The sequence below is a fragment of the Thermobia domestica genome, chromosome 4 (assembly GCF_964235325.1).
Source record: "Thermobia domestica chromosome 4, izTheDome1.hap1.1, whole genome shotgun sequence".
In the NCBI taxonomy this organism is placed as follows: domain Eukaryota; kingdom Metazoa; phylum Arthropoda; class Insecta; order Zygentoma; family Lepismatidae; genus Thermobia; species Thermobia domestica.
In genome coordinates this window covers 141,218,329-141,290,417 of record NC_137457.1, presented here as the reverse complement: position 1 = coordinate 141,290,417, position 72,089 = coordinate 141,218,329, and the positions used below count along the sequence as shown (strand labels likewise).

The window sequence follows — 72,089 nt, the reverse complement described above, 5'->3', positions numbered from 1 at the left end:
TAAAACATTAAATGGTAGATCTACTACAACTTCTGGTTTCAATATTAATTTAAGAAATATTGCGTGATTCTCTTTACTGTCTTTACTAGAGTCTATATTATTTCAATTGATACTAATTCAAATTAGAACGTAGCAACACTAATATTATTCGAGAACGTAGCCATACACGAATAAGATTTATAAGTATTTCATTTTATTTTTATTTCTATTCTCACTAATTGCATAATCTCTTTGTTTCAAGGGAGATGAAGACATAGACACATTTATAGAAAATGAAAAACTTCTAGGAGGATCTCGAACATAGCCTTTTGTATTGTCCACTGGCAATCGATACACACTGTTTCCCAACGAATGTTTTTTTCTAAACCGTACACCACAACACAAGTATCTTCTGTTACTCAAGAATTCAAAATCAGGTTTTTCACGAACTTGCAATCCAAATAACTTTCACAGTAACGCGTATGCTGTTTTATCCCTGTAGTATACGATATTTTGTCAGATATAACATTGTAATTATTTAGTAGTTATGTTATGTACAGTTTGTAGACAGATATTTACATCTGTCATAGTGCTTTGTAGGCATATTCAGATGGTTCATGTATCATCATTGTCTTATTCAAATTGTTATAAAAATTGTGCTCAAGTATTTAGCAAATTATTTACTTATCAAAGACATTTGTTACGAAGTCACAGTAACCATATAACTGAATACTGGATAAGAGATAGGAATTTGTCCAAAGAATGTACATATTCGAGTGTATGTGAAGTAGGTAATGTATAGACTTACCTTATTGTTTGACAAATAAAAATACAATGTACAAACATATTTCCTTTTAATCAAAATGGAACAAATATATATACATTTAAGTTTTTTTAGTGTAACTTTGCATGATTATGTTTCAAGGCTAAAGGAGAAGGCATCGAGAATACATCGAGAAAACCAATGCACATAAAATTTGTCTACAATATCAGGCTCACTTGTTTAAAACTACGCGAACCAACATAATGAAAACTTTAAGTTACAAGGAGCTTGTGTGTTGATTGAATTAAAATTCTCATCTATGAAACAAACAGGTCTCAGCATAAAAATGGAATCTTGCAGGTTCAAAATTAGGTAAAAAAGTACTTTAACAATTAGATTATATTAGTATTCAAAAACAGGAAAGGGAGTATTTATTCTCCTGCCTTGCTGGCACAGGGAAAATTCCCCAAAATTACACAGGTAGATGAATTTCATACTGCACTAAAAAATTTATAGTAAGTACGCCTTCTACACATTAATATTGATGTTAGACATTTTCATCTTCAAAGCTGGGAAATAGAAGTAATTTTTGAAGTACTCGTATTTTTTCAAAAATTGATTTCTATTTTCCAACTTTTAAGAGGAAAATGTTTTAACTTCAATATCAATGTGAGAAGGCGTACTTATTATAAATTGCCCAGTGCAGTGTAAGAGTAATCTACCTTTCTAGTACCAGGAAACTTTCCCTGTGCCAGTAAAGCAGCAGAATAAGTACTTTTTTCTCATTTTTGAATACTAATAAAATCTCATTTTTGAGTACTTTTTTACTCATTTTTTAAAAAAAAAAAAACCCTTCTCATTTTTGACAAGAGTTTTTCTCAAATTTTAGAGGAAATATTCTCAATTTTTGAGAACGTGTGCTTGTCAATTTTGCGGCTATCTGAGCATTTGGAATACTTTTCTACTCACTTTTGAGTATAAATGTTCTTAATTGTGAGGAGAGCATTACTGGTTTTTGAACATAGAGTTTCTCAATGTTGATTACATTCATCTCATTTTACGGTTAACTTTATCATTTTTGAGAACATTTGTTCTCGTTATTTTTGAGAAATAGCAGTTTCTCATTTTATTTAAGAATATTTTATCTCGCTTTTAAGAGAATTTTTACTCAAAAGTGAGTAAAACTTACTCAAATTTGAGTATATATTGTTGTTATATTTTCAACACTCACACATTCTCACTCTTGAGAACAATGTATTCGGAGCTATTCTGAGAACTCAATGTTCTTAAATTTGAGTCAATTTTACTCATTTTTGAGTAAGTATTTTTAACAGTGTAACTCCGTCACGATAATAAAATTGTCGTTCCTAACAATTTGTTTTATTCTCTTATTTGCAGTTTGCCACACAGATATATTTGTTACAATTTTTATTGTTGTATCAGTTAAAAGTGAGTATTTGTAATATAGGTTATATATTGTACTACAGTAATTTAAATATTTTGTCTATGGATTGTATTCCATGTAATGTTTAGTTAAGTAAATTAAACGGAATACTTTTATGTATAGAAAACGTTTCTCTTGATTTTTTAAAAAGTGTATAATAGTGCAGTCAACTTAGTAAAAAGTAACGAACAAATTAGTACAGAACCTGAGAATTGGTACAGATGCTGGGAATGATGTTCTAAACAACATATTAAAAGTCAACGTAAATCCTAGTTGATCTTCGCCGCCATATTGAAAAATTGCGGCTGGAAGTGTCAAATGAGCAATACACAGATAAAAAATAGCAATATATGCGCTATGGTTGAACATAAAGAGATCAACTTAGGGTCGTTAGAGTCGTATGTTATATGTGCAATGCTGTGAAATGTGCTATGCGAAGTTTCAAATTGAAAGATAAAGTTAAAAAACAAGATTTGTGTCATCTCACATTACGTATTCTTTAATAACCTGGAAAAGAGAAAGCTAACACATATGAGACAATTACAAACACATGACATGTTCAGCATGACCACCGTTCTGTTGTATGCATATTTTTAACCGTGAGATCCAGTGCTTGTGCACTCTGCGAAGCATGGTTGGTGATATTTATTCACAAGCCGTACACTAAAAACGAGTAGGGTTTTGAGAACCGTAAAGATATAGTTTAAATTTGGCATTGTCGTTGGAAACATAATTATGGTTACATAAAAAATATTATGATTATTTTCTGTTACCAGAATCATATGAGAAAATTCGTATGTGCTGTATGAAAAATATTACAGTTATCGTTTTTATTATAGTTATCTTTATTGTTCCGTAAACTATACGTATAGTTTATTGTACTATTCCGTGTTTGTGCATGCGCAGAAAGACGTGCAGGAGCAAACCGTCGGCATCTTTCTGAATATCCTTTTATAGTATTGATTGTGTGTGTTTATGTGTTATTGTTAATGATTTCTTTAGTTAAAAGAAGAACGTAATATTCGCCCTCAAGGTATTCAACAAAGGACTTGGCACCAAGAATCATTAATCTGATAGCAGGACATAAACAAACTTCGATGAAAAAGTGTGCCTTAAAATTAAACTCCTAGATAGAGGATAAGACAATTCAGGCGAATTGCTACGTCTAAAAACATTGCAAGGTAAGTTTTGTACTTTATAAGAAACGTGTAAAACAATTTTAAAAAAGTTAAGCATAGGCCTATCTTTTATGTGATGGGGTAATTCAGTTTCAAAAGTAGTGATTTTAATTCGTATTAAATCATGCGTATATGAAAGTAGAGCTGGCCGTACTATCCTATTTTAGGGGACATACTTATATTCATGCAATATTGTATTCTCTTCGCGCCACGTCCACCCTCAGTGCTTTAGAAAGTGTTTCTTAGCGGGGAAGCTGTATTGTGCACCTTATAATAAACGGAGCACTCAAAAGTTGTTACTAATTCCAGCCTCAACATCTGCCTAAGTTACACCATGGAATAAAGGTTCATGGTCGCATTTACAATTAACTGACAGGAAAATTTGTGGTGAGGGTTGGGCTTTTGGGTAATTGTATTAGGAGATGAAAGTTTGAAAATGTTACTATAGCCAGGGGTGCCCACAAGGGGGGGCTATGACGCAAACTGCGTCATTGAAATATTTGGGGGGGGGGTAAAAATCTGTATAAATATGTTTGACGGAGTGTAAAAATTAATGGAAAAGAAGATTTTTTTCATGGAAGAACACCTACGGGTAGACAATTGGGGGGGTGCGTCATGGACATAAGGGGGGGTGGGCACCACTGCTATAGCAACTCATTATACGACACAAAGCAAATTTCACAGAATAAATATTGGAGAAGGGTATAGAATGCTCACCTCCATGGCAGGTTAATATCCAGTAGGTATGATTCTTTTCTTTATCAAGTCTCAATACTCAATTCATGTGATATTGCTGAGCGAGTTGAAGGCATGTTAGAACCCGTCAGGGTATGTTTTTATCTTCCATTATTATAACTAAATGGAGATATGGGTCAGTAATCTAGGCTCTCGCGTATATGTTGCTGTCACACGGGTAGGAAAAGCTACAGGATCGAGTTAAGGATCCCAAGTACGAAAGACACTACGTCGAATCCGGGTTATTCTAATCATATAGCCCCAAGCAAGGGATTACTCGAGCAAACGGGTTAGCCGTATACCTAAGTAAATTACAATGTGAAATGTTTTTCATGAAGGAATGAGAGTGTTAATAGAAGTAATTAATGTCAGTGTACGGGACATTGAATTGAATTTTGTGAGATAGTGTAAGTATTGTATGTGTAAGTGTGCTCTTCTACTACCTTCGCTTATGTGTATACCCCATTCGTTGACGCACCTCTCGCTACCGTCGGGCCCCCTCCTGCCCTAACTCGGTTAGATAGCATTCTTGGTTTTTAGTGGGCACCAAACACAAGTTGGTTCATGGTTTAGTTTTTATGCCATACACCCACGCTATTTACAGTCAGACCTCGTAAAGTGAGTCTGGAAGCAGTAATGAAGCTACTCATTTAATGCATTTCTCTGCTAAACGGAATACAAAGCTCTAACCTGACCTGAAAATGTAAGAAAATGTTGAAATTTGGTAGAACAGTTTGCTCGAGTCTGCTTATTAGTTAGTACATGCAGCAAGGATGTAGTCACGGGGTTTCCATCGGAGCCAGCCCCTAGATGATTTCCTGGAGCACACAAATGACCAGCTTTTAAAACATCACCATAAGATTTCTTTGCTTCATTCATTCTAAAATAACAAAGTTTACATATACTTAATATTTTACGAAATACTATTTACCGATCATTACTGATCAAAAAGTACCACCGTTTTAACAAACTACTATAAATACTAGTCCTACCATTAAACAATGGTACTAAACTGATTTGTAAGTACATTATATTTCTTATATGCTATAACTAGTGGTTTAAATACATTTTTTATCAGTTGGAAAATTTGGTGAAAAACAACGTTTTCATTCCGTTTTTCAGTTTGAATTTCATTCGCTTTTATTGTTTTTTTCCTACTTGGTGTAAAACATGAAGCAAGATATATCTGTTAATAAAATAATTGTGTTTTTTTTTAATCACGAATAATAAGTAGATATTTTTGTCAGGAAATCTTAAAGCAATAAAGGGAAATTTCAAAAAGAAAGTCAGTTTATTGGCAAGATTCTAAGACGCAGGTCCCGCCTTCCATTTAACTGTAAAGACAGAAAACAAGTGTCCCTGCGGGGATCTAACCCGCATTCACTCGCTGACGCTCGTTTTGCAATACTATGTGAATTCAACATCAAACTTTCGTGAACGGAAATAAATCAATCTAGCTACTAATCCATATAGGGGGACATGCGTTGTATAACCTTCACGTCTTGTGAAGATAGATTATGTGTATGAGAGCCTAAATTGAAGTAGTTATGTACAAAAGTATAACGTTCATGGCAGTATTTCTTGGATACGCATAGTTAAAACTACCTGGTACATGATGTTTATGAAGAAAATGAAAAAAAAGCTAAATAAACTGTCTTAGTTTTCTGGACGGAAAACAAAATTTGTCTGCTTCTTCAGGCCTCAAACTCAGTATCTGTAATACAGTTCTTTGCTTTGTGCATTGTAGCTACTCCCCCTTCATAAATGATGGGCCCCTCCAAGATAAGCCTCCTGGCAATACCCCTAAACGCAGATGACTTCAGGAGGGCTCCGTATAAATATAGTGGCACATATGGCATAAAATCTGCAGCTAATAAAAAATGAACCAATTTGTGCTAGATGGTTTACTAAAAAAGCAGGAATGCTATTTAACCGATTCAGGACAGGAGGGTAGCAGGATAGCCCGAGCAGTAGCGAGGGATGCATCCGTAAGGAGCAGGCTCATCAGCGATTGGGGTATACGCATAAACGAGGATAGTGGATTTACACATACAAAAAAATTTAAAACTCCATTAGCGACTCTTGAGGGAAGTCACATCGGAAAGAATTACCGTTTTATCACTAGCGTCTAACAGAAGAAAACTCAATGTACCTTACTAATCTTTGTATAATACGCTAACAATGAAATGTCGATCAACTTTCTTAGTTTATACCAATAAAACGTTTATTTTTAACATTGAGACTTCCCTCGAGAACCACCATTGCTCAGTTGTTGCTTTTATTGTGGCTTATTTGAATTTAATGTTATTTATCGATAGAAGGTTCGATTTCTTCATCTCCTACTCAAAAGCCTAGAACAAAGTTTGTTTCTCTTTATACTAAGCTGCAGTCTATCTTGAAGGAAGTCACATCAGTTTAGTTTTATTTGAAATTATTTCCACCCTCTTTGGTATCTTCGTAAATAGCTTTCTGTCGCTGCTGCTCTTCTTGTTTTTTCTTTCTTGTTATAAGACATTCTTAAAATATCAAAAAAGGACTACGCTTGATCAGTATTAAAACGATCATCTGTGGTTCGTGGGGCCCTTGTTCCGATACCAGTACGCACTTATTGAATTTCGTGGTGGAGTAACACTGTGTGTGGAGGTTTTCTCGGGGTTATTCTGTTTCCCTCCACTTTCTTCATTCCTCCCCTTCACTCGTTTTCATAATCGATGTCTGCTTTAGCCTATACGCATATCCATGGAACGTAAAACTCAGATTTCATTTCTCTTGAAATATCAAAATAATTTAAAATAAAACTACACTTTGCGCCATCAAGAGCAGTATCTCTATCCTTCGTGATTCTGGAACTCTCTGAATGAATAATATCCACTTCTGACCAGAGTATATACATTTTTTTATTAAAACTAAAATACAGTGTAACGGTATCTATAATATAAATGTCTATTCTCTGAAGGTCTCTTTCAGTTAGTGTTTGATGAAGACAACGTTAATTTAATTTAGTTTTTAATAAATAAGTGTATACATACTGATTAGAAATGTTTATTATTCCAAGAGCAGTATATAATTTTTATTTCGAATGTATCTAATAGCATGGATTAGCAAGTATATACTTGTTTTGGTATAGAGTTTGCTACTTCCCGCCATAGTTTCTGTAGGTACTACCTTCAGCGGGAGAAGCTCAGTTACGGTTATTGAAGGTAGCACTTTTTTTTCTTGGTAATTCAACTACTAAGAAAATAAATACAAGACCACAGGACATGCTTTATAGGTCATTGACTTATTATTGATTACAAAACAGGTTACGAATCACTCCTGTTTAGCTGAGCAGTGTTAAACTGTAATAGTTCTATTTTAAAATGGAAGATATCAGGGTCTTTTAGGGTCAGAAGAGCATGCTTTGTCTTGAAAATGGAGCAAGCAATCGTGACATTGCTTCAGTGAGTTGACCCAGGTGTATTTTTTATGTAGTTATCATGCTTTTACCCATTGAACAATTGCCTTGACGAGAATGGTGACGTATTTTCTAAATATATATGTACAGTGTCTTACTACTGTGTGAATATGCCTTGGAAATAAAGTTTATTTGTGGGAAGTCTTCGCTTATTATTATTATTTTTTTTATCAGCATGGTAACATACTACCGAGTAATTTTTGGTTTAAAATTGTGACACAGTGACTGCAAATTTGATTATGCAATGTAACAAGTATTTCCAACGGGACGCCTTATACTAAGGAGAACGATAATGAATGTTTCACAGTTTATTTTCTTAAGTTGCAAAGAAATGCTGAATTCTTACACTTTTCTTCCAAATACATGAAACACAGTACTTTTTACTTTATTGGGAAGACATTTTCCTGTAGTGGCGTCAACTGCGAAGAAGAAAGACACGGCTGGAACGTGGAGACCTACAAAGTACGAAAGCCAACAAAGATTCTCCTTTTTTCAAGTAAAGGTTTACTTTCATATATGAAATTAGAAATTTGTATAGTAAGCGTGTTTTTATTCCTTGAAAAGCAAGAGGTGGGAATTACACATACTTAGAATTGTGAAATTGCTCCAATATATTCTTGTCATATCATGATTTCGTGGGTAAAATCACTCTTTGCGGCATATATGGGGTATTGTGCTCATGTGCAGCAACGTATATATGTAAGACTAAAAAAAAAAGCTCTAAACTGTGATAAACAAAGCCACGTGAAACTAAATCTCGCTGATTTGCTGTTGGCCTACCGACGCTCATTCTCCTCCGCAAAATAGTTCATATGATTTGATTATTACTTTCACTATAAAGCTCCATATAAAACTACTTCATTATTATAAATGAGAAAAATATAATACGGATTATCTAATAATACTGCAATCAAATGTGTTTAATGAAACAATAGAAATAAACACTAAGCATGCGCAGTAATTATGGCGCCAATTCAACTGTGGAGGCGTGTTCTGCTTTTACGTTTGAAAGATGTCTCACACCAATCCCGGTTCCGCGAGTGTCGCGGTGAAACACCAACATGAGATACCTTCCCTCACTAAGCAACAATTGCTTACCAGTTATTTTTTTTTAAAAGTATTTCAAGTATTTTTCTTTCTTTTCTGCTGCTGCCCTAAGTATCTGTAGAACACGAGACAGTATTGTCAAAGTGCACGTGTATAATTTGCTCCTCCCCCTGGGGAGTGGGAGTGATACATCACTAGCCAATCGTATTTGTGACGAACGGAAGGATACAAATATTTTGTTTATCGGAGTTTAGAACTTACGCTGAACAGGAACGTCCTAGGAAATTACGTGAGGGCTGAGAGGCTATTCCGGATATCTCAAGACACCAGCAAAAAACACATCACCACGTGCAAGAGGTGAAAGTATTGCTTCGAGCAATCACGAACATGGAAACGAATGTATTTCAGCCCTGCTTAATCTCAACAAAAAATTCTAGGTTGAATACGGGTAAAGGGAATTTAGATAAGGACTGGGATTCTTCTAATTTTATCAATAAGAAATAGTGTAAGTAATGAGTTAATATTTTCAATAAATGTACATAGTTATACTTCTGGCGTGTACAAACCAATTAGTCACTTCTTATTTGATATAAAACTTGACAAAAACTTTTATTTTACTGTTCTAAAAAAATGGACCATGTGGTCTTATATTCATAATAACGAGCCACAGAGCTCCGTTGAAGGAATCCTGAAAGTAATTCCGAAATATCGGTGGAGTTAGGAACACTAGGAGGTGAGTATTTTAATAACTAAAATACAACATCCTTAACTGTACTTCCTTACTATAACCGGAGATTTGAGAAATTTGCTACTTCCGGTTTCAATATTGATCTACGTAGAGCAAACACTGTTAGGTATGTCGAGTAGCAGGTTTACACAATCGATTTATTATTCCAAGAAAAAGAACCCATCTTTTATCTTGAAACCGTATTCAAACTGGAATCAATCGGTTGCGGTTCTCTGCAATCAATTCAGCGTCTCATTAGTATTTTCTATTTCTAATCTATACGAAAACTAGGAGAGGTAGAAATCTACAATAACTTCCGAGTGTAATATTGAAAATAAGTATTACGCCATACAAACCAAACGTCTTCACGTGGTGTACACATGGCACTACTACTTGTTTGTACATACAATAGATTCCATCAATAAGTAATTTAGGAAATTATAAGACATTATTCAAAAATTGTATACAGTTTGTCACGAATTTTAAATAACAACAAGAATAAATCTAATGTGGGTAATTACAATTGCACAGATCTTTTTTAATTGCTAGTTTATATATATGGTGTGTCATTTATAATATGCAACCTTGAAACGGAAAACTAAAAGGGTTAGACAAGCGAAATAGTGCACGGAGCAACTACAAGATAAGGGTACACACATATTAAGAATCAACACCCGGAGAACAGTCTTGCTAGTGTAATATAAAGTTAGGATTTTCAGAAAGCAAATTGCATACCATGTTATTACAAATTGCAAAACAAAATGTTTAAAGAGAAAACAAACAATACCACAATTAATGTTCAGTTGGGGAAACTAACGACCCTAGTTTTTCAAACATGAAAAGAAAAAAAGGGGTGCGGTGACTCAGTGGTAGAGCGTTCACCTCCGGTGATTGGGGTCCCTGGTTCTATCCCACCTCGCGCCGTGTGGACATTGTGGTGGATAAACATCGGGCTCGTGGAATTTCTCAGGGTTCTTCCAATTCCTCCAACTTTCTTCATTTCGCCATTTCATTCATTTCTCGTCATCACCGTCTCTTTTATCCTAACCGGCATAAACGTGGGACGTAAAATTTAAAGATTTCATTTTCATTAAAAAAGAGAAAAACTTGGAAGATTTCTACAATAGAATTAATACGGTGCTAGATTATCCAATGTACCTTAGTGTCAAATAGTACCATCAATACTTGTCATATTGCACCTAGATACGTACAAAATTTTAATAAATTGAAAATTGAACTTTTTCAAAATGCTTTTCTCAAAATTATCTCTAGAACGGTTTGAGATATCAAAAAACAGTATTGGCATTATGGTTTTAATGTTTTTCGAAAGCAATCTATGTAATTAAATGTGATAGTTATATATTCAACTTATTTTATTTATTTATTTATTGAACGAATTCCCAGATACAGAATAACTTTGCCATTTTACACAGGGACATGCTAACAAAAGAAAGAAAAAACAAGATAACATTAACGAAAACATAAAAAAAGAGTGTAAGAGTAAAACTATTCCGTCAAAGCTCGCTTAATTGCTCTTTCAAACACTTTGTAGCTCGAAAAAATATCCACATCAGTTGTTACTTGATTATAACAGTTTGGTAGTCTATAAAAAAGAGACCTCTCTATAACAGCCAACCTAGGACGCGCAAGATGCAATAGGTGGGTATTCCGGGTGATGCGGGAAGGGACACGTAAGGATAGTTCCTGAAGTAATATTTCCGATCTTAAGTTTCCATTAAGTATTTTATGTAGATATTTCAGGTCAGAGATAGTTCTGCGTACTTTACAAAATAAAGCCTCTGGAATGTCAAATTTTCAGTTCGTTATATTTCTGTTCCTATCTTTTCGAAATACGTCAAATCTTGATGGTAGCATTAGACCAAAAGGTACATTCGATATACTTTGCCCCGTCTATTACTGTTGTAAAAGCATTCAAATTTGGTTACTTTTTCATGCTTGCTGTACTGTATCATTGTTGGTTTGCAACACTGAACAATAAGTTTGGCATTGTTTGTTTTCTCTTTAAATTCAGATTTTAAATTTGTAATAACCTAATGCAGTGCTATTTGAAAAAAAAAAATTTATATGGGGTTGACCCCACTGGATGTTGATGCCTAAGACAGATGAATGTGTCCCCCTCCCTCTAGTTCCATCGTGCGAAGTTTCGCTTCTCTCCCTCTCTCTTTTGGTTTTCCCGTTGTAATCATTGGAGTTTATAAATGACGCACCACATATATATTGTACAAAGTGTGAATGAACTAGACCACAGACTGTAACAAGTGATTCCTCACATTAAAATAAAAGAAAAATAAATGAATCTGCGGTTAAAATGCATAGTTTCGGAGTTACAGGCTGCCGAAGAAATAAAAAAATAACTTTAAAGGTCCATAACTCCACTAGTATATGCTCTATTCAAATATCCACCTTTCAGAATTCTCCAGTTGTTGCATAAAAATTTTTAGACAGGCAGTTTGGGTGTACTCTTAAAATTTTAACATGTCCCAAACTGCTTCTCTTTAAATTGTCGCACAAGTACCGGAGGTTTCTGAAACAGATATTCGGATAGGGTACATACTAGTCACTAAGTAATGTCTGGATTCGATTGAAATATGATCCATAGGAGTGGTGCCGTGGGACTTTGAAGATATATTTTTGGCGTTTTCGGTAGCTTATAACTGCGGAACATTGCTCTTTCGACCACAAGTCCATATGAACTTTCTACTTATTTTAATGTGAGGAATCGCCTGTTCATTAGCGCTTTATATATATATATGGTGTCTCAAAAGTTCCCTGATATAGGTAACTCTGTTATTATCAGAGTTACAACAAAATGTAAGAGTAAAAACCATCTACAAATATAATGTTTTCAATCTAAAGTTAAGGGATTTTTAAATCGGACGAGCCGTTTGGGCTGTACACTCTTTATGCGCCCAATGTTAAACGAAAATGCAACGTTGCCATTTACCTGGACCAACAACATAAGTGATTGAAGCTACTGTCTTTTACGCTAACATGGCGACAGAGAGCCCCCTTTCAAACAGTAAATTCATTTAGAGATAAGAGATAAGATTTAGAGATAAGATCATCATGAAGATTTAGTTTAGCACCTTGTATTTATTAAAATTATGGAACAAAGATTATTTTAAATGAAACAAGGAAATAATGAATTATACAGGATGTAAATGTATTAACAGGTATAAATGTAGGGAAGTGATTCCTGGTATCAGAATTAAAAACAAAGTTCATGTGTACTAGTGGTCAAAAGTGCATAGTTTCGGAGATATAGGCTGCCAAAAACACGAAATAATTAGATTTGAAGGCCCATCGCTACACTACTATGGGAGCGATCGTAGTCGGTCAAGACATAACTTAGGAACTAATATGCACCTTATCCAAATATCCATATTTCAGATTCCTGCAGCACTTGCGTGTTAATTTTTGTAGAGACAGTTGGTGTATACTTCAAATTTTCTGAGTACTCCCAAACTGCTTCTATAAAAATTGATGTCCAAGTTTCGCAAGACTCTCAAAAATGGATGTTTGGATAGGGTACACACTAGTTCCTAAATTATGTCTTGACAAAACTACGATCGGTCCCACAGTAGTGGAGGTATTGTCATTTAAAGTTCCGTTTTTGACAGCCTATAATTCCAAAACTATGCACTTGAGAACACAGGTCGATATGGACTTTTATTTTAATGTGAGAAATTATTTCACAAATTTATATCCCTGAATTCATATAAATTCACCCATTATAAAGGTAATTGTATATAAATCCTTATTACAAAGATTACTTTGTTTCAAGACAAATATATTTTGGATATACAATGTATACATTACTTATTTAAGTTTTATTTAATATAAAATATATTGTGTTGGTTATGAAATAATAAATAAAATTAAATGAATTCTGAGAAAGTCTGCCTTGTGCGTTCATTAGCCATTACTTACGATTGGAAAAAACTAGGAATTACGATATATAAAAAATTATTATTTGTAAAGTTTATGTATAATGAAGGCAAAGTTTCCTCATGATATTTTGTTTAATAACTTGTGATGGATTGTAGTAATTTTTATTCAAAGTATCTTAACAACTTCATATTTGGGTACTTTTATGTATTATATACATATATTGTGACCGTCAGCCCGGCCACACAACTACGTTTTTGGACGAACAGTGTATTTCTTTTCTTTAACTTTTATTCATGCAACGAAATTATTATTTTACTCATAGAAAAGAAAAGATATTTTTCTGGCTGCTGAGAACTTAAATTCTTTCTTTGTCTGCTGGTGTTCTTTAGTCGCTCTTATCGCTATCTCACGGTGGATCAAAGAACTTGTTGTTTTTCATTGCAACGCGATTCGTCTAGACAGAGTGCTTCGTAGCAGCAAACTTATTTTTTCTTTCCCTAAAAATAGTTTCCAAATTATAGTCTTCGTTACCATGACTATTCCGCATATACTATTTTCATAACATATGTTAAGATTGGGAATATTTTTGGATACGAAATTGATATTGTGGGTGAACTATACTGTGTCGTGTTCTCACGCACTCAAATCACGTCATCCTTCCTACCGTGAGAACAGTATTCATGGCTTGCAGGAGTCCTAGGTGAAATGACTCATACGCACAATTACCACCGTTCGCTCCTTTCCGCTGAACTGTTTTACGTATAACAGTAGTGTATAAAAATCCTATAACCATGGAAAGAATCTATTAGTTTAGACGGCCACACTTTTTTCAACTATTATTTCCAAGCTTCACTCTCACGGGACCAAATTAAATGTTGCCAGTGTTCTCTATTATAACATCGAACTATTGGCATTATTGGCATTGTGTATGAATGCAGAAATCTTTAACATTTTCTTTATTATTTTATATAGTGCATTGTCAACCCTAAGTCTAGCTAACGAGTTGTTCCCAAGCGTCGGTAGAAGCGGGAGGTAGAAAAAGGAGTTCGTCGTAGGAAGAGTGAGGAAGAACATCTTTACAATCTGTTATAGGACTTTTCAATTGGTCTCGTTCTTTCGTTCCTCATTTTTCAGAGAAAATGCAACCACTCTTCAAACTTCTTAAAAAAGGTAAGAAATGGCGTTCGGAGGATGCCCACGAAAACGCTTTTCAGCTAATTAAATCAGATATATGTAAAGATGTTCTTTTGTCATATCCAGATCTTGACCTATTTTACTATATTGAATCAGATGCCTCTCGGCTCGAAATCAGCGCAGTCCTCTATCAATATGTAGGAGATAAAAAAAGTAATCCAATTTATTAGTAGGACTCTGAGGTCACCAGAATCCCGGTACAGCGTGAGCGAGTTAGAATGTTTGGCGATCATCTTTGCCGTTCGAAAATGGCGTCAACTATTAATTGGTCATCATGTTATTTTCATTAAAGATCACAAAAACCTCAGCTGGTTGGACAAAGCTAAACCTTGGAACACCCGTCTTCTTCGGTGGAGTACTGAATTACAGCAGTTGGATTATGAGATTCGTTACCAGAAAGGTTCCGACAATTTGTGTGCAGATGCACTTTCACATTTATTTCCTTCTACAGATCTACCCACTAAACGTGTTCATTCTTTACAGGTCATTCAAAATGAAATCCTTAAGGTATCACCTGAAGAACTTCGCCGTTTACACCGCGAAGATTTTGAATATTTACCTATTATTTCTTTTCTAGAAGGTGAAGTAATGGAGGAGTTACCTCGAAATTCCAGAAACTGGTCAAAATTCTTTAAGTTAGATAATGACATTTCATTATACACAGATTTCCATTTCCCTGATTCATGGAAAATTTGTATCCCTAGATCTTTAGTGGAGAAAGTAATAGTCGCTTATCACGATCAATTTCATCACCCAGGCACTGACAAAACAGTGAGAATTATCTCGAAGTCATTTTATTGGAGAAAGATGAGAACTGATGTGAAGAAGCACGTCAGGGATTGCATCAAGTGCATGCAATTCAAACCGGATCAACATTCATCCGCACGTTTATTGTCTACTAATGCTTATTTACATCCTAGGACATTGTTAGCTTTAGATTTCCTTGGGCCTTACCCCACAGGAAAAGGTGGCGCTCCTTTTGCATTAGTTACAGTAGACGTATTCACTAAATACTGTACAGCTTATCCTTTGAAATCTGCTACAGCTACTGCAGTTCTTAAATGCTTATTTGATATCTACATGCATCACTTAGGTCTAGTGGAAGCTGTCCTCACTGACAACGCCCCAGTATTTCACAGTAAGAAATTTTTATCGAAGATGAAGGAATATAATATCAAAGTACATCACTCCACACCTTATCACGCCCAAGCTAATATTACAGAACGGTCTAATAAAAAAATTCTTTGTACTCTTAGGTTGTTGTGCAGTTATTCACACCAGCAATGGGCTGAGAACTTAACCCAGGCAGTTTTGTTACATAATTACTCTATTACAGAGAGCCCAGGAGTTTCTCCTGCGAGTATACATCTTAATATTCATTTTTCTCGTCTCATTTTCAAACATTTCGGCCTACAGATTTCTGAAGATTTTGACGAAGAAGATGGCATTGACTGGTCAAACAAACTCCTCATGGCAGACCACCGCAGAAAGTCGACTATCGAGAAGAGAAACAAGCGATGGAATCAAACTCAACAACGACGTCGTCTAGTGGTACAAGGTGAGTTAGTCTTTTTAAGACAACGGAATATTAGTAACCTACTAAAAGAGGAAATCTTCAAGTTTTTCGACATTTACAGGGAATCTTTTCTTTGTGTAAAAGCCCTTGATAATCGTGTCGTCGAACTCATTGACCCTACGACAGGTGAATATAAAGGTTTGCACTCCATGGGAAGGACAAAACTTTGGAATCCGACGCCTGAAACCCGAAAAATTTGGTTAATTTGGCACAAAGGCAACTCCCAGAACACATATTAGAAGATTTAAATTTAGTAACACCTGACACTCCGAATAATCTTACATCTTTTACTCCTAGTGGGAAATTTCATTTGTCCAAACTTAACGAGGAACCAGAAGAGGAAATTGTGAATGGTAATCTGAAAAATGATTCCCAGGTAAAGCAAGTTCAAACCAATAATTCAATATCTACCCGTTTCTTATCTTTATATTTAGGAGATCCTTTGTTGAAATATTATTTCAACACTTCTTACTGGCAACCTTCATTTGTCAAACTGATCGTTCCGAACTTGACTGCAGGACTTCTATTGAGAAGAGGCCTATTTTGAGGAAAAAGCCAGATTCAGCAGACTTTTTATTCAAGTCTTTGACTTTTAATATGATTAAGTGTGTTTGCAGAATATGGTACATTGATATTCTATATTGAGATCTGTGAAACAGTGTAGACTGTTAAGTTTTAAGATGTTTTACATTAAGATTTTATGTATTTTTCCTTGTCATAGGAAACACAAGAACTTATGTATTCAAGACGTACGGTCGTATCCTTCGGTTGCGGTACTCACCGTAACTAAACATTTCTTTTCGAACCTATCCAAACTATTTGCGTTTCTTATTAACATTTCTATTTGCTTCTTTAGCATCTTGATTCGACCGTTTCTTCGGAAAGGAATTTTAGGGTATATTAATAAGGGATGATTAAATTTATTTTCCAAGCTTCATTCTAGGTAGACATGGCGTGGTGAACCATGAAATACTTGGACACTCCAGTAATTAACCCATCATTCGGTAATTATTGGAAATTTTCCCCTTCTTTATGCACACATTGAGACTTCGTTGTAACCTGTGTATTCATATCCTGAAATTTAGACATATGCTTCTGTGTATATCCAATATTAAGATTTAGTGATGTTTCATTGTATTATTATTATTACGTATTTTATGCTTGTTAAATATTTCAACATTAGTGAATTTATGATATGAATCCCATTTGCATATTTCAACAGATTTCCACGAAGAATCTGAAGCATTTCTGTATGACTGATATTTTGATTTTGTGAAATATTCGTGTATTGATATTTTGCCTCATGTATTTTAAGACTGTTATTATGTATTGTGATATGTTTCAAATATTTCTTTTATTGTATTTCAGCAATTGTAACATTTGTTTATTTAGTAAAATAAGAACTCATACAATTTTGAGAACTAATTACTCATACCTATTCCAACTAATTTCCATTAATTTTTGTCGATGCGAAAATATAAAATCTATCTAGGTGAAATAATATTCATGTTTGTATTCTTATTGTTATCCATCTGTTTGAATTTACAGCTGAAGAGTTAAAAGGCTCGTTGGAAAAATATTATTAAAGTCTTTATATTATTTCAATGTTTCGACTTATGGCGTCCTATTTTCATCGATAATGAATATTTCAGGAATGTTTACATCTTGTGTTTTTATCTTGACACCTTAATGAATTACTTGTTTTTATGCTTCTATACATAGTCATTGCAATGAATTGTTAATAGGATTTTATTTTAGGCATACGTTAATTAAATCACAGTTCCAGATGGCGAATGTGTGAATGTTACGATAACTATATATGTGTCGTTAATGAACATGTTCATGTATACTATTGCAGATTTTGTGGACATTGTGGAAGTGCCGATGAGCATCCATTACTCCCAGGCTAGGCGTTTGTTTACGATGGAATTTTGCATCATGAGAGATGATTGCATTTATAATATGCCTACACATTGTTGTCATGCATTGTTGATTTTGTGTTAACAAACTTTCATTATCCTGTTATAAGCATTAGGATTTGGACTTCAAGAATTTCCTTGGAAGTACTGAAGATCAGTATTCCTTTACATTCTTACGTTTTGTTTTGAATATGATTATGTTCTGCAGACGTCTTGTGTAACATCTCACTACCACATAAAGACTAATGAATATTATTTTCCACGCATTTTTCGATAATGGTTAACTAGTTTTACTTTAATAGGACTAAAGAACTGTTTAGAGATAACCTGGCATCCTCATCAGTTAATGGATGAGATTAGTTAAATGATTCAACAAGATATATATGTACTGGCATGCGGATTCGTAGAGTGTTTTGGACACACTTGGATGAAGAAATAACTCGTAAATGTTTTTCAAAAGAATTCTTCTTTGTTGAAAGTAAATATGTGTGTATATATATTTGAGAATTTAATTTTTTTTTGTTTATTACTATGCAAAATTTTTCTTTCTCACAGTTCACACAAAATTAATCTCACGAATGTTTATTCGTCTAAACCTTCAGGATGGTTATGATTTAACACCCGTTTACAGGTGAATTAACCTATATTTTGACGGTTATTCATAATCAGATTAATAAAGCGATTTTTTAATTCTCTTTGAAGTTAACATATTCACTCGATATACTCCAGTATTTTGAAAATATTTAGTGTTTTGTATTATTACATTTTATCTTATTTTAAAGTGAATGTTCGCAGTGAAGTGAGAACTCACTGTTGAAAAAAAAATAATAGAGGCTTTCACTTATGTGCTACACTGTTTTCGCACCCCGTAACCCCAATGGTCAAGAAGACTGGATTTCACCAATTGGAACTCTCATCGCAGAAGAAAGAAGACATCTGGATATGGAATTTTCAAGAACATCTCATGGAATCTGGAATCAGCTGATAGTCATCCATCTGGATTAACAGTGTCCTAAACAAAATAAATAGCCCTAGTGGTTCATAGTGAGAAATCTACATTATTTTCAATATTCACTGCGAAAAGTGTTCATCGAAAACAGTGTTACAAGTGTTTTCCCCGTAATCCCCCATACCAGAGAACCAAGAACAGTGTTGCCAACTCCGTATTTTGGAAAGCAAGCCATAAATTTCCAAACTTGTTTTCCCATATGTGTTTACCCATGACTCTCAACGTATTACTTCGCTAACTCGTAATGTGTTGGTCCCTTGCGGCTCGCCAAGTTGTGACCGTCAGCCCGGCCACAAAACTACGTTTTTGGACCAACAGTGTATTTCTTCACTTTAACTTTTATTCATGGAACGAAATTATTATTTTACTCATAGAAAAGAAAAGATATTTTTCTGGCTGCTGAGAATTTCAATTCTTTCTTTGTCTGCTGGTGTTCTTTAGTCGCTCTTATCGCTATCTCACGGTGGAACAAAAAACTGGTTGTTTTTCATTGCAACGCGATTCGTCTAGACAGAGTGCTTCGTAGCAGCAAACTTATTTTTTCTTTCCCTAAAAATAGTTTCCAAATTATAGTCTTCGTTACCATGACTATTCCACATATACTTTTTTCATAACATTTATTAAGATTGGGAATATTTTTGGATACGAAGTTGATATTGTGAATGAACAATATTGTGTTTGTCGTGTTCTCACGCACTCATATCACGTCATCCTTCCTACCGTGAGAACAGTGTTTATATCTTGCAGGAGTCCTAGGTGAAATGACTCATACGCACAATTACCATCGTTCGCTCCTTTCCACTGAACTGTTTTACGTATAACAGTAGTGTATAAAAATCCTATAACCATGGAAAGAATCTATTAGTTTAGACGGCCACACTTTTTTCAACTATTATTTCCAAGCTTCACTCTCACGGGACCAAATTAAATGTTGCCAGTGTTCTCTATTATAACATCGAACTATTGGCATTGTGTATGAATGCAGAAATCTTTAACATTTTCTTTATTATTTGATATAGTGCATTGTCAACCCTAAGTCTAGCTAACGAGTTGTTCTCAAGCGTCGGTAGAAGCGGGAGTTAGAAAAAGGAGTTCGTCGTAGGAAGAGTGAGGAAGAACATTGTGTCGCTACATAAATATATAGGTTGTGAAGCTAAAACAGTGAACGAATACCTTATGGGCATGTAACGTCTTTTGGAGTCAAGATACTTCAGAGATCAGTGTTTTTCCAGTATTTTTCCATTCCCCTTGTCATTATTACGCAGTGAAAGTCTCATCGCAGTGCGAATAGTAAATTTATAGTGCAAGTGATATTTAAACAAGGGTTATGTTTCTAATATTCTTATATAGTGTACGCATATCTACATTTATCATGCAGTATTGAGTCTTTTATTTTTCATTTCGTTTATTCGATTGCATCAGTGCAATTTCTTCTGTTTGAACATTTAGCTCTATAAAGTGGAAATTTTTTGTGTTGTTAATATATATTTCTTACTCCACTCCGCATCCGCTTATGAGCGTGTTTAATAAATACGGATTCATCTAAGTAAATATTATCGTCTTCATTCGTGTGTGTGTAGATCTCTGCGAGCAGACGGCTTGCCAGTTACGTATATGTGTGCATGTGCATACGCAAAAGTAAGTATAATACAACCTGAGTCTCAAAAGCACCAACGTGGCTCATGTGAAATTACTTGTTATATTTCAATATTATTAATCTGCACCTAAACAGAGTATGAGCCTGGACCAGAATTGTTATCAGCTGTTTTCTTAGGGAGTTCTTCGCGAGCCAGCACCCAAGGGAAACGGTAGGTAGCAATATATATATATATATATATATATATATATATATATATATATATATATATATATATACTGATTTGAAAAGTAGAGTAAATAATTTGAATAATTGACGAACTTCCGCGTTCGTTGCCCTCTGTTCACTTTACAGCAAAATAATTCGTAGGTGAAGAATCAATTCTTTTAAATGCTGAGTCTGTATTCTAAACGTTTTCTGAGTTCGAATTACTATAATAGCAGTTGCTCCCACTTTTAAATTTTTAAATTTTCAGTCTGTTGTTCGATTATATTATTGTACAATGATTTTCTTGTTTAAAAATCGCTGTTGCACTTTCAACTTTAATATATGCTGGTTAGCCATCTAATTTTACATATAGTTTAGGAATGTATATACTATATACAAGGACGTAAACAGAAAGTCATGTATTGTGTGACGTCGAAGTTGTAAACTTCAAGCGGTTCAATCAAGTTATAAATCGTTAGTGGTGGTTTCTATTAATGAAATATAGTAGTGTTTCTTCTTTCTAACGATTGAAAAATTACCATTATGTGAATTCGTGAATATAAATATTCACTAAATTCACTTCTTTGTTTAACGTCACACGATTATCCTTCCAGGCAAATGAAAACTATGATGATGATAATGAACGACATGGTGGAGTGAATCAGGTTTGAGGAAATGGTGAAATCACGAGAAAGGACACGTAGTGTTTGTCCAACAAAAGCCCACTTCATGTGAGCTGGGATCAAACCAGAAACCCTTCGCTCTAGAAGTGAGCGCTCTACCAGTGAGCCACGGATGATGATAAGGAAATCATCGAAACGTATAGGAATAAATTAATATAACGGTTGCTTAATTGACATTGGAAGGTTCATAAGATTATTAAATATGCATTCTATCAACTCATGTAGTCTGTACATTATTCTTACAGGTGCTGCTATATAATTTTACTACTGCTGTTCGTTGTACCAATTCCAGTGCTGTTATAGTGACTGTTGCCGCACTGTGGACTTTACCTATATTGCACTGCATTACTATTATGTTACACATTTAAGAAACAGGATGACGACACATACCACGATGGAACGTTACCATTTTAGATACAATCTGCCTAGATGCAATATTGGTGCCGTTGTAGTCTGAGAGCTGATTAAACTAGTCTAATGCTTGTGCATAGTTGTGCGTGTGTCAACTTCCTTCCTTAAGACATGCTACATAATAACAATCCCATTCAATATAAACCCGTCGAAAAAAAAACTCCGGACCTCATGCAATTTTGGCTGAGAAAATTATCTGGCTTGGTAGACAGCGTTGTTTGTTTTGTCTTTATTGCTGGGAAGCGATCCAACAGTAAATATCAGAACCCACATATGCCCATGCGTAAATATTTCCGTCTTCAAAATTAAACAACACTGTCTACCAAGTCAGATAATTTTCTTAGCCAAAATTGCATGAAATTCGTAGGTTTTTCTCGGCCGGTGTAACACTCATAGTATGGTAGCACTCACTATACCAGTATTGCTAAAACAACATAACAGTATCGTTAGGGCAACTATACCAGTATTGTTAGGGCAACAATAATAGTATAGCCGTAACCATACTAGTATTGTTGCCTTAGCAATAAGGTATAGTTATTAACATGATATGCATAGTACAGACATCATAAAACTATCGCTGTGATAACCATACCACATTTCTTGGACAACAATATTTATGGTAAGTGCAGCACAACAATATAGTTTTACTAACAACTCAGATATTTATACTGACCTTAAAGTGTAATCGTGAAAGCATCAGAACACGTCAGACCACCTATTTTAGCACTTCGAGTATGGTTACAACAACTATACAAGTTGGTGTCACAACATATATTGTACGGAAGGGACAAGCACAATACATTTTTGGATAGTTCCGATGACCATACAATATAGTATTTCCAACTATATAGCAGCTGTATAGTTGCAAGTACAATAATTGGCATAGTTGTTGATATCATAAATATTTCTAGGACAACCATAATTATTGTTGACCCAGCTAGAGCTTTTTAACAATATAATATTATACTCCGAGTCATAATTATGGTTGAATATAACAATACTGTTTTTAGAGTGTAATGATTCTTCTTTTCAAGTAGCCAATGTCAATAGTTTTACACTTTTAGAGAATAGCTTTAAAGTGTCCCTAAAGATTGAAATCCAAAGGACGTAGGTCGTGGGACCTTGCTGGCCACTGAACTGGTCCATGCTGACCTAACCAACAACCGGAAAGTGTTAATTGAACCATCGATTACATTACCACCATATAATACGGCATTGCCCATCTTGTTGCCACTATTGACGAAGTCACCCTTCCTCTTCCAACAAAAGTGACATAACAGTGTTTACAAGCATATCTCCATATTGCGCAGTATCCCAGATTCCATAAATGAAACAGGTCCAATATGTTTTCGCCCGATACCCCACACCACACCATTACCTTACCTGCATCTTCGATGCATCTATCTAATTATAATTTGTATTTGCTCTGTACCGAACATTTGCCCAATACCGAGAAATCCTATGGTAAAGCTTTTTCTTCAAAATCTCCAACGGTTTTGAAGTTATAAATTGAGTTAAAATGGAATATGTTATCATTTAAACTTAAATTTTGCTATGTGTGGAACATTGTATAGACAGGAACCGACTGTCTGTTTTTCTTTTTTCTTGTAGGTAGGACAGGGCGCTAACTCGAGAGGAAATAATTGAAATTTTCCTTTTGGCTGGATGATGCAGTTTAGCAATAACATCCGTCTCCAAAGAGCGACATCTTAATCGCGAGCCGGTGAGAGGCAGTGCTGTACGAAAACTAATCCGCAAATTCATGGCAAAGGGAAATATTGATGATTTACCTCGATCAGGACGACCACGTAATGTAACTGATCCAGACACATGAGCAGCTGTGTAGGGTGTATTGGCAAAAGTCCTACGAAGAGTGTGCGATGACTATCAAGTGAACACAATTTTAGTGTCAAAAGTGTTCAAAGATTATTAAAAAGGGAAAAGTGGCACCTTTAAAAATTAAAAGTGAAACAAAAACTGAAAGAGGATGATTTAGATAGACGAATGAGGTTTTGATGAAGCGTTGGCCCAATTAGCTCGTGACCCAGTGTTTCCTCATATCATTGTTTTTAGTAATGATGCAAATTTCAATGTAACAGGTGAGATTAAGAACCAAAATGTCCGATACTTGGCTAATACAAATCTTAATTGAGTAGATGCATCAAAGATGCTAGATGCAGGAAAGTTAATGGTGTAATATGTAATATAGGGCGAAAACTTTTTAGACCTGCTTTCATTGATGCGACGTGGGATGCTGCACAATATGGAAATATGCTTGAAAACACTATTATGCCACTTTTGTTGGAAGAGGAAGGGTGATTTCGTCAATATTTGCATCAAGATGGGGAAACGCCCCATTATGGTTTATAAGATAATCGATGGTTCAATGCAAACTTTCCCTGTTCTTGGATATGTCAGCATGGACCAGTTCAGTTGCCAGTAAGGTCCCGCGACCTACCTCCTTTCGATTTCCATCTTTAGGGACACTTGAAATCTATTGTCTAAAATTACGACATTGGCTACCAGAAAAGGAGAATCATTACGGCTTGTGAATAAATATCACCAACCATGCTTCGCAGAGTGCACAGGCACTGGGTCTCACGGTTAAAGATATACATACAACACAACGGTGGGCATGCTGAACATGTCATGTTATTGTAATTGTCTCATGTGTGTTAGCTCTCTCTTTTCCAGGTTATTAAAGAATAAGTAGTGTGGAACTTCTCACAGCATTTCACATATAACATATCCTAAGTCTATTCACAACTTCAAAACTGATGCAGGTTTAGGAAAAATAATCCTACATTGGGTTTCTCTTCGAACGAGGATGTTGTTTAATATGTCACATGACCATGTTGTCATTTAAAATAAACAATTTGATTCCAAGATGGCGAAGGACAACGTTAAACAAGTCATAATGTTTCTCTCTATGCACTACAATTGATTGCAATTGACTACGGACGGACTGAATTTACAGTTTCTCAAATATTTAGTCCGGTCCAGATTTTGTATTTCACTTAACCAAATATTATCTTTCAATTACTTCGGACACTTTTACATTTTCCAATATGGCGAACGAAGTTGTGGGATTTTAGTATATCATTTAAATAATCTTGATCAACGTCTATGTCAAATTTTAACTTGTTAATCTTTACTTCCTAAGTTCAATAAAATTGTAAATCAGCTATGCGGTAGTTTTCGGAATTTTAGAGTTTAAAGCTATATTGCAAAATAAGCGTTTTTGAAAAATTGTTTCTTTGTAAAAAATATTTTGTTATCTATGTTCTATAAAACGGCACAAAGCTTATCTCTTTATGTTCAACCATAGCGGATATGTTCCTTTTTTATCTGTTTATTGTTCTTTTGACACTTTCGGCCGAAATTTTCCAATATGACGGCGAAGGTCTCCTGGAATTTCACGGGCCTTTTAATATCTTGTTTAGTTGATCAGTACCAATTTTCAGCTTATTACTAATCTGTTCCTTTCTTCATTGAAATCTTAGCTTCGTTTCCTGCACTATAAGTTGTAGAATAATAAATGATGCACGTTCATTGAATGTATTCACTCGTAATCAAGACTGTCAAAGTCTAATGAAATACGCTCTCACCGAAGGCCTAAGAAAACACATTTCAGGTGCTTCCCCTTCCTGCTGGTGCATGCTGGTTGCATAAAGTTATCGGCAGTGTATGGTGTTGATTAGTATATTGCTTTACATGCAGTGTACGTGATAAGGCGTAGTGCTTGTAATCTATAAAATTTGGTTTCAACTGGCGGATTTAATCAAGTGTAGTATACGTAAAAAGTTAAACAACTTTTCAGATGTAACTGCTGACAACATCATTTCGCATGATGGGCTAGTGCTTCAAATTTTGTTTTAATCTTCGTTTTTGAGAAAAAATATACCAACAAGTGAAGACAGAGTGAGAGAAACCCATCATGCGAAATGATGTAATCAGTAGTTACATCTGGAAAGTTGAATAACATATCGCGTACGCTACTCTTGATTAAGCCAATTGAATACAATTTTTAGAGAATACAGGCCTCCACGCCTTATCATGTGCACTGCATTTAAAGCAATATATAGATCAACACAATACACTGCAAGTAAAGTTATGCAACCAGCATGCACCTGTGGGAATAGGAGCACCTGAAAGGTGATTTCTTACACCTTCGGTGGCAGCATATTCCATTACACTTTTCTGGTGGAAGCATTTACACCCTAAGGTGTAACTAGGGTGGAACAAGAAAAAACTTGTTACACCCTAAGGTGTAATGTTACACCTTCCAACTTGTCAATTACCCCTCATAGGTGGCAGCATTTAGGTTCCACCTCAGGGTGTAAGTGAAAGCGGTGTAGTTGATCCACAAAGCTGTTTGTTTACACCCAAGGGGTGATAGTTTGGAGGCAAGATTTTCGGGTTCGTCACACTTATAAAGGGTTACGTAGCACCTTACAAGTGTTATTAACACATTTGAGTACAACCTTACACCTATTGTGTGTAGTTGTGCAAAATCGATACTATACACCTTTGGGTTGTAACAAATCACCCGGTGGAAACCTTACGCCCTGTGACTTACACCTTGAGATGGAACCTATATTGCTGCCATGTTTTGTTGTAAAGTTATACGTTTTTTATTTACATTCTAGAAACATAAAAAGTGTTACCAAAGGTCTATTTGATTTGGATATTACATTTAAATTCTTTTAGTGTAAAATATGTCCTTACCATGCATTAATTGAGGGTTGTTCATTTACTTTAATTTTGGAGGAAGTGTGAAACACTAACGAAAGATGACTGAAACACTTGCATATTTAAAATTGCTTCAATGTTAAAAGGTGTGATGTGCAAACCTCAGTCGTGGTACTTGGTTTAAACTTCATTTTAATAAGTGTGGAGGAGAGGACTACGCTAAAGCTTTTATATTTGCGCACTACTTTTGTTTGAAAGAGCGTGCTGACAACATCATTTAGTAATTATCTGATTATTATACTAATTTCCTTTGAATATAATGTCAGGAAAAGGAAGTCTAAAGCAGTGATTTCTCACAGCTAGCAAGTGGTTTATGTAGTCTATGTACATAAAAACAAGCCTTCCATTATCTCTTCCGGTGACTCACATCGATTAAGATTTACTTCAGAGGAACGCATTGAACTCGGGGCAAAAATTCCTGCAAGGTGGTCCCTCTTGCTTTGGTTAAACAGAGATCCACAACTATTGCGTTCCCATTCGGATTATTCAGAGGGAAGAAGTTATGTCTACAGTGATTCCGGAGTGCTTCAGCTAAGTCTTTGTTTCATTTATTATTCACTAATTTCACTAATTTCATTAGATGATTCAACTTTAATTATATCCAACTTTCAAAATATTTTATTTATAATTATATAATTATACCATTTGTATTTGAAACACAAAAGTAAATGTACTGTAGTTTCATGCGATTTTGGTTTCCGATCCTAAACATCCATTTGATATTCAGTTATTGATAAGAGCAAGTTCTTGATATGAATGAATATTTCATACTATGGAATTACAATTATACAGATAGAAGTAATTCAAAATGCTCTCTTCCGAATTTCATTATCTATGTACTTAAGTATTAGATTACGTAGTACTTATCAACTATATAAATTACTTTTCTTGGCTCTTGAGTAGCATAATTATCTCAGAGGAAGGAAAACTATCAATTAAGCTTGTAGTCTATCAATTATGAATCAATCAATTATGATTTCTACCACATAAGTGCATACCTTTTTTCTGCAATTTCGCAACATATTTCCTCTTACAATTGCCAAAATATAGTAAAGACAAAAAACAAGGATACTTAGTAAATCGTTCCTGAGATTATAGGGTTCTAGTTTCTTTGTATGATTTTCGTGGTTCATATCTAGCTCCTTCACAAACTATAATGTGTATGTTAATGTTGGAAAGCAGAAGACCTACAAAGACACTTATCTCTATGCCACACTTCATATATAATCTACAACAGTTTACATAGGAAGAAAAACAAGAATAAACATTTATTATTCTTTTCTATTTTCTTTATATTTTTAATTGTAGTTGTCTTGTTATCATTATTTTACATATTCCTTCTTCATTACATTAGGTAGTTAGGGTCAGTGTTAATGATTACATAAACTAATTTTTCGAACATTTTGGCCCTTATGAAGAGTCGTTCTGACGCGTCATTAGTGCTATACTAACATATGTTTCCAACAGTAGTCAGGCCCTTAGTATGACTCTAATCATTCGTCAAAATGACTCTACATAAGGCGGTTTGTGGTCATGTTGATATTAATTTTTTTTATAATTATTCAGTAATCACCTGTTTTATTATTAATATTTGTAATTGGGCAGAGGCAGTGTAATATTCTGCTTATAATTACCAATATTCTTGCTAATATTATTTTTACCTTGTAACTAGATTCAATTAGTTATGACAATTCACTTCTATAAGTAGTAATTAAAGCGAAATAGTTTTCATAATTTTGTAACAGTTCGTGACTGGTCATCAGTTTTATAATTTAGTTTTCCTACTTTTGTAACAAGACTTTCATGATTTTAGTTTCCTTATTTTGTTACAGTTCATTAAACATTTAATTTATTAAAAATTAGCACAAAATATTTTACTGATATCCTCCTCTTTTAGGTTTAATGTGGTCTGTACTGAAACTCAGATGTGTTTGTTTTTATATTTTTTGGTAATTAGCACATATCTTATCCCTATTTAGTGTAAATGTCGTTTTGTGTGCATTGAAAATTTTCCAAAGTAGAAGTCGACTTTTTATGATTGTATCTTACAGATCACAGCTGGTTCTGGTTTCAACTCACAGCGGGCTGTGATTATGTGGAGAGAACTGACGCATTCATCTGATTTTACAATCGTCCCATGATGTCTAAAAAAACTGGAGAATTATTACGAATTCTTTTCCTTTTGAAGAGTCATCTAGGCTTGTGACGGGAGTCGAAGAATGAACTCATAATAGATGACGGACAGTTGTTGCTGTTATGAATACGTTCTGACGTCAAAGGAAGTTTAGCTGTTTTAAATCAGTGGGTGGTAATTATTATATTGTTTTGTGTAAATTTCTCCGATTAATTATGAGTTTGACTAATTTAAAGAATTTACAGTTTTTTCTTCTCCGTAGTGAGTAAAGAGACCTTTTATTGGCGACTGTAACTAGTGAGACAACAGATGGAACACATTTGTGTTCCTGAACGGTATGGCAGACTCCAGGATGTGTTGAGTTCATTATCAACATCAGTAAACTGAAACGAAATTGTCCATGGACAGAATATTTATCAGTGTAAGAGCGCCTATACCTAGTTTGCCAGTGCTTTGAAGTGGGGTATCTCTGAACAAATTACGGACTCACGGGAAGGGATGGATTAAATCAGTGTGTTTACTTATATGAAGCAATAATCCTTGAATGGGTAAAAGGAATAAGTATTCCTCTTGCTTGACTAGGGAAAACGGAATTGAACCTTAAGGTTAAATGAGGGTTAAGAGGTAGGTTCGAACTCTAGACCCCTGAGTCTTTATGCAGGTGTATGCTTAACTAATAACACAATTTGGTGATTTATTTCTTAACTTAGTACTTTGAGGACAATTTAGCATAACTTTGAGGACAATTAATTCAAATTTATTTAGTAATATATTATTAATACAATCAAGACTTCCGAGTTACAATTTCATCGCTCTGAAGCGAAAAAATGACTGTTACTGTTGAAGAATAGGAAGTTTCCCCGTTCATACTACAAGACAACCGGTGACATTGATGATGTATAAAGGGTGATATGTTGATGTACTTTATTTACCAATCACGCATATCACAACCACAGCTAATGAACTGTATGATTAAACCCATATTACTGATTCACCCAGATATCATGGAGGACCGAGAAATAAGACTTAAAGAATAATTTAGATGTTACTTGCTTCAATTCTTATTCAAAAGTACATGCGTTAATATGATAAATATGACATGCTCTGTTCATATGTTAATATAATGATATAATACCTAAATATTAGTACAATGAATTACTTATCTTAACTTGTTTCTTCAGTAATTGTTGCTTGCTTGCTTCTAAACCACATGGTTGCTTGATACCATCATACTTTGTCTTCGGTCACACATAAACTGACACTCTAAAACACCGTTAAGAACATGTAAATCTTGTATATTAATGAACATGAGTGTTTCTCTAAAACCTATGAATAAATATGCTTTTCTGAAACTATTAATGAATATGCTTGCCTAGTTGCACTTCACAGCACATTGTCGAATGCACAGACACAACTTGAATAGAACACTGAAGGCACTGTTGCCAGCCAATGCAAACGCAACTCACTAAAACTCACCAGAAAAATCACTTAAAGAATCACAAAGAATTCACTAACGCCACTAAACTATACACAAAAAATGAAACTAATATGTATAAAAATAATGCACATATGCAAGCGTATCCATCCTCCCCCTCCTTGATTGGACACAATCAATTAATATTCTAGGGGTAAAGGAATTAATTTAGCAACACTGCGCCGAAAAATACCACTTTTACACTTCACAGTTGCTACTCGCACTAAATTATCACTGCCCGGATGAACTTCTTTAATCACACCTAACTTCCACACTTGAGGAGGAACATTATCTTCGTTTAACAATACACCATGCCCGGTTGTAGATTAGGCTGAGCTGACTTCCATTTTCTTCTTTGTTGTAACTGGTTGAGGTAATCCCTTGATCAACGTTTCCAAATATGCTGCTTCATTTGTTGAATCCGTTGCCATCTACCTAGTCTGTTGATAGGTGCGTCCAGTAGATCTGGTTCCGGAAGGCTGAGAAGTGTAGCCTTCCATCATCCCATCAAAAAATGTCCTGGACTGAGATACATTGGATCTGTAGGATCGTTGGAAATGGCTGGCAATGGTCTTGAATTTAGAATGGCTTCAATTTGAATAAGTAACGTGTTCAACTCTTCGTATGTCAGACTTGCTGTTCCTGCTGCACGCCGTAGGTGGTACTTCATGGACTTTATTGAACTTTCCCATGACCCCATGTGAGGAGATCTGGCAGGAATGAATTTCAATTCTAAACCTTCTTGAGCTGAGTGTTCCAGGATGTCCTTTCTGTTAGTATTGAATTCAAAAAATTGTTGCAATTCTCGATTGGCGCCAACAAAGTTTGAACCATTGTCGCTACAGATAGATAAGCATTTTCCTCGCCTAGCAATAAATCTCTTCAATACTGCGATGAAGGCTTCAGAAACTTAAGTCTGAAACTATTTCTATGTGAACTGCTCTAGTGGCTAAACAGATAAACAACGCTGCATAGACTTTCATTTGAATTTTGCTGCGAATCGTGGGCTTGACAAAAGAATCCTGCATAGTCAACATCCACGTGTACAAATGGTGTTGCTTCATTTACTCTCTCCTTGGGTAAGTGTCCCATTAACTGTGATGAACTTGTTGATCTCCACTTGAAACAAACCAAACAATTGTGTACTATTGCCTTGACCATTTTCTTAGCTCTTGGAATCCAATATCTGGTACGCAAAGATGCAATAAGAAGCTGTGGTCCTGCATGAAGCAACCTTTTATGTTCTTCTTTGACTATCAGGTGGGTGAAATGATGACCTGCAGGTAGGATGAATTGGTGCTTGTTGTCGTACTCCAAGTTTGAATGTTCCAATCTTCCTCCTACTCTTAGCATTCCTTCCGTGTCCAGAAATGGAAAAAGATCCTTGATTGGGCTCTTTGTTGAAACTTCCATTTGTTGCTGCAAGTTCAATATTTCTTCATGATAGGTAGTATGTTTTACTATCTTGATACATCTGTGTAACGCTAAACGGAGTTCCGAGGCGTCAGGACTATCAGTTTTTCTTTCTGATTTCTTGGAAAGACAATTCTGTTTGAATCGCAAACAATATGCTACTACTCTCAACATTTTGTTTAACAATGAATATCTTTTCATAAAGCTTGTTTCATGAACTGCCACCAAACTTATCATGACTTTCTTCTCTTCTGGAATATTAGCTGGCTCATTTTGTTCTTGACATGGCCATTCTGCTGTGTGAAGAAACTCTGGACCATGCCACCACTCTCGAGACTGAATAAGAGTGTTGGGATCCGCTCCTCGACTAACTATGTCTGCCGCATTTTCTTTACTAGGCACGTGGTGCCATTGATTGATTTTTGTGATTCTCTGAATTTGAGCCACCCTGTTGGATACAAATGTCTTCCAACGATTGGGAGGTGATTTGATCCATGACAAAACTATCGTCGAGTCTGTCCACAGGTGTATACCACTGACCTCTATATTCAATATGGATAGTGTTTTGTCTATTAGCTTCGAAAGTAACAGTGCTCCACATAATTCCAATCTAGGCAAGGTTTGCTTCTTCAGTGGTGCGACCTTCGACTTTGAACAAAGTAAATTGACTTCAATGTTTCCTTGATCGTCTGTAGCCCTGATATACACTACTGCTCCACAATTTTCTTCACTTGCATCGCAAAAACCATGTATTTGAATTTCCTTAACGTTCTCCGAAGACATTAGGTTTCTTGTAATTTGTATCTTCGCCATCGCAGGGAACCAAGACATTAATTGATTCCACTCAACTTTTAGGACTGTGTCTAATGGGTCATTCCAATCCATTCCTGTCTTCCACAACTTTTGTAAGAAATTCTTGTATTTGATGACAATTGGAGCGATTAGACCTAATGGATCGAAGGTAGATGACACTATACTGACGACTTGTCTTTTTGTCATTGCAACATTACTTTCTACTGCAGTTCCATTTTTACAAATTTTGTTCGAAATTATAAGTTTGTCTGTTAATGGAATCCATGCTATTCCTAAAGTCTTAACACCGTCTTGATGACCAAGTATGATTGGCTGTTGTTTTTCCCTGAAGTCTTCGGGAACTCCTTGAAGTACTTCTTCTTTGTTAGAACTCCATTTACAAAGGTTGAAACCTGCTCTGCTTAAAATATTAATAAGATCCTTCTGTAGTTCTAAGGCCTTTGACACGTTTGGTACTGATTTTAACACATCATCAATGTAGAAATTGTGTTTTATTACTTCTGGTGCTTCTGGAAATTCCTTGGAATTTTTCTCCGCTATTTGCTTCAGACATCTTGTTGCCAAGAAGGACGCTGACGAAGTCCCGTTCGTGACTGTTTGTAACTCATACGACTGGATCGGTTCTTCTACTGAATTTCTCCAAAGGATGCGTTGTAAACACTTGTCTTCATCATGAATTAATATTTGGCGATACATTTTCTCTAAGTAAATGCAACTGGATACAACCGAAACCTTAAAATAATGGAGTACAAGTCATCTTGAACAATTGGCCCAACTTGAAGAATGTCATTCAATGATTTGCCATTAGACGTTTTTGCACTTGCATTAAAAACCACTCGTAATTTAGTTGTTGTACTGTGCATCTTGAATACAGGATGATGCGGAAGATAACAACTGCTGCTGATGTTCACGTCTTCTTCTGTAACTTTTCGCATGTGACCCAAACTTAAATACTCATCCATGAAGGCGGCATATTGTTTATGAAACTCAGAATTTTGTAGCAATCTTCTTTCAAGCTGCTTAAATCTTTGTAGTGCCATGTTGTAAGACTCTCCTAAAACTGCATTCTCTTCCTTCTTTGGTAATTTGACAATAAATCTTCCGTCTCCATTTATGGTTGTATTTTGTAAAAAATGCTTCTCACAATTTTCTTCTTCCGGCGTGTAAATCTTAGTCTGAAGATCTTCGAGTTCCCAGAATTTTCTCAATTGTGTATCCAAGTCTGTCTCCATCTGAGCAAAACATGAAATTACCGACTGGTTGGCTTCTTCGGGTATTGAAGGCATATTTCCGACGACAACGTATCCTATAGCTCGTCCAGCGTTTACTCTGTACTGTGGCTGCTTATGGGCTTTCACTTCTGCGTACTTACCCCCTTAAAGAGAACAGATTTCACTACTGTAGTTTATCTTTTAAAATGTTAAATATTTACCGACGATACAAAAATAATTTTCATAACTTCTCTTTTCCTTATAAAGTATGTAATTACCTTTTAATAGCTAGTTTTTGTTTTTCAAACTTGAAGGGGGAAGACACGATAAGCGTAGTGGCTGCTAGAACGTTGCCGATCCATTTGTACGTGACTAAAACTGTCTGCTCAAAGATAGCGTTTCCAACTGCCGAAAAATTTCACCGTAGTGTCAACCTACATTCGTGAGCTCATTAGTATTGTCACCTCCACTGATTTCACGTAGCTAAAAAGAAATAAAAGTACAGCCAGAAAGAATTGAATGGAATCTTTCTGATTTTTGGAAAAAAAGTAAAATTTCTTTCCATCTCCTTTTCTTTCTTTCTTTTTTTTTCTATCTCAACCAAAGAGAAATATTTTAATCAAAAAGGAAAGAGAGCAGAAAAGGAGTTGCAGCTTAACATGAGATTCGAACAACTTGTGTCCGCACCTGGAATCGAACCCGTGACCCTTTGCTTACAAGGCGACGAGCGTAACCCTCATCCGCGGCTGGACACTGAATAAAAAGGCAGTAATAATTTCAGGGATGATCTGCAGGATGATTTTTCAAGTACGAAATTACCATCTCAGGGAGGGACGGCGCCAGAAACTATTGATGGGGTGGGCGGAAAAAGGCGGACCTAGTTGCTGGGTGGGCGGACAATGAAATGAGAACTGTGCAATGTAGACATTTATTTTACAATAATTAAGTTTCAATTTTTATACTTTTTAGTTAGCTAAGGCTCAGACCGAAATATGGGAGGAACAAGGATGTGGAAAACAGTTGCCTTTGCTTTATAGAAGGTACAATTCCGGCATTCGCCTGGTGGGACTGAAGAAATGCAGGACTTAGGATGGGCTGCGGGAGTTCGTGGCTATATGCTCGACCTACCGAATTCCGCGTAGCAGACAGACTACCTCTATTTCCAGATTTTTAAAACAATAACAACGGTGTGTACTTCAAGACAGCTTTACTTCCTCTCCCTCCAAGAATATACATGAATGCATAGAAATAAAGGAAGGTTCAAGCAACACAGACTAACAGATAATACTCTACCTTTCGTTAATAACATAAAATACACAATAAGTAGGTAGAGTAAAACAAGATTTTTTGACGTGATCTCTATATGCAACCGCAAAGACCTATGTTACTAAAAGAATAGGGAAATTCGACAGCATGATTGTTTGATCATACCTTACACAGAAATCTTTGAAACTGAAACTCAAGTTAGAAAAAAATATATTAATTGGATAAGGAAGTAAATAGTAATTAACAAAACTTCATCATGATCCACAGAAACAATAATGTATTTTAAACTATGAAGGGCTGATCACATGGTACGAACAAGCTTAAAATAAACTTTTATACCTGCACTTTAATGAAGTGCAATGCGTCGATTTTTATGTCCAGCTTTGAATACGTTTACCACATCCTCTACAGCAATATTCATAATAAGTTTTCTTTCTACTGAAAGGAAACAAAAATCGCTTAGGCGATCGTTTGCCATTCGATTTCTTTGATATGTTTTAACCCGTCTAAGACACGAGAAAGAACGTTCACATGGTGTCATAGATACAGGAATGGTGACAGCAATTACGGCTAATTTGTGAATTTCATGAAAAGCAATTTTGAAACAATCCAGCACTTCAGTAAACTGAGAAACGGAGGTAATTTTGCATTGCTTTTCCTCCTCATAACGTTTCAAAACTTTCAGAAGAAGTTTCAGTTCCACCTCTACACTATCGACATCACATCCATAATGACGTGCAAGTGGTTCAATTTTCTCAAATGAGAGGAAGTGTTCACTTTTAGGGTGAAGACTGCTTATCCGACATAGTATCAATGTTCATTGCAGAGTTAAACAGAGTCCTAGAACCTATTACATTACAAGCGAAAGTAATACCTATTGCTTTTGAAGTACAGGATGTAACCTTCATTATTTTACTTCTATTGGGGTGGGCGGATGGGTGGGCGAGGCCATCCATCGGGTGGGCAGTCGCCCACTCCCGCCCACCCTTAATGCCGTCCCTGATCTCAGGTAATTCAGTTTTATTAGGTCATTATTATTATTATTATTATTATTATTATTATTATTATTATTATTATTATTATTATTATTATTATTATTATTATTATTTAACAAAGCTACAGCCATAATCCATATTTTTCCAAAACTATTAACTTGCTTTGTATTAAAAATAAACGCTAAGCATAAAACTTCTTAGGCCTAGCACTGATCCATGAAATTTTTCTCGGTACATCTGAGTTCGATTATTTAGATATATTCCTCGTCGGGAAGGAAATTTTTAGCGAGAATTACTGTAGGGCACATTTCATATTTCTTCTTTCATCTTTCTTGTATTGAAATTTCTTTGGGAGTTCGAAACTGACCGACTTTTGTTGGGTTTTATAATAGTATTGGTTTCAGAAACTACACCAGGAAATAGAGAGACGGTTTGTTGCGGTGGGTAGGACTAATTGCGTACCTACTGTATCATCTATTGTCGCGCTAGATGACTCATCTGACTCCAGACAAAATTCTTCTCTGTTGTGTCTGCTATTGTGCAGTGTGTGGCGGAGTGTGGTCTCTGAGCATTCGGCATTTTGTTGATTGTGTTTATTTACGTACTGTGCTGTTCTGGGAACAAAATCGGGTGTGTCTGTGTGTGTATATGTGTGTGAGTGTGTGTTAATATATCAAAATGGAAGAAGTTACAGCCAGCACCTCTTTTAAGCGTAACAGTGGTCAAGTGTTGAAGAGCAAAGAAAGGGCTATTGTTATGAACGTGTTTAATTACGTAAAGCAGAAAAACCCGGTAAAAGTATAAGCTGGTTCGCGAGTGAAACATCTGAAGCCACGAAAACTTCCAGGACAACTGTTTTCAAAATTCGAAGCGAGTTATAACGTGGACCTTTAGTAACACCGAACAAGAAGCGATTAAGAAAGAAAATTGCAAAGAACAGTCGATTTGTAAAATATAATAAATTTGTTAACAGTGTGATCAGACAAAAGGTCCATAAGTTATTCTTTAGAAATTTGCCACCAACACTCAATTCCGTTCTCAAACACGTGAATTCAGATCAGGGGCGGATCCAGGACCGACTTCTGGGGGGCGGTGGGTTGTCATACTGCTACTTTTAAGGGCTCCAAACTTTGGGATGGGTTTTATTTATATATAGAAAATAAGAAAGTTTTCTCTTCTGGGTAGGGGGGCAATCGCCCCACTGGATCCGCCCCTGATTCAGATTCCGATTGGCCGAACTTTAAAAGATCCACGTTCCACGTACGTTTAAAAGAGCTTGAATTTGTTCATGAGAAAAGACAAAGTAAGGCGATGCAGAGAGAATATTGTGTCGTTGCGTCACAAATATCTACGGCAAATAAGAAAATTTCGAAACCAAAATAGAAACATAGTATACATGGGCGAATCGTGGGTAAATATTGGGATGGCCGTGGATAAAGAGTGGAAAGACAAAACATATAGAAGGAATTGATCCTTTGGAGTGCAATTGATTCAATGTGATAAGTTTATTATTATTATTATTATTATTATTATTATTATTATTATTATTATTATTATTATTATTATTATTATTATTTATTAATCATCGTGGTGGTGGATATTTTACTTCGTGAGTTGGCAACATCAGCCGGCAGTATAATAGAAGCGCGATCTGTTCTGCATTTGTTTTTAAATCTCAACTTGGCATCGCTGTTCCCATAAGACCAACAGTCCACTCTTAACTCTGGATAAGCTATAGCTTCGTTTCCTGCAAAACTGGATAATTTCCTTTTCTAGTCTTCTGGCCTGGCTCAAGGAGACTGTAGAATAGCCTCGCACCTATAATCATGTCCACTGACGACGAGCGATTAAAATTTGGATCGGCTAAGCAAATATCCTTTGGAAAGTTCCAATTACTGTAATCAATATCCTTAGAAGGTATGCAACCTGCAATGTTTGGTACTAAACAATCGACCACTGCATTAAAATCACATGTTCTTGAATAAATATGAACTTCAACATTGTGCTGAGCTTCGGAGGTTACAGAATTGATACCTCTAATGGGAACACGATTTTTCGTTTTCTTGAGACCTAATCTATGAACTAAAGCTTCGCTTACAAAATTCGATTGAGACGCTGCATCTAATAACACTCTGCATTGTTGAAAACGACCTTTAGTGTCTGTTACGTTAACTAACGCTGTTGCTAATAAGACTTGCTGACCATAATTAATCTTAAATGAGCAATAAGAATCCTGTGGTTGAACTTTAACCTGATTCTGTTCCTTAGCTTTAGGTACATTAGTATTATTGTTATTTGTTTTGATGGAAGTGTCTTTGTTAGTAGCCTCCTGAGTAGCATCTTCATGCAACAGTGTGTTATGCTTAAAATTACATTTCTTACAAGTACTTGATTTGCATGCCTTTACTTGATGTTTATTACCTAAGCAATTAAAACATAGTTTATTTTGCTTCACGAGCTCCTTTCTTTGATTAATGTTGGCACTCAGAAATTCTGGGCAGCGAAAAACAGCATGCGTTTCTTTGCTACGGCAAATATTACATGCATTTGTAAGCACAGTAACAAACGAATTCACTTGACTGTTATTCTTTCTTTTTGCTTTGAAATCTACACTTTTGTAGTCAAAAGTACTTTCAGATTGAGTAGGACGAATGTTTTCTAACATTTGACAACGACCTTCTAAAAATGAAAATAATTCCGATAACGATGGTAAGGAGTCACTACTTTGCTCAGCTTCCCATTCTCTTTTGCTTGCTGAATCAAGTTTTTCTACTAAATGTTGTGTTAGTAGTACGTCATGCAAAGGTTTGTCCAAATTCAATGCTTCAAGGGCTTGAAAATTACTACGTGCAGTATTTACAAATTGTCTAATGTCTTTAGCGTTTTCTTTCGTCACTGGCTTAATATTGAGCAACCCTCGTACATATGTCGAAGCTATCAACCGTTTGTTTTCGTAGCGTTCAACAAGAATCTTCCATGCAATTTCGTAATTTACTTTTACCGTTGGCAGATTTGCTATTAATGTAAACGCTTCTCCCTTGAGCGATGTGCGCAAATATTGAAATTTACAAACTGTACTTAATGATTCGTTATTGTGAATAAGGGAAATGAAAATGTCCTTAAAGGGCGACCACTCCTCGTATTTACCGCAAAATATTGGCAAAGAAAATTTTAGGCAACTGCACTGAATTACTAGAATTTGTGGCTTTGTTATTTGCTGTCTCTGAATCCGTTTTTTGATGAAAACTATCAATAAATTCTTGTAACTTAACCTTTGAATCATAATACAGTTCCTCGAATGTAATTCTGTGCGTTTCTTGTTCACCCGTCTCATCCAAGAGCTCTATTTCTGACTGTATCTCATCAAACTTAATAAAAACCCCTTCAAGTGCAACTATTCTCGTTCTTGCTTCTTGTATGCTAGGTTTATTTTCATTCTGTAGTTTTTGAAGGAATGTTTTTATTCTTGTTGCCTGACCTTTGACCGACGCACGTTTCTTAATTAGTTGACCCAACTGCACTTGTGCCATTGTTTCAGTCCTTCTTTTTTAACTACTCAAACCGCTGACAATATATTTTAATTTTCACTTCTGAGTGACCTACAAACGTGTAACCTTGAATTCAGCTGGGTTGAATGCACACACACCACTGTACTGATATGAACAGTTCTGTCCTGCTTATGACAGCAGCACCCACACAAACACACACACGAGAACAAACAATTCAAAGTCACGTTTCTCGTTCTTATCACCGGCCCGGAGTACCAAAAGAATGATGATGTATAAAGGGTGATATGTTGATGTACTTTATTTACCAATCACGCATATCACAACCACAGCTAATGAACTGTATGATTAAACCCATATTACTGATTCACCCAGATATCAAGGAGGATCGAGAAATAAGACTTAACGAATAATTTAGATGTTACTTGCTTCAATTCTTATTCAAAAGTACATGCGTTAATATGATAAATATGACATGCACTGTTCATATGTTAATATAATGATATAATACCTAAATATTAGTACAATGAATTACTTATCTTAACTTGTTTCTGCAGTAATTGTTGCTTGCTTGCTTCTAAACCACATGGTTGCTTGATACCATCATACTTTGTCTTCGGTCACACATAAACTGACACTCTAAAACACCGTTAAGAACATGTAAATCTTGTATATTAATGAACATGAGTGTTTCTCTAAAACCTATGAATAAATATGCTTTTCTGAAACTATTAATGAATATGCTTGCCTAGTTGCACTTCACAGCACATTGTCGAATGCACAGACACAACTTGAATAGAACACTGAAGGCACTGTTGCCAGCCAATGCAAACGCAACTCACTAAAACTCACCAGAAAAATCACTTAAAGAATCACAAAGAATTCACTAACGCCACTAAACTATACACAAAAAATGAAACTAATATGTATAAAAATAATGCACATATGCAAGCTTATCCAGACATTCTCTTCGATCTTACTTAAATCTACACTGTGCACTGGAATTGCAAAAATGACTTTTGGTATCTTAACACTTGGACTTTTGATTAGTAACTGACATAACGTTAAACTTACAACATGGGTGACACAATTTGTGGAAAAATTCCTCTGTAAGCATGTCCGGGACAAGCGACCTATATTTTCATTTTCAGAATTTATAATTATTGGTTGATTTATTATTTTATTATATATATATATATATATATATATATATATATATATATATATATATATATATATATCAGGGGTGCATCATTTTACAAACACCACAACGGAGAAACCAAAAGAGGGAGAGAAACGTAACTTTGCACGAATCATCTATTAGGAAGGAGACATCTTTACGCGTATTAAAAAATCCAACAAACAGTGTTGCCAACCAAATATAAATGTTTTTGTTTATTTCAAAACGCACTACGTCAGATTATTACATATCTTAGATAAATATTTCAAACGGTAACTTGATATATCACATTTATTATTCAGTGTTGCAAATTGAGGATGTTATATTATCACAAACATCAAAAGATTGGAAAGATATATAAAACACATATAGCACAGCAACAGGATTATGCACATCGAAAGTATCTTAAATATGACTACCACGGTCATGACACTTGTTTCAAACCAATAGGAACGAAGTTACAAGAGCTTGAAAATTATTTTTTTCGAAAGATTATTTAGGAATTATGCTTAGATAACTATCATATATTGTTACTTATGACTTGCAAATTGACGAACATATCATTGTTCCGTTTACAGCACTTCGATATTGCAAACTGTTTCTTAGTTATGAATCGTATTGTTGAAGCTTGGAACACTGCTTAAATCTGGAAGTGCGAAGTTGTTTCCTAATTACAGATGCTAAACGTCATATTGCTGTAATTCTATAAAAGAGAAAGAAAATAACGGTCAATTTAAATATTTTCCACAAATAAGCCATTTCAGCAGTGTTGCGAACCTTATCAAAGTTTATCATATCTCTGGAAGGGTTTGAGATATTGAAGTGCTATAAATGCCATAACGATTTTTCTGCCAACAATTTCTGCCAACAACGATACTTATCTAAGGATGTCTTCTAAGTAGAACCTTTAGAAAAATTAATTTCCAAGCCCCTGTAACGTCTTTTCTATTCATTCAAAACATGTCAACTCACGACCAGGGTATTCAGCGCTAAGGTACCATATTTTCACATAAGTAAATCTGTACGATAAGCGGGTTTATATATCCATGCTCTTAACTATGAAAACATTTACGATCCTTCAACTCCAATCATTTCACAAATTCAATTTTTTTAATAAATTAGTAGTTCGTAAAATTATTCGAGACTTATTCGAGAAATGATTTTATACAACGAAACAGCTGTAAATCGCCTATATATTCACCGCAAACTCATATTCGTATCGTAATAAACGAAAGCGAGTATGGAGCAGTTGACTGTTTTCACGAAACTCACAAGAATGTTTGGGAAGGTTTATTGAATGGTCGCGTGGTGTGGGCAACAGTCTGTGAATCGCACGCCTTTGTTCAAAAGTAACAAATCTTTCTTATTTTTATAAGTGTCTTCCAAATTTCATCCGAGGACGGAGAGTATTCAACAACTCTTGAAAACTTCTTTCGTTTTGAATTCAATTAGAACGGATTCCATTATTCCATTAATATCCTTTAATTTTAAGCGATGAACTATTTATAAACAATGATGATTTCAGAAAATTATTCTCGAGTGAATTTTCAGTATCAAGGTGACTGGACTAATACTAAAACACTGGTAGTTGACAATAACCACCATCGATCATATTGTCCCGAAGGCAGAAATTTTACAGCTCGAGAGGGATCTCAAATTCTCCACCTGATCACTCTCTGAAATCATCGCTGTTTAAAAGCTTTCGGTAACAAATATAATATTGCATTTAATTCTACATTTTAAAATGGTAAAATCATAACATATATATAATTATAACAAAAATGTAAAGAATTATAATACAAATCACGTAAAGAATATGCAGTTAGTTACTGATTTTTTGATTTATTCACTTTTACTTAAAATTGTTGTGCACGAAAATATGTGAATAGATAGTCCTGTCCAGTTTTGTTGGGTTTTAGACGATGTGTTCCAGAGTGCTCAAAAGTGCGTTAATGATGAAGAGTCCCATGATTCTGAATTTGCTACACAGAATCTGCGAAACGTAGTGACAAGTGAATTTGTAGGCCATGAAAGCAGACACAGCATGCTTTGTAAAAAACTGTTTACAATCTTCTAAAACTTGCCTTGAAAATGCAAAGCCACTAATAAATGCAAAGCAAATTGACTAATAAAATAGAGGCACCATTTAGTTTTCAGGAATAATGGGAGAAAAAGAAAAATATGCGATCATATTTTTGAATAAGGTTTGAACTCGAGTTCTTAAATTACAGGTCCATGAGATTATTGATTTCATTACATTTCCAAACATAGAATTTCAGATCTCAACAGTATTGAAACTCGGAAGTGCGTTGTCTGAACCCTAAGAACATAAACTGCATTAAGAGCACGAGTAAGCCACATTTTAATCTCATTTGCATTTGTTGTCTAGAGATGGAAATTGTCACACGATAAAAACATTTCCAAATTCTGCAAAAATAATGACTAATGTTGATGACGGATGCAAATACTACATCAAGATTGCATTGACGGGTACGCTAAGAAACAGTTTTCGCACTCTGCACATGTATAAAATGACAACTGGATCCATATTATAACTCTCTGCAATATTCCTTTTTGTGACTGAAAACATGACATTCTAATACTTCTGCGGAACTTTACTGACGTGAGAGTTCATAACAATATGTACACATTTCTAACAGTGTAGAGGGGCCCTACAAATCCCAAGTTTGCTATATTAAATAATAGTACCTTGTAATCATAGTAGAATCCGATGCTAGGAAAGTGAGAGGAATAGTAAGGTATTGTATGGGTGCCCCAACAACGAGGTCTTTTTACAAGCGTTCAAAGTCAAAACTGAAACAAATAAAGGGAATACAACAGAATAAAAATGCAAAATTCTCAAGTAGTTAAAAACATGTGTGGAGTTTGTATCTGGCAACATTGCGAAAAGTTTAAAAAACATTTGACTGTAATGAGACGTAGTAGTTCTGCAGAAGCTATAGAAAAGCTTGAAGTCATGTGTACCGGTAACATTTGTAATTTTTGAAGACATTCAGTCAATTTGTATGGTTTGGGTCCTGTTTGTAGAATTATATAGTAATGTGTGATGTTTAATGGAAAATAGACAAAAGATAGAAAATTGTGGTTTGATTCTTAAACACAAATTGATTTTATAGACTGTAACATTTGGCACACCAGCGTGAGGCGGGAAAAAAGGACGAATCATTGATAAATTAGTAAAGACTAGGAAACCGGTGCAGATATCGTTTTCAAAGGCTTATAATAGCTTAGTGGCTGAATGTGAAAAGGACAATGTAAATGTGGAAAGTGTCAAGTTATATTTTACGAAGTTGGAGAGACTTATAACCGAATTGTCAACATATGATGAAAATATACTTGAACTGTTGCTTAGTGATACAAGAAAAAAAAGTGAAGCACGATACATGGAAGAGTACAACAACGTGGAAAGTTACCGGGAAATGTTCGACGAAGCGCGTGTAGAACATGAGAACATTTTGAAAAAAGTAGCTCCTTCTAGCAGTTCAGGTGGTCATACAGGTAAAAAGAAACTTAAATTACCGAAAATTGAGTTGAAAACTTTCAGTGGGGAAATAAATGAGTGGATAAGTTTCTGGAGCCAGTTCAAACGAATTCATAACGATGATGAAATCGAGAAAGAGGACAAGTTCCAATACCTGCTACAAGCAATTAGTACCGGTAACAGAGCATGGGACGTAGTGAACAGTTATCCACCCACAGCCGATAATTACGATAAAGCTATAGAAAGTTTATGCAATAGTTTTGGTCGAGAAGAATTGTTAATAGAGTACTACATACGTGAACTGTTAGGACTTGTTATACAGGATGTTTCGAATGACAAAAATAAGTTAAAATTGTATTCTTTATATGATAAACTTGAGTCATATTTACGTGCGCTAGAATCAATAGGTATGACTAGTGAAAAATATGCAGCTATGTTATTCCCCTTGGTAGAATCTTGTTTGCCTGATGAAATTTTGAGGGTTTGGTTAACGCATATAGCGACTGCCAGTGTAAATGACAGTAACTCAAATACGTATAGTGAGAAACTAAGACAGTTGTTACAGTTTCTGAGAAATGAAGTGGAGGGAGAAGAACGCATTGCATTAGCTCAAGTAGGGTTTAAAGTGAAGCAAACTTCCATGGTGAATTTTAAAAAGAATAAAGAAGAAAAAAGGGTGCATACTGTTAATATTCTGTTTTCTGGACAAAATCAGGTAAATGAGGACAAACAGTGTTTTTTTTTTTTTTTTTTTTTTTTTTTTTTTTTTTTTTTGTGAAGCGTATCACTTACCACAAAACTGTGAAAAGGCCAAAAGTATAAACCTGGAAGAGAAAAAGAAACTGTTAATGCAGAAAAAGTGTTGTTTTCGGTGTTTGAAACATCAAAAACACACTGCCAAGAACTGTACGTTTAATGTTGTTTGTTTTTTGTGTAAGGGAAAACATTTTTCGGTTTTGTGCTCGGAAAAATTAGAAAACAAAACAAAACAAAATTCAGAACAGCATAACGTAACGCTAACGAATCAAAATAGTAGGGATGAGTTTCTCCTACAAACACTTAAGTTAAAATTGAAAACAAACGGGAGAGAATGTGTAGTGCGTGCACTTTATGACAGTGGTTCACAGAGATCGTATGTCTCTAAGCGAGTAGTGGAAGTACTGGGTTGTCAACCAATATGTACTGAAACTTTAGAACATAGTTAGTTTGGTGGTGTCAAAACACTAAAGGAGTCCCTTAACAAATATATTATACTTGTAGCTGATGTTAATGACAATCATTCGTGTAGGATGGAAGTTTTAGAGAAACCAGTGATTTGCGGTGAGATACCTTTTCTTAAACGTGGACCGTGGTTAAAAGAAATGAAGAAGAGAAAAATTTGGCTGTCCGATTTAGATAGTACGGAAGAAATAGAACTGTTAATCGGTGCAGATATGGCTAGTGAATTTTTAACAGTAGATATGTTAAAGTTAGAGTCAGGACTATTTGCTGTTAGAACAATGTTTGGATGGACGATAATGGGTAAGTTACCGTCCAAAAGATGTTATGGTATGTCTGCCAATGTTGTGATCACTTTATTGTCAATCAGTGACCGTATTACGGATTTGTGGAAATTAGATACGTTAGGCATCACTGACCCAATAGAAGTTAAAACTAAGAACGAAAACCATGAAGTAAATTTAAGACATTTTGAAGAAACTTTGTGCGTGAATTCAGATGGTCGTTACGAAGTTAAATTGCCGTGGAAGGAAGAACTTATGGAACTACATGACAACAAGGCAATAGCTGAAAAGAGATGTGTGAAGATGACCGAGAAGCTGTGGCAAGAAGGAAGATACGAAGACTATGATAATGTTTTTCGAAACTGGTTGGAAGAAGGAATCGTGGAAGAAGTACCGGAGGAGGAGCTGGACAATCGAAGTTACTATTTACCACATAGGGCAGTGATAAAAGAAAATTCCACTACCCCAATTAGGTCAGTTTTTGATGCATCTTGGAAAACAAAGCGTGCATATTCATTGAATGACTGTTTAGAGAAGGGTCCAAACTTAATTGAAGAAATTCCGGCACTTATGCATAGGTTTAGAGAGAAAAAGATAGGGATTATATCGGACATTAGAAAAGCTTAACTGCAAATTTCGGTAAATAAATACGATCGTGATTATTTAAGATTTCTTTGGTGGAAGAATTTTGACGAAAGGAAGTTTAAAACTTTTAGACATATGCGAGTTGTTTTTGGTGTGAATTGCAGTCCCTTTCTGTTGGGAGCCGTGCTTAATTACTATTTAGAAAATGCTCCCCGTGAATATGAAGAAATAGCTAGTAAATTGAAACAATCCCTTTATGTCGATAATTGTGTCACATCTGTTGACAATGAAGACGAAATGTTTGCTTTGATCGAAAAATCAAAGATGCTGCTCAGTGAAGTGAAATTCGATTTACGAGGATGGGTATATAGTGGTTCTTCTATAGGCAATAATGATGTTTACACTCCAGTTCTAGGTATGTTATGGGACACATGTACACACACTTTATTGTATGATACAAAGAATTTGGGCAGAGTAGAAGGACCGGTGTAAAACGAGTTATTTTATCTACTGCTCATAGGTTATTTGACCCTCTAGGATTTCTGTCACCAGTGACGTTGATTCCAAAATTGTTACTTCAAGAAAGCTGGGAAAATAACAACTCTTGGGACACACCAGTTTCTTCAGAAATTTCCAGGAAATTCGACAGGTGGTATAAAGAACTGGCGATGTTGGCCGAAATAAAGATTCCTAGACAGTTTGCACAAGATGTTACAAGGAACTCTTGGAATTCACATGTTTTTTGTGATTCTAGTAAAAACACATATGCTTCCGTCGTGTTCTTGAGAAGTGAATGCAATGGAGAAGTTAATGCCCAGTTGTTATTCAGCAAAGCACATGTTGCGCCATTGAAAAAGTCAACTATTCCACGTTTAGAATTAATGGCCTGTTGTATCGGAGTTAGACTTGCTGTGTCTGTGATTGACAGTTTAAATTTAGACATTCCTGTGTTCTATTGGACAGATTTTTTGGTGGCGCTTTACTGGATAAAAAATGGTGAACCTTGGGGAGTGTTTGTAATGAATAGAGTGAATGAAATTCGAGCTCTCTCCGATGTAAAGTGTTGGAGACATGTACCGGGAAATTTGAACGCAGCTGACCTACCCTCAAGAGGCTGCAATGCTGCAGCATTACTGAAGAGTAAATGGTGGGAAGGACCTGACTGGTTACGGGAGACGGAAGAATTCTGGCCGAAAACTGATATGAACCCAAATGCGCTTAAGTAAATAATGAAAAACTGAAAACAGTTGTTTCATTAAGTGTTGCAAATGAGCCAAAGTGGTATATGCAATATTTTTCAAATTATGAGAAATTAATACGTATGGTTGCATGGACCTTGCGTTTCTTCCATAATTGTCGTTGGAAGGAAAGTGAAAGGTTAACGGGTGAGCTATTGGTATTTGAGATAGAATCAGCTGAGAAGGTTATAATGAGAACTATCCAGAAAGAATGTTTTGTTAGTGAACCAGATCGTTTGAAACAATTGTGTACTTTTGTTGATGGTGAAGGTTTGATTAGGTTAAAGATTAAAATTGCACGTAGACTCGATGAAGATGATTTTCGGATTCCTATTGTATTACCACCTGAGCATGAAGTTGTGAAGATGTTGATATTGAAGGAATATTTGAAATCATCTCATGCTGGAGTTCAAGTATTATTGACAAAGTTGCGTGAAAGGTTTTGGATTCTTCGTGGGAGAAAAACTATAAGTTCTGTTGTTCGAAGATGTGTTAAATGTAAACGGTACGATGCAAAAAAATATTAATGTTACACCAGCTTCCTTGCCAGAAGACAGAGATAAAGATGCATTAGTTTTCGAAATAACCGGAGTAGATTTAGCTGAGCTTCTCTTCCTTCAAGACGGGCAAAGATGTTGGATTGTCTCATTTACTTGTGTCGCTTATCGTGCAGTGCATTTAGAACTGGTACTGTCTTTATTGACCTCTAGTTTTTTGTCAGCTTTTAGGAGATTCATTGACAGGCGCGGAAGGCCGAAGGAAATTTATTCTGATAATGCAACGAATTTCGTCGGTGCAGATAATTTCTTTAAGTTAATTGACTGGGAACAAATTTCTTTGTACTCATCAGTAGAAAGAATTCAGTGGAAATTCATTCCACCTACCGCTGCCTGGTGGGGTGGATGGTGGGAGCGAATTGTACAAATGATCAAGAAGCTTCTTCGTAGAACGTTGGGTAGGGCGTATTTAAGTTATGAAGAATTGAGTACAGTGTTATGTGACATAGAAGCAGTTATCAATGCACGTCCGTTGACTTGTTTGTCAGAAGATTCAAACATTCTCACACCCATTACTCCAGCTATGTTTTTACAAGATAATTTGGAGATAGGAGTACCTGATCTGGGTAATATAGAGACAGTTGACAAGTCAAAAAGATTTAGAAGATTGCAGCACATAAGAACACAATTGAGAGATAGATTTCGTAGTGAGTATTTAAGTCAGTTACTACTGAAGCAAACCGGAAAGAAAACTTGTCGAGAAATAAAAGAAGGAGACGTTGTACTTGTTGGAAGTGACAATAAGAGAAGACTAGACTGGACTGTAGGAAAAATTACAAAGGTGTTCCCTGGGAAGGATGATATTGTAAGAGTAGCTAGGATCAAGACTGAGAGTGGAGAAATTATAAGACCTGTTCAGCTGTTGTACCCCTTGGAAGTGAGTTTTGTTCAAACCGAAGAAGGTGTTGTACAAACGAAAGACGAAGAGGAATATCCGTCTAAAACCTTGACTTTAGGTAAAATTGAAGAAATGGTGAACGTGTTGTCACAACAAGAAAAGGTCAAAAGGTGAAGATACCTATACGGTACTTAGTGTGATTTTGTTTTGATTTATTAGTTACAAATCAAAAGGTGGGAGGATGTGGAGTTTGTATCTGGCAACATTGTGAAAAGTTTAAAAAACATTTGACTGTAATGAGACGTAGTAGTTCTGCAGAAGCTATAGAAAAGGTTGAAGTCATGTGTACCGGTAACGTTTGTAATTTTTGAAGACATTCAGTCAATTTGTATGGTTTGGGTCCTGTTTGTAGAATGATATAGTAATGTGTGATGTTCAATGGAAAATAGACCAAAGATAGAAAGTTGTGGTTTGATTCTTAAACACAAATTGATTTTATAGACTGTAACAACATGTATTAAACAAAAGTCACATGATACTGAATCTAATAAAAGAAATAAAGAGCGCATAGGGATAAACGATAAAGAAATGTTATGACACAAGAAAACAAGTCTAAGACTAAAGCAATAATAAAACTTATAACAAATTAATTAAAGTACAAAAGAAAACCTCCACAAACTAGTTAAAATTTTATCGCAAAACTTGAAGGTCTCTTAAAAGTAGCAGCTGTCCACGGAGTATCGTCACCAAGCTGAAAGTGCAGATTGTCTGGAAGCTTAAAACATTGTCGATTCCGAACCAAACTGTGGCACTCGACAAGATGATGAGGAATTGATAAAATATCTCCACAATAACACATTCTGAATCTGTAACGAAATTTAAAAGATATGCATTTTTCAAATGACTTTGTCCAATACCCAGTCGAGCTAAAAGTATTTCTTTTCAATGAAACTGTCCGGAGCGATCGATCCAGACTCCTAACCGGGGTTTAATGGCATGCAATTGCGGGCATGTGCTTTATCAAATTCCGAGCGCTCCACATGTACAAGGTGGATATGAATGATTGGCAACTAGGAATGTCAGAAATGAATTCCAAAAATGCTGTTATGTCAAACAGCTGCAGAATGAGTTGCTGTGAAAGCCTCAGTGGGAAGAAATTGTGAGGACATGAAGACCATTGTTCAAATAAAATATACTTCATACTGTTTTAGTTGTGTCTACGTGCAGCCTGTTATGTACTATACAAGGTGGCACTACAGAGACGGGGCCCGAAGGTTCATCATTCCAAACTCGAAATGCAGATGTGGTGTTTGTATTTGAGAAAACGTACTATTTAGTCATGGATTCGAATTGATATCCTTCAGCGACTTTATAATGACGCAAACGTGTATAAAACTCATTCATAACCGCAGCTAACATATCTCGTGTAACTGACCTGGAAATATGTACTATTCTTCCCTGCAGTGGTTCAATTTTATCAGGTTCATATGCTTTGCTTGTTAGATCCCCTAGTAGGAAAAGTCAAATTAAGATAGATCAAACGACCTAGGTGGCCATTCTGCGGCATCTCTCCCATCAAGCACTTCATTGTCAAAGGTGTAATTGAGGTAATTTTGAACATTATAACTGAAATGTGACGGAGCTCAAAGTTTTTGAAACCCTCATTCCAAACGTTAGAAAAATCTCGTACCAAATGCTGAACAGCTGGTGTTATTTCGTATTTAAGTAAGTTCAAATATTTCTCTGCAGTTAAGTTTTCATCAACGAAAATGGTCCCATTGTGTGGTTGCACAATATTCCAGTCCAAACCTTTACCTTCGCATTAATTTTCGTCAGCCCAATATCGCATATTGTGTTGATATATACAATCGTTTAATTCCAAGGACGCTTCGTCAAAGACAGGTCGAGTAGAAGAATTGGCTATTAGCTTCAAATTTGTTCATCATTGTATCACAGAACTCAACTCTTCGATCATAATCATTTTCTTTTAACTGCTGCACGAGGACCATTCTACAAGGAGAGTAATGGTAAGTTTCACTGTACTGACATCATGTGTTTCAGCAACTTTTGAAATGGGAGGTTTTTAGAGTTTCAATAATTTATTCTAAATTTTTGTAGCTTTCTCATGATTACTACAACGATTGGGCCTTCCAGCTCTTTGTTTATTCTTACTTAAACTCATGCATTCAAATAGATCAACAGTCCGACACTCGGTAGATTTTGAAATAGGAGGATGGTCCGGAAATGTAGCATTAAACAAGTTCGTCGCTGCCTGATAAGATCTTTCACTATTACCATAACCTCTCATCATAAGAATAGTAACTTTTCTCTTTCGGTTAAATTCTTTGTCTCTAACAGAATGCAACGGAAGAAAGTAATCAGAGTTGCAGATACCAATATTTACCCCCACTTGAATTCTTCTAGACCTTCATTCTTAATATGTGACTATCTGCATTATAGACTCTTTATCAGTCATACACCACAACTACACGACCTTGTTTTAATACATCAATCTATGTTTCCATATATTATATCTCCATAATATATATATACTTTCGTAATTAATGACTTCATAATTTCTATTTTTATCATCTAACTTATTTTGCTCATGATATATTCTTTAACAGCGTAACAGTCTGTGTCTTACTTGCAATCACACTTTGAACTGTCTCCATATTGAACAAGAGCAAAAGATGACAGGGAATTGAGTGAATCCAGATCCTTTACAGCGTGAAGGAAGAAACCGAATGCTATTACAGAAACAAAGGCACCAAATCCGGACGAATTGATCACGATGAACTGGCGTTGAAGAGCCTACGTCTATCAGTGCAACACTAATAATGATGAGGAGCACTAGTAACAGAAAACAAAAGTAGAGTACTTGTTAAAACTGGATAACATCTAATATTGGAAAACGTTTTATAGTTGCAAAGCTTACAATCGATACATTTCACAGCGCTCTAGAAGTAGAAAAATCAAGTCCCATATAACAGTTAGTAATGTACTACTATTTTAAGTCAAAACCAATATGTTGCTAGCACTTTGCCCACTTGCACCACCTATATATAACAAAATCTTACACGTACCACGATACACAATATGAAGCTAAACGTCAATGACTCTACCTACCTATATCTAGTAGGTTACTGCATTGCTTCATGCACCAAGTACCTCACAATCTACATAATATCAACACAACGCCAGACGTTTAAAAGGTATGCTGTAAAAGATACTCAGTTTTCCATTTTTTACAAGATTCACATAACTGCAATTGCCTTGTCCTCTATAACACCCATGAACAATAGCGTGAATTTGTGTGCAGTATTTCTTTCAGTAGAAAAACATTCTACAATGATTCAGAATGGTTAGCATTCAAACAATTGGGGTAGGTATCGAAACAATAGTAATCTGTTGATGCCCTCTAAATTATTTTTGCAGTAGGTTTCCATTGACGTTCTATACACTATAGGATTTCGCGACGCGGAATCAATTTTGCAGAACATATTCATTACCTATAACACATGTCTATTTTTTTCGTACAGGGGTACCTACATGCAAAATAACAGTTCGGTTCCCTGGAGCCCAGAGGATCTAAAAATTTTCATTTTTCTCCCACTCCGACAATCCTGTTGATTTTCTTGCTGCTTTTGTATCTTTAAAATTTTTCGAAAAACGCATTCTAACCGAGATATTTAGCCGTTCCGGAACTCATCAAACTACTCACCCTGATAATGTCTAAGGGCCTGTAGGGTCTAGTACTCACATCCTACAACTTTGAGCAGTATATATTCTGTTGTTCTGCAGGTACCGAATTTGGAATAAAAATTTGGTTTCTCATTAGCAAAATCAGATACGGCCCCGTGGACCAAACACAGGGCATTACACATTTTGAGAGGTAATGCTTTCCATAATTCTGTTGATATCCTGCAACTTTTCTATCTTTCACTTTTTCAGAAGAATGCATTCTGAAATGTTTAGCCGCTCCGGAACGTTTGACTAGCAGTGCATATACAGGGTGTTCCAAAACAACACCTACAACGTTTGAGAGGTGATTCCTGACACCAAGATAACACAAAAGTGTAGACCATACTGGGTACGCAAATGCTTACTTTGGGAGTTATGGGCTGCGGAAAACATGAAAACAATGAACTTTAACGGTTCATAGAGTCAAAACTGTGAGACCAACTATAATCGGATCAAGACTTCACTTAGGAAGTAGTATGTGCTTTATCCAAATATTCATGCTTCAGGATCCTGTGCTACTTCCGCAAGAATTTTTATAGAGCTACCTGGTGAATACTTCAAATTATATGCCAATAGCTAAACTCCCGCTATAAGAATTATCGCGTGATTACCTTAGGATTCTGGATCATAGTTTTTTTTCAATAAGGCACATGTTAGTTCAAAAGTCATATCTTGACCAGACTACAATAAGACCCATGGTAAGGGCGCTATGGACCTTTAAAATTCAATTTTTCACATTTTCGGCTGCCTATAACTCCTAAAGTGAGCATTTGTCCACCCAATTTGGTCTATACCTTTTGTCAAATCTTAGTGTCATGAATCACCTCCAAACGCTTTCGCTGTTGTTTTGAGACACCCTATATATATACATACATACATACATATATATATATATATATATATATATATGTGTGTGTGTGTGTGTGTGTGTGTGTGTGTGTGTGTGTTTATTATATTATCAACAGCATAGGAGGAGTGTGCGTAATCCATTGCTCGCAATATTCAGGCCCTGCTGCTCTGAAGAGAGAGAAGGCTCGTAACTACTTTAAAATACTATTATGTCTTCAACTCATAGTTAATTCGTCTTACAAGGGAATATTCCGATTTGCTTATTTCAATTTCTGAAAATGATTAATAGCACTGGATTCAGGACTAAAAGAAACAGAGAAAAAGGTGTTTAGTGGCAGACTATATACAGGGTGGGAGATAAGTGAGGGCAAAGTGTGGTGATAGAACGTAGAAACTGTGTAGAAATGATTTGATAATTTTCAAAGGAGTAGAAGGATTGAGCTCAAATGTGGGATATGAGGAATGCATGTAAACCTCCACTGAATAAGTGTGATGTAAATCATGGGTGTCATCTGGAAAACCACCATATTTTAATTTGCTTAAGATTAATATACGGGAAAGGGGTCATGTGACATGTGGCTCTTGGTGCACACTGTCTATTGAAATCAATAGAGGTTACTACAGTTTGAAACCTTTTTAACACGTTGCGAGCCACGAAATAGCGATGTATCAATACTTTCGTGAATGTTACGTGAATTAGAAACAACCAAAAGTATGAATGAGGTACTTTGCAGCCAACAAACGTCCCGATCCACCCAATATCCGTTCGTATGATGGTAAAAGTACAAATATGACGAAGGACAACCAAGTTTTTTTGGACCCCGAAAACCTGACGACATGACTTACGTTTTCTACCCTTCTATAGAGCAGTTATAACTGTTGCTCCTTGTTGATTCGTGTAAAAGCAATAAAGACGAAGAGTTGATGCAGAAACCGGACAATGTTGAGCTTACTCGACCCCTTATCTCTATGGTTGCACGTCACTTATACAACCGTTGGATGTGTTCTTCTTCCCGTCCGTATAATTTCGTAAAATATATATAACAGAAACCGTCTTTCTGTCTTCTGACTTCACAATATGACAACGGGACAACTTCACTAACTCGCATTCACTCACCCATTTCCAGTTTACAGCACCAATTTTCCAAGCTATGATTAGATATGCTTTTTACAAAACTGGATATTTGGAAACAACACCTGACACATTTATGACACGTGTCTACTACGACCTCAATTTTAATACCGGAGTCAGCTGTGACGAGCCCGATTGTCCATCTTTATCATTTTTCAAATCTGCCCTTTTGTCTACATTTTTATATCAACTACACAACCATTCGTAAGTTGCATAACAGTTGCAATTAAACAGAGTTCTCAAACTGTATTGGCTACTATTGGTTTCAATAGATTCTGATGCATCAAGAGCCATATGTATATCATTCTTGAGCTAATTGCAACATGGCGGTTTTCAAATGTCACCCATGATTTACATTACGTTTATTTAGTGGAACCCTACATGCATTCCTCATATCCAATATTTGACCTCGATCCCTCTACTCGTTTCAAAATTAACATTCCATTTCTAGACATTTTTAACGTTCCATCCCCACACTTTGCCTTCACTTATCTCCCACTCTGTATACAGTCTGCCACTAAACACCTTCCTTTTCTCTGTTTTTTTAGTGCTGATTCCAGTGCTAGGAATCACTTTCAGCAATTGAATTCACCGAATCGGAATGTTCCATTTTTAGTCGTATTGATATGTTTCCTTAATATTGTGCTTTGTTTTATTACATACAATTAGGAGAACCTTTCGAAAATTCGGAGTAGTCCGAGGGTAAGGTAGAAAGGAATAATAAACGAAAATTCTTTGATGTTTTTTGTCAATTGCGTGGATTGTTCCCGTGATTATTCAGGTTTTAATGATTGAGATCTTTTCTTGTTCTCATACCAATTGGTATTATATCATACTCTTTTCAAATCATATGTAATCATGCCTAAAGCTAGACAATAAGGAGACATGACAATAGTTGAATTTTAAAATTGATTGACATAAAATTGATTTTGAATCCTAAAGAACTAACAGCGACCTTAGTTTCTTTGGAATTTTGGTGGGCCATGTATGCTTTCCCTTGTTTGTAAATACATGCAACATTTTAACATTAGCCAAATATTTTTCTATAACGCTGCAAGTTTTCTTTTATTGTAGCGACTCTTGTTTATTATGTAACTGCATCCTTGGGTGGTCCTAATTAATTCAGATTAACTGTAGTTAATCAAATTCAAGGAAACTATATTAATCCTAACGTTTATCCCATTTATACTTATATTGCAATTTTTACACGTCTTGTTAGAATTGGGATATATCCCCTGCTTACTGCGTAAACCGGATAGCGATGGACTAATGCAGTTTTTAATATGTTGCATATGTTTTAATATGTTGTTTAATATGCTTTTAGTCTTTGTTATTCATGATTCAGTAAATAGAAACTAAGTTTTTATGATCTAAATTTTTGGATAGTCCTGTATAATGTTCCACAACTTAAGAGTATGAGTGGGGCAGTTACCTAATTTTAAAATAATTCCAAAATCTATTAATTAAACTCACGTAAGGAAAACCTGAGTTTAACGAGCTCAAAATCCTTTAAGAAAAATGGAAAAAACGTTGACAGTCAATTTTCAGATTCTCATAAAACAAGTTTTCTAGTCTAATTTTGAGTAAAGTTCATCTTTTCTACTGGATAGTTAGTTCAGAGCATACTAGCTTGTATGTAGTTATATATTGTATGTATTTAATAACAATGGTTGTAAACAATAACAATTAATTAACAATAACAACGATGTTTTAATAAGATAACAGTGAAAGCAACAGCCAACATTATTAAAATATTGCTATAACTGCCCTTACACTTGAAGCAATATTAGAACTACAGCAATGAAAGTAACTGAAGGTTGTGTATCCCTTTCATTAAGATGTAAGGTGAAGGATGTGGGAACCAGAGTTCCATTTCAGTGTGTCAAACCAGAAATGGAGAGTTGGTCCTACTGAAACAAAATAAATGTAATATACTCGTACCATATAGGTAACGGGTTTGAAAGTTTTGTTTTTCATCCGATTTTCTGAAGCAGGTTACCTATTTAAACTGCACTTTTTAATATTCTAACCGTCAATTACAAGCTAATTACATAGCTGGCAAGAGCTTTCGATTCCAACAGTATTAATGCCAATTAATTTACTCTGTATATCGTCGGCGGCAATTCAAAACCTGCTTTGTGCATTTTGCAGGAGAAGCGAAAAACAGTATCCTGGTTAGCTTTTTGGCTTTATAAAAGTGATGTTATAAGTAATATTTGATGCTGCACGTAACTTGATACCTTTTCAAGTAACTTGAGAAGGTACCAGTTACGTGCAGCATCAAATATTACTTATAACATCACTTTTATAAAGCCAAAAAGCTAACCAGGATACTGTTTTTCGCTTCTCCTGCAAAATGCACAAAGCAGGTTTTGAATTGCCGCCGACGATATCATATGTAAGATTTTGCTTTAAAAAAAGTGCCTTTTTCTCAACGTGTGACATTCGTACGTAAATATTTACTCATATACACTGTGACTCTCTTCCTTACTTTTTTTATAAACTATAGTAATCAAATATGCAGTTTAGTATTATAGTAGAGCATTTATATACACAACATAAATATAGATTAGAATATGCATGAAATAAATCGTAAAACCTTATACCTATAACCAGTGGCGTATTTAAAGGGGGGCTTCCGGGCTTAAGCCCCCCCGAAACTTACTTATTATAGTAAAGTATATGAAATATCTTGCAGAAGTTTCACATTTTCAGGCAAAGCCCCCCGAAAGTTAGCAAAGCCACCCCCGAAACAAAATCGTAAATACGCCACTGCCTATAACATAGAACACGTATTTTTCCATATAGGTAGTTATGTATTATCTGCCAGGAAAGTAAATGTACAACTGTTTTTTGAGTCTCGCATTCCTGCGCTCCATCCATGGAGAGTATGAGAATTAAATCAATCAAATGTTTACTGAGGGGCAAGAAGAAAAGTCTAATCTGAATAGGACATTCCAGAGGGGCACAAGCTGTGAATACAAATAATAAATAAAAGGCGAAACCGAAAGAGAAAGCCAGAAACAGCTGCTAAACGGAAAAAAAGAGTAAAAATTGTCGAAGTAGGAACATAAAATACAAATACAACAAATATGCCAACAACTAAGCGTTTACCAACCAACGATCTTGGTGTAGTGGTTATACTACGAAGTCGATATATTACAAATCCAAAGAACGGCGGTTCGAATCTCCTCCAAGTAGTACATACAGTTTTTAAATAATGTATACAGCCCATGAAAGGTGGTAAAAAAGAGTGAATTACCTGTTTAATATGTTAAGTGAAAACGAGTTAACAAGTTGACTCGAACGGGTATTGAACTCGCGAACCTTTATGCGTGAATCATGAATGCTCCACACTATGCCACACCGTCAGTTGGGAATTTTAGGCGTCTTATCATACGTACGGCGAGTCGAAACTTTAGCACTAGAAGCACGAAGCAGTCATTTTGACTGCTTCAAGAAACATAATTTCGTATCACTTCTGTAATATTTTCACTAAGGCCCTGAAATTCATTGACTTTTAATATTTTTGTGCTCACTTGTTGATAGCATTAATAATAAGTTTGTGCTTCTTTTTACAGGGGCGCTATTATCAGTTATACCTAGAAGCACGAAGCAGTCATTTTGACAGCCTTATAAAGAGTATAGGAAATTAGTGTTTTTGTTTGTAAGTTACATATGGCAGTATTAAATATTTCTTATTTGTAGACAAAAGAAAAATTGAAACCTTTATTTATTTTAATTTGAGAGAGAAAAATTAAGATAACTTGTTTTATTAGGTATATTGCTATACATACTTCCAACTATAATTTCATTTTTTGTGTGTGTGTTATGAGATATTTCTGTATTTTATGGTCGAGAAACAAATTATTTCAGATACATGTGGCCAATATCTACACGTTAGTGTCCACTTGGAGTTGTTTGAGCTGAACCATGTACATTGACATTTTGCGATGAGAACTCAAGAAATATTTCGAGTTTCACATCATGTCTTAGAAGATGAGTCTGAGGATTCGAGTGAAGGGTATGGAAACTGGAGTGATTTTGGACCTGAAGAGAACGTTTTATATTAAGTGATGAAGGAGAGGAAGACAGCGATGGAGATAACAACGCCAGTAATGGTGACACTTTTATTGCTCCAGATGGAACATTGTAGAAAAAAATGGATTTGGGACAAGGTGACGTTGGACGTACGTCTAAGCACAATATTGTTCGCGAAGTTCCATTACCGACAAATTTTGCCAAATGGCAAGTGTCTGAAGAAAAATGTAGTAGTGCTTTTCGTTTACTATTTGATAAATCTATGATGAGGCATATCCTAAAGTGCGCCATTTCTGAAGCATATAGGCAACTACAGTCAGCAAAATGGACTTTTAACACTTTCAAAACTACAGTCTTATTTGGGCCTTATTATTTATGGAGGTGTTTCGGCATTACCCACTAGGGTATTACGGGAAAGATAAACAAGCCACAATTTATAGGAAAATAATGAGTAGGGATAAGTTCTGTGAAATAAAACGGTACTTGATACTTGATGAAAAGGCACAAAATCTGCATCACGTCAATGGAACCAATTCGCACTCGAGTCGGAACTGTGCGATCAGTTTATTGAGAACGGCATAAAATGTTACAAACCACATGGCAACGTGAACTTGACGAGCAAATTTATCCTACAAAAGTCAAGAGTTCGATTTCTGCAATATATGCAAAATAAGCCCGATAAATTTGGCATCAAACTCTGGTTACTAGATGACGTACAATTAGTCTATCCTCAATGGCTTTTAAAATCTGGACAATTATTTGTAACGTCATGCTGGGACACAGTTAGGTGAAATTCTAGTGTCCAGTTTGATAAATCCTTTTACAGGAAAAGGAATAAATGTGACAAATGTAATAACTCCTTCACAACAAGGAAACTAGCTGAAAGACCTGTATCACTGTGATGTTTACCGCGATCAGAGTGGTAATGAATTAGCTGTCTCCAAATGTAAAAGCAACAAAAGTGTCTGTGTGTTGAGTTCCATGCGTGAGTCAGTGTCAATTTAAAGGACAATATAAGAAAAAAAGAAAGGAAACTATAATGTATTACAATGAGATGAAGTTTAGTGTAGACATCGTGGATCAAATGGTGAAGAAACACAAAGTGAGTTGTGCGTATTGATTCCTTGAAGATGTACAGAGAAGCTACTAGAAACAAAATCAGTAGGTGACAATATCTCTTACGTTTTATCGAAGAATTGATTGCTAATGTCACTGCGCGTCCACACACAAGCGAAAAAAATGTCAAGAACCATTGTGTAAAAAAGAAAAGAAAACAGATGACATATGCTACAAATGTCGAAAGTATGTTTGTGGAAAGTGTGTACTGCACAGATCCGAAAGCGAATTATCTGCTCCAAGTATAGGTGACTTTGTGATGGTCTTCTTCTAAGAAGATATTTTCGAAAGATATCATAGCAAATATTATTTTACAATCAAATTTAAAATCTAAGAGTGACAGTAATCTCTTGTTTCTTTCATTATATTAGAATTACTGATATCAAATTTATTATATTAATAAATATATTTAATATTACACATTAACGTCCTTAGTGTTTATAAATAAAAACAATAAAATAAATAATATGCTTTCTAGGCTTGCTTCTAGATGTGTCTCATTGAGAATGCCAATAAAATAGTCATCCTGTGTCACCATTCTTTTCTATTTCAGTCAAAACCAGAAAGCAGTCAATTTGACTGCTTCGTGCTTCTAGGGGTTCAAAATGTCCGTGCTTCTAGTGTTAGGACGCATTTTTAGGCTATTTCTGGTTATTGCGCTCTCCCAGTTCGTAATATTAACACTTTAAATATGTACTACTACCTCGCGAAGGTTCATTTCATTCAAGTCTCCTTTTTCTTGTAAGATATAGTCATCTCAGGTAAGTAAATATAAACAAATACCAAAAAAAGAAAATAGAGACCCTAAAAGTAAAATGTAGACAAATTCACCACTGTTCAGAGGATGCTATATAAAATGCACTAAGCAGAGTCAGTCGGTGGGTCGTAGTGAGTCTGCTGGTTATGGTGGGTCACGGTGGGTGGTGGAGTGCAGTGGGTCACATCCTGTTGACCCACGACCCACTAATTACACATCTTGACCCACATGTCTCACTTGACACGAGACCCACTTCAATTCTGGTGAAAGGTTTCCATTTCAGCATGGACGAGAAAATGTAGGCTTTGTTAAATCCAACACGAGACGTGACATGTCTTTGTGTGGACTCATCGCGTTTTAAGTGTCTCGAAAGCATTCCATAGCCCTCTCTTGTCCGATTATCAATTCGAACTTGTAAACTACGTTACATTTCGAAGTCGCATGGCTTCTAATATTACTTCTATTATTATGAGGTTTACGAAAGAAAATTAGACGAAAGGACCCGAGATAACAATTTGTCTCGTTTAGGAAATACGAGATACCACTGGGATAGTAACGAGACGAGACACAGGCTTCATCTCGCATCGCTAAAATGAGACAATTTAACATGAAGAGAAGAAACAGGCAATCATGTTGTGTCTAGTGCATCATAATAATTTCTTTTCAAAATTTCTTTTCATTTCATTATCAAATTATTTCTCGACGTCCGACATCGGATTATGTTTTATTGACCGTCAAGGATCATGTTTTATTGGCCTTAGGTGATAATGCTTGAAATTGTCAATTTGAATTTTTATAGTTGTTTGTATTCTGCATTCTAATTATGTAAGCGTCTATTTGACAACTCGTTGATTTGAATGGAAGCACCTCACTCTCAGTTCCGGGAAAATCTCTCTTTCTCTCTCTCTCTTTCCGTTTCAGAGGTGATGATAGACAAAAGGGTAAAATTGCATAGAAATTTTACGGCATTTGTGGCAAGATGGTCTCTGCAATAGGCACCAGGAGAGAAATTCGGTTAAATTTGCACTTTTTGAGGTTACCACCCTCTGATACATAGCCCTGATTAAATATACCTGCTTCCTCGTTTTCATTGTTTCACTTCTCTAATAAATTTCACGGAAATTGAAACTCTATTCACTTGACGTATTAAAAGGATAATACGCTCTCTTTCACCACCTCTCATGTGCTCTATGCATTATTTTTAAAAACTAATATATATATATATATATATATATATATATATATATATATATATATATATATATATATATATATACTCCTTGGAGCAATTCGAAACGCCGTCTTTTGGATTTGTAAGCAACTACCTTAACCACTACACGAAGATCGTTGCTTGGTATACCTTTAGTTATTGTAATATATGTTCGCATTTATATTTTATATTCCCACTTAGACAATTTCTTCTTTCTTTTTCTCCACTTTCTCTGTATTGATTTAATTATCATATTCTAGATGGTTAGAGCGTAGGAATGTAGTGGCTAAGACGATAGATTGGAACAACAAAGGACATAAGTTCGAGTAAACTACATGTATCATGATTTTTTAATAATGCATACAGCACGTGAGAGGTGGTAAAAGAAAGCGTATTACACGTTTGAGATGTTAAATGAAAAGATGGTAAAAATTCCACTGACATTTATTAGAGAAGTCATACAATGAAAATGAGGAAGCAAGTATATCTGATGAGTCAGAGGGCGGTGATCGAAAAATACGAAATTTTTTTCGAATTTCACACATGTGAGCCTCTACAATAGGCAAACTTCTTCAGAAATATGCCTATCACAGAAACCATCTGAAGCCTATTCTACCGATTACGCTAGCCAAATATATTTAACAATAACAACTATTGTAGTGTTTTTTCTTTAGAACGGTAAATTAAAAAGTGCATATTGCAGATGAACGAAGTTTTTTAAATGTCCTACTAATTTCCTTGCCCTTTTCCAATTAACATGTGTAAATCTTCTCTATCATGATACAAGTGTTTGCATACACTTTCTTAAGGATTTCTCATTTAGTATGAGAAGTAACTCTTTGATTTTTCACGATTGCTTTGAAAATAAAATAACGTGAAAAGGATTTGAAGCTATATTGATTAGCTCTATTACTCACAAGTCCAGCAGTTCACCCCTACATTATAGTCTTATGCAACATCAAAAGCTAGATATTGCTAAGTTCAACCCTGATGTTTGAAACAAACCGGTAATGTTTCTGTAATATTATTTCCTACCAAAGTGCATGCCGAAGTTAATTATTCGATAATCTGATGACAATATAGTGCCCATTAATAAACTAAATAACATACAATGGAGTAAAATTACAGAAATGATATCGTATTATACAGTAAATTCGCCGTGCGAGTTCAATAGTATAATAATAATAATAATAATAATAATAATAATAATAATAATAATAATAATAATAATAATAATAATAATAATAATAATATTTTTTCTATCAGAAAGTGAGAATTAAATCAATCACATATGTAGTCAAGGTAAGGAGAAAAGCCTAAACTGAATAGGACATTGAAGCGGGTAACAAACTGGGAATAAGAATAGTGCATGGTGTAAATAAAGGACGACAGCGAAAGAGAAATCCAGAAGCAGCAGGTAAACGGAGAAAAAAGAGTAGAAATTCTTAAAGTGGAAATATACAAATACGAATAGGGATAAGCACGAGTCGAGCTAAAATTCGACTCTACTCCGACTTTTTTTTCGAAATGCTATCTCAATTAATTTCAAAGCGGCTGACTAACATTTCGAGCCCTTGTTAGAGGAAATGTAAGTACTCTGGGATTGTTGCGCTCCAATAGGTTAATTTTTGGCCCATTTTCCATGGAAATTAAATCGCAATTCCTGCAGTTTTAAATTCACGGGAAGGCAGTCAATACGTAATCACGCAACGGCAAATATTATATAGCATTATTTTTTTTCTATGAACCAGTATTACATACAATAAATTTACAGTGCCAAATGAAACTATATACATTAACTGGTCACTTCAAAAAAGTGGGGGGGCAACCGCCCATGATTATTATTATTATTATATTAACACAGTGATTAATCTTTAAAAGATATGCGGTTTGTATCTGAATAGTAAAAGCTAATTGACTGTTGATCTCGGTCGTCGAGAAGTCTTCAAAAGGCAAGGACATAGGTCACATTCTAGGGTTGAATTCCGAAGGGGCAAGTTTTCGGGCTCGAGCCAAAAATTGTTAAACGTTATAGGCTTCAGCTAAACATGTTCAAAACTGCTGGGACCGGGCTTAGGCTTCTCAACGGCTCGAGTGGCTCGGCTTACAGCTCATTCACTACCGAACCGAACCGAGAAGTGAGCCGAGCCAACAGCTCATCCAACCGAGCTAATTTGACCCATCGGCTTCTTTGAGCTAAGTCGAACCGTCGCGATGGACTAGTTTCAACTTAGCTGGCTAGCCGTTCACACGACCCATCCCAACCGAGAAAGCTCGAGCCATGACTCGTTCCAACTGACCCGGCTCAGGTCATCTGCTCAATTGGGCCGAGCCGACGGCTCATCCCAACCGAGCCGACTCGAACTGTTCGCTCAGTTGATACGAGCCGAGCCGGTTGATATCACTACCCGAGTTGGTCTTCTGCTTGGGCTCAATAATTCGACCGTGCAGGTATCTGCCTTGATTTTAAGAACTACAGTAAATACTTATACTGATGATTACGACATTTGAGGCTTTCTCGTAATAATAATGAAAAACCTCTTGTTCTCTCGTTATCTAGACGAGATGAGATACACTAAAAGTGCCCCACGAGATGCACTAAAATTACGAGACGAGATGCACCCCTGTTGTGAGCAACACTAAAAGTATTTCACATTACTGCCTACATTTCTCATGGCTTCCGCTTTCCAGTCTAATCAGACCATTATTTCAAATCGAGTTAAAACGAGCTGAACGAGGGAGCGAGCTATTATCAAACTCGACTCAACTCGAAACTCGACCTCGAAAACAGCGACTTGGCTCAGAACTCAAATCAAGAAAATTACCTTTCACTCGACTCTTATTGAACTCGAGTTGAGTCGAATTTTAGCTCGACTCGTGCCCATCCCTATTCGTATTTGTATATTATATTTCCACTTCAACAAGTTCTACTCTTTTTTCTCCGTTTACCTGCTGTTTCTGGATTTCTCTTTCGGTGTCGTCCTTTATTTACACCATGTACTATTCTTACTCCCAGTTTGCGACAAGCTTCAATGTCTTATTCAGTTTAGGCTTTTCTCCTTACCTTGACTACATATGTGATTGATTTAATTCTCACTTTCTGATGAAAAATTATTATTATTATTATTATTATTATTATTATTATTATTATACTATTGAACTCGCACGGCGTATTTACTGTATAATACGATATCATTTCTGTAATTTTACTCCATTGTATGTTATTTAGTTTATTAATGGGCACTATATTGTCTCCAGATCATCGAATAAATTAACTTCGGCATGCACTTTGGTAGGAAATAATATTACAGAAACATTACCAGTTTGTTTCAAACATCAGGGTTGAACTTAGCAATATCTAGCTTTTGATGTTGCATAAGAATAAAATGTAGGGGTGAACTGCTGGACTTGTGAGTAATACAACTAATCAATTTAGCTTCAAATCCTTTTCACGTTATTTTATTTTCAAAGCAATCGTGAAGAATCAAAGAATGACTTCTCATACTAAATGAGAAATCCTAAAGAAAGTGTATGCAAACACTTCTATCATGATAGAGAAGATTTACACATGTTAATTGGAAAAGCGCAAGGAAATTAGTAGGACATTTAAAAAACTTCGTTCATTGCAATATGCACTTTTTAATTTACTGTTCTAAGGAAAAAACACTACAATATTTGTTATTGTTAAATATATTTGGCTAGCGTAATCGGTAGAATAGGCATCAGATGGTTTCTGTGATAGGCATATTTCTGAAGAAGTTTGCCTATTGTAGAGGCTCACATGTGTGAAATTCGAAAAAATTTCGTATTTTTCGATCACCGCCCTCTGACTCATTAGATATACTTGCTTCCTCATTTTCATTGTATGACTTCTCTAATAAATGTCAGTGGAATTTTTACCAACTTTTCATTTAACATCTCAAACGTGTAATACGCTTTCTTTTACCACCTCTCACGTGCTGTATGCATTATTAAAAAATCATGATACATGTAGTTTACTCGAACTTATGTCCTTTGTTGTTCCAATCTATCTTCTTAGCCACTACATTCCTACGCTCTAACCATCTAGAATATGATAATTAAATCAATACAGAGAAAGTAAAGAAAAAGAAAGAAGAAATTATCTAAGTGTGAATATAAAATATAAATATAAAAAATAAAATATATTAAGGTAGTTGCTTACAAATCCAAAACACGGCGTTTCGAATTGCTCCAAGGAGTATATATATATATATATATATATATATATATATATATATATATATATATATATATATATATATATATATATATATATATATATTAGTTTTTAAAAATAATGCATAGAGCACATGAGAGGTGGTGAAAGAGAGCGTATTATCCTTTTAATACGTTAAGTGAAAAGAGTTTCAATTTCGTTGAAGTTTATTAGAGAAGTGAAAGAGTGAAACCGAGGAAGCAGGTATATTTAATCAGGGCTATGTATCAGAGGGTCATAATCTCAAAAAGTGCAAATTTTACCGAATTTCTCCCCTGGTGCCTATTGCAGAGACCATCTTGCCACAAATGCCGTAAAATTTCTATGCAATTTTACCCTTTTGTCTATCATCACCTCTGAAACGGAAAGAGAGAGAGAGAAAGAGAGATTTTCCCGGAACTGAGAGTGAGGTGCTTCCATTCAAATCAACGAGTTGTCAAATAGATGCTTACATAATTAGAATGCAGAATACAAACAACTATAAAAATTCAAATTGATAATTTCAAGCATTATCACCTAAGGCCAATAAAACATGATCTTTGACGGTCAATAGAACATGATCCGATGTCGGACGTCAAGAAATAATTTGATAATGAAATTAAAACAGAAATTTTGAAAAGAAATTATTATTATGCACTAGACACAACATGATTGCCTGTTTCTTCTCTTCATGTTAAATTGTCTCATTTTAGCGATGCGAGATGAAGCCTGTGTCTCGTCTCGTTACTATCCCAATGGTATCTCGTATTTTCTAAACGAGACAAATTGTTATCTCGGGTCCTTTCGTCTAATTTTCTTTCGTAAACCTCATAATAATAGAAGTAATATTAGAAGCCATGCGACTTCGAAATGTAACGTAGTTTACAAGTTCGAATTGATAGTCGGACAAGAGAGGGCTATGGAATGCTTTCGAGACACTTAAAACGCGATGAGTCCACACAAAGACATGTCACGTCTCGTGTTGGATTTAACAAAGCCTACATTTTCTCGTCCATGCTGAAATGGAAACCTTTCACCAGAATTGAAGTGGGTCTCGTGTCAAGTGAGACATGTGGGTCAAGATGTGTAATTAGTGGGTCGTGGGTCAACAGGATGTGACCCACTGCAATCCACCATCCACCGTGACCCACCATAAACCAGCGATCCACCATAACCACCAGACTCACTACGACCCACCGACTGACTCTGCTTAGTGCATTTTATATAGCATCCTCTGAACAGTGGTGAATTTGTCTACATTTTACTTTTAGGGTCTCTATTTTCTTTTTTTTGGTATTTGTTTATATTTACTTACCTGAGATGACTATATCTTACAAGAAAAAGGAGACTTGAATGAAATGAACCTTCGCGAGGTAGTAGTACATATTTAAAGTGTTAATATTACGAACTGGGAGAGCGCAATAACTAGAAATAGCCTAAAAATGCGTCCTAAAGTTTCGACTCGCCGTACGTATGATACGACGCCTAAAATTCCCAACTGACGGTGTGGCATAGTGTGGAGCATTCACGATTCACTCATAAAGGTTCGCGAGTTCAATACCCGTTCGAGTCAACTTGTTAACTCGTTTTCATTTAACATATTAAACAGGAAATACACTCCCTTTTACCACCTTTCATGTGCTGTATAAATTATTTGAAAAATGTATGTATTAGTTGGAGGAGATTAGAACCGTCGTTCTTTGGATTTGTAATATAGCGACTTCGTAGTATAACCACTACACCATGATCGTTGGTTGGTAAACGCTTAGTTGTTGGCATATTTGTTGTATTTGTATTTTATGTTCCCACTTCGACAAATTTTACTCTTTTTGGTCCGTTTACGGACAAAAAATCATTCACACGTGTCCTTGCAATGAAATATGGTGATGCTTACACTTAACTTGGAAATATATATTCCACTGATTCTGGTCTGTTTTCAGATATGATTCTAATATTCCGGGACTAGAACTTGCTTCCAAGGTGTTTATTTATTAATTAGTACGTTGATACCTTTTTTTTTGGTGTGTTTTCCGTTTCCAATATCCAAAGTTTACGGAGCAGTTATTAATGCAGTCGGGTTCATCCTCTTGTACACAAAAAAATACAAGCTGAAGGCGCGCCAGAATACTAAAGCGGAAATATAGTTTTCAATCGCAGGAAAGGTATCCTCACCGCAATATAAAGCGAACAAAAATAGTAAACCTGGATCAAACCGACTTTTAACCGAATATTGGCATGTCAGAGGGACGAACGGGGTCTAAATTAGTTTACCAATTATTGGATTGGTGAAAAATTCAGAAACTTTTACCCAACTGGCTGACCTATGTTTTACATTGAAATAAAAATGTATAGTTTCAATAATCCTCCAATTGAGGTGCCCATATACAGAAATATATGATCAAATAATATATAAATAAAGAAATTATTCACCCAAATATAATTTTTCCTAGTTATTCTGAACCTTCTGAGTTAATTTTGATTTTGATAAGCAACAAAAGGTTTTAATATATAAACGGAGAATTATATGGTGAAATCTAATAATACACAGTATGGTAATAACGTACTCGAACCTCAAAAGAAATAAATGCTACCTTAACTGTAGCTGGATATTACAAGGTTAAACGGTTGGTCCGATTACGAAAATTACACTATTCTAGATTGACAACCTACAATTGACAATAAAAATGCTCCCTTATTATTTTCTAATAACTTCAGTAGTTACCGAATTGGTATGTGGCAAGATAATTTTGACCTATATATATATATATATAAAGGGTGTGAATGAACTAACTTTAAAAAATTACCTGGGGCGACCTCTTATTTTGATTTATTATTTAGGAAAAAAAACCATAATATTTTCAGACTTTCATAAAACGTTTTAGGGGTCGCTACCATGTTTTGAAATTTCAACAGAATCAAATTTTTAAAACGAAATTTCTATTACAATTGATCACACTGGTAAACACGAAAACGACATTGTTTATCAATGAAATAACTAAAATAGGACAATACGTTGCACTTTACTTTCATCTGAACGAAGTAAGAACGGATTTTATCTGAAATCCAAAGAATGAAATAAGTTCGGATCCACACCAAATAGAATGATTTTTTTAATAATGCACACAGCACGTGAGAGCTGGAAAAAGATAGCGTACTACCCAGTTGAGAAGTTAAGCAGAAGCGATGTAAAAATTCCAGTTATATTTATTAGAGAAGTGAAACAATGAAAACAAGGAAGCAGGTATATCTATTAAGGGGTGTATATCAGAGTGCGGTGATCGGAAAAACGAAATTTTCCCGAATTTCACACATGTGAGTCCCTACAATAGGCAAACTTTTCCAGAAATATGCCTATTGCAGAGACCATCATACTCCACCGATTACGCTATCCAAAGTTTGTTTAACAAATGGTGTAGTGTTTTCTTCATTCTTCACGATTGCTTTGAAAAAAAAAACTTGAAAAGGATTTGAATCTATATTGATTAGCTGTATTACTCAGAAATGCAGCACTTCACCCCTACATTATCTTCTCATGCAATATTGCTAAGTTCAGCCATGATGTTTGGAATGAACCGGTAATGTTCTTCCTCTAATGATATTTCCACCAAAATTGCATGCCAAACTTAATTTATTCGATGACATGAAGACAATTTAGTGCCCACTAATAAACTAAATAACATACAATGGAGTAAAATTACAGAAATGATATCGTATTATACAGTAATTTTGCCGTGCAAGTTCAAAAGGATAATAATATTAATAATAATAATAACAATAATAATAATAATAATAATAATAATAATAATAATAATAATAATAATAATAATAATAATCCTGCGGTCCTGCGCGGAGGGTATGAGATGATAAAAAATGTTCTTAAAAGAAAATTTTCTTACGGCCGGGTTTGAACCCACGCCAAATGCGAAATTCTTTAATAGCCCATACACTAGAACACTCGGCTATAAACGGTGTCAGGATATGTAAGCTGCATGGCGAGAAAGGGATAACACCAACCAATCAGAACCGTGTGTTTAAATCTAATTCTGGAGTACCACTTGTCCGAACGAGTCGTGCACATGAGAGGTGGTAAAAGAAATCATATTACTCGTTTAATATGTTAAGTGAAAATGACCTAAAAATTCCAGTTACATTTATTAGAGAAGGGAAAGAATGAAAACGAGGAAGCAGTATATCTATTAAGGGGTATGTATCAGAGCACTGTGATAGGAAAAACGAAACTTTCCCGATTTTGCACATGTGAGTCTCTACAATAGGATTTTTTTAAAAATAAATGTGCCTATTGCAGAGACCATCAAGTCAGAAATGCCGCAAAATTTCTCTCTCTCTCTCTCTCTCTCTCTCTCTCTCTCTCTCTATATATATATATATATATATATATATATATATATATATATATATATATATATAAAGCTTTTTGTGAACGCTACAACTGTCGTAACTTTCAGCTGGTGGAGATTAAACTTCGCACAAACATTAATTGTTGAAATATCTTGGACAATTTCGTTAACCATAATAATCAGATGTAAACGTTAAGAATAACGGCAGCTCAAACTTTTAAAAAGTTCCAAGGAACGAAATTTCGCCCATAAATGGGTATTCACAATGTTTGAGTGACTTTTCATCTTTTATTGAAATGTTGGTGTGGAGGGATTTATTAGCTTTTATTGAAGCATTGGATCCGATTAGCCACTTAAAGAAGGTTCACGTCTTTTCGCTACGGCCAGGCTCATGTTTTGGGAGGGGAATATTTTCCTATCGGAACAATACGATTCTTAGTGATGATGTGAAGTTACACATTGAAAGCGAAGTAACTTGTGAAACGTTTTATTTGAAAGAATAGTATAATAAAATAATAAATGTGCTTTCCGCTAACACAGACAACTATAAATCAAATATTTAATATTCGAGAGCGTAAATGGCGAGGAGTATGATTTAATTTCTTTTTTATTAACGCATTGCATTGGAAATAGTGATAAGCAACATTAGTGATCAGTAAAATGATAATAATAATCACTAAAAGTTGTGGTTTATGGCAACTCCGTATCTTCCTCAATTCTTTATCAAACGTAATGATTGAAACGCTGCATCTCCGTTACAGGAAAAGTACTAATAATTTATATCTAGAGAACGGGAGGTGGTAGAAGAATGGAAGCAGCGTTGGACACTATGCACTCATAAGGCCCATCGAAAAAAAATATGACGAGTCCCTAGAACCCCACAACTTCATTAAAACGTAAACAAATGAAAATAAGCGAATTCAATCAAAATAATAATGAAGAGCGTCGTTCGGGGCATCGTCATGTGGAGTCATGCGGCCACAGTAGAGCCCTCCACAGGCAAAATGTCAATTGATATCGAGAGCAGGAGGTGGTAGAGGGTTAGGACTAACGTTGGACACTGTGAACCCATAAGGCGCATGAAAATAATATGAGGGATACGCCAGCCTCCTTACTTATTTTCAATATTAATATTAAATTATATTGTGCGAAATTTACGCATAGGTCAGCTATTATTATTATTATTATTATTATTATTATTATTATTATTATTATTAACAGCGTTTTTCACTTCCTGCGCATGTTTGACATGGAATCAAAGAGAAGATCCATCATTCGTAGAATGTATAAGAGTAGACAGTTTTCTTTTTTAAAATGCAAAGGAGGACAGAAAATATGAAAAGAATGACTATCTATAACGAAAAGAACAATATTTTCTCTCAACTGGATAGAAAAAAAGCCAAGATAGATTCGAACTTGGGTGGGCGGCGCGAGAAGCCAGTGGTTTGTTCATTCACCCACTGAATCGTTAGGGATTACTATGTATTAACAGCTATCATTTCCGTGGGTTGTATATTGTGATCACGTGTTTCTTCTTTACTGGAAGTCGACAAATGGCTTACATGTAGTAGTTAAATGTACATGCTATATGTAATAAATGAGATATTTAGACCTACATGTTCTCCATATAATGTAATAAGAGGTTCATGCTGGAAATAAGGAACGGAATATTGGTTGGACGAAACGGAAACTATTGGCATCAGAAGAAATATTTATCTACAAGGCATGCGCAGTAATATAATTTAGAATAGTCACTGTTTAGTTCAATAAACGATGAAAGGGGCTTAGAAAGCAAAAAAGTCGCGTCAACGAGATCGACCAGAGTTGACCGAGGCGGAAGCAGATGTGTAGTAATACAACAACTT

The 72,089-nt window shown here is 35.3% G+C and overlaps 5 protein-coding genes across 5 annotated transcripts; 3 read left to right on the top strand and 2 right to left on the bottom strand.

Moving 5' to 3' along the window:
- Positions 1-31,137: 31,137 nt before the first annotated feature.
- LOC145682897 (uncharacterized) lies at positions 31,138-31,782 on the bottom strand. The gene has a single exon (XM_081754259.1). The coding sequence runs from the start codon at positions 31,780-31,782 to the stop codon at positions 31,138-31,140; it is 645 nt and encodes a 214-aa protein (XP_081610385.1).
- Positions 31,783-33,122: 1,340 nt separating this feature from the next.
- On the bottom strand, positions 33,123-33,707 carry LOC145682896 (uncharacterized). Its single transcript, XM_081754258.1, has one exon. It carries the CDS (start codon positions 33,705-33,707, stop codon positions 33,123-33,125), a length of 585 nt encoding a protein of 194 aa, XP_081610384.1.
- An 11,735-nt stretch (positions 33,708-45,442) lies between these two features.
- Positions 45,443-46,210, top strand: LOC145682895 (uncharacterized). Its single transcript, XM_081754257.1, has one exon. The coding sequence runs from the start codon at positions 45,443-45,445 to the stop codon at positions 46,208-46,210; it is 768 nt and encodes a 255-aa protein (XP_081610383.1).
- A 93-nt stretch (positions 46,211-46,303) lies between these two features.
- Positions 46,304-47,394, top strand: LOC145682894 (uncharacterized). The gene is made up of 2 exons (XM_081754256.1): positions 46,304-46,583; positions 46,706-47,394. The coding sequence occupies exons 1-2, from the start codon at positions 46,304-46,306 to the stop codon at positions 47,392-47,394; spliced, it is 969 nt and encodes a 322-aa protein (XP_081610382.1).
- A 522-nt stretch (positions 47,395-47,916) lies between these two features.
- Positions 47,917-48,975, top strand: LOC145682893 (uncharacterized). The gene has a single exon (XM_081754255.1). It carries the CDS (start codon positions 47,917-47,919, stop codon positions 48,973-48,975), a length of 1,059 nt encoding a protein of 352 aa, XP_081610381.1.
- The last annotated feature ends 23,114 nt before the right edge of the window (positions 48,976-72,089 follow it).

Bases quoted from the DNA above. Each gene is read 5' to 3' on its own strand.
- LOC145682897 (XM_081754259.1), bottom strand. From the start codon at position 31,782: ATGTTGAGAGTAGTAGCATATTGTTTGCGATTCAAACAGAATTGTCTT.
- LOC145682896 (XM_081754258.1), bottom strand. From the start codon at position 33,707: ATGCCTTCAATACCCGAAGAAGCCAACCAGTCGGTAATTTCATGTTTT.
- LOC145682895 (XM_081754257.1), top strand. From the start codon at position 45,443: ATGAAGAAGAGAAAAATTTGGCTGTCCGATTTAGATAGTACGGAAGAA.
- LOC145682894 (XM_081754256.1), top strand. From the start codon at position 46,304: ATGCGAGTTGTTTTTGGTGTGAATTGCAGTCCCTTTCTGTTGGGAGCC. The intron at 46,584-46,705 runs GTATGTTATGGG...TTGACCCTCTAG, and splicing joins TGTTTACACTCCAGTTCTAG to GATTTCTGTCACCAGTGACG.
- LOC145682893 (XM_081754255.1), top strand. From the start codon at position 47,917: ATGCAAAAAAATATTAATGTTACACCAGCTTCCTTGCCAGAAGACAGA.